The sequence below is a fragment of the Elgaria multicarinata genome, chromosome 8, assembly GCF_023053635.1.
Source record: "Elgaria multicarinata webbii isolate HBS135686 ecotype San Diego chromosome 8, rElgMul1.1.pri, whole genome shotgun sequence".
Classification (NCBI taxonomy): Eukaryota; Metazoa; Chordata; class Lepidosauria; order Squamata; family Anguidae; genus Elgaria; species Elgaria multicarinata.
Window position 1 is genome coordinate 52,548,988 of NC_086178.1, and position 72,089 is coordinate 52,621,076.

General features: G+C 43.5%; 1 protein-coding gene across 1 annotated transcript; it reads right to left on the minus strand.

Moving 5' to 3' along the window:
• Positions 1-27,648: 27,648 nt before the first annotated feature.
• Positions 27,649-58,447, minus strand: LOC134403129 (nuclear body protein SP140-like). Its single transcript, XM_063133236.1, has 17 exons — positions 58,398-58,447; positions 55,361-55,508; positions 52,822-52,987; positions 51,004-51,102; positions 48,570-48,680; positions 47,224-47,366; positions 46,063-46,110; positions 44,425-44,595; positions 42,415-42,466; positions 39,790-39,882; positions 37,826-37,965; positions 37,058-37,120; positions 35,538-35,656; positions 33,938-34,055; positions 31,205-31,276; positions 30,963-31,109; positions 27,649-28,866 (listed from the first exon to the last, which is right to left on the minus strand). Exons 2-17 carry the CDS (start codon positions 55,505-55,507, stop codon positions 28,765-28,767), a joined length of 1,791 nt encoding a protein of 596 aa, XP_062989306.1. The 5' UTR covers position 55,508; positions 58,398-58,447; the 3' UTR covers positions 27,649-28,764.
• Between the last annotated feature and the right edge of the window lie 13,642 nt (positions 58,448-72,089).

Below are 72,089 nucleotides of genomic sequence, written 5' to 3' on the forward strand. Positions count from 1 at the left end.
AGCTAAAAAAGTAAACAACTTTTTTTTGGTTCAAGTTAGAAACCTCACATTTGGCACCATGACACCTCATGGGGGTATACACACGCACGCCAAGTTTCAAGGCAATCCCATCATCCTCTGATTTTTGGGGAATTTATGAAAATCGGGCACCCCATTCAGACCCCTTGGGATAGCTCCGTCAATTTGCACGTTAGAAACCTCAAACTCACCATCATGACAGCTTATCCATGTGTCCACATGGACGCCCAGACTCAAGGCAATCCCATCATCCCCTGATTTTTGGCGCGGCTTAACTCACCCCAAATTGTCCCATTCTACAACTATGTCAATTTGCACGTTAGAAACCTCAAACTCAGCACCATGATAGCTTATCCATGTGTCCACATGGAAGCCAAGTTTCAAGGCAATCCCATCATCCTCTGATTTTTGGGGAATTTTTGAAAATCGGGCACCCCATTCACACCCCTTTCCATAGCTCCGTCAATTTGCACGTTAGAAACCTCAAACTCGCCACCATGAAAGCTCATCCAGGGATACATATGCACGCCGAGACTCAAGGCAGTCCCATCATTCCCTGATTTTGGGGGAATTTGTGAAAATCCAACACCCATTCACACCCCTTTCCATAGCTCCGTCAATTTGCACGTTAGAAACCTCAAACTCGCCACCATGAAAGCTTATCCAGGGATACATACGCACGCCGAGACTCAAGGCAGTCCCATCATCCCCTGTTTTTTGGCGGGGCTTAAACCTGCAGACCTCTCAATGGGGCCATTTCAAAGGAAATCCCAACATGCCATGAATTGGGGAGTAGAGATCAACCTATATGAATCTTCTTCCACACTTGAAAAATGGATTTGGAACTTCCAAAACTCCAAGTGAGCGCAGGAAGGACTTCTCCCCTGAGTCAAAGCCATACACACACAACATCCCTGCAAGGCGGGCAGGGGAGGAGAGAGGGAAGGCAGGCAGGCAGGCAGCAGACATTTCTGGGGGCATAAGGAAGTGAGCCAAGGATAAGCCAGTAATGCATATAAAATGGAATAAATAAATAAATAAATAAACGAAGGAGGGGTGGAATTAAAAGCAGCAGTGTTGCTGAATAAACAACAAGAAGAACTTTTTTAAAAAGGTTATATCTGTCTTTTACCAGTAATAGGGGGACGTGCCCGGGGGAGGGGGAAGCAGCTGCCAATTTGACTGGTCCTAGTAGTGACCAGTCTTTTAAGAAGCAAGGCTGTCAGTTCAACTCATGAAAGCCATTGCTCCACCGCTAAGAAGTGGAACTGTCACTTCAACTCATGATAGGCATCGCTCCACCACTAAGAGAAGTCGACCGCTCACTTCAACTCATGATAGGCATTGCTCCACCGGGTTACTCTCTTTGGAAGGCTCTGATGGCCTTCCAAGTACAGGAGAGAGTGGGGGCACGTCCACAATGAGATGTCCTAGGGGAGCTCATCCCCTTGCACCACATCTTTTCAGTTGTTCCCCTAAGTTAGGGTGGGTAGCAGTGCTGTGTTTCTATCTCTTATTATTGGCTTAGTATATGATTTCACAGGTTGTGTTTGTGCATTTGGTGGGGCTACTGTTTTAAAAAACACTGGGAAAAGTCCATTCAGACTAAGAAAGAGAAGTTTCCCAGAATCCCAAGTTACCCGTTTTGCCTATCCCCTCCTCCAACTTTGGGATCATGTGATCATGACCGGGAGTTGACTCTGCCCCTCAGCAATCGAAAAGGTAATCTTTTTCCCGCCTTTACCCTACTTTTTAAAAAATTCTAGCGCGCGACCCGCACCACGCAGAGAGGTGAGAGTAGTCTCAAAATGACCCCCATCCACGACTGTCTAAGCACAAAAATTTTCAGAACGATAGCTTAAAAATCAACCCAGTTATCCCCGATTCTTTTCCGCAATGCAATCCTATGGGCGAAAACCGCCGTTTGACCTGCGCTGTCCCTGTTTGTTGACCCGATTTTTAAAAAATTCTAGCGCGCGACCCGCATGACGCAGAGAGGTGAGAGTAGTCTCAAAATTACCCCCATCCACGACTGTCTAAGCACAAGAATTTTCAGAACGATAGCTTCAAAAACAACCCAGTTATCTATGGGCGAAATGTTTCAAGATGGCGATCGGAGCGGTCCGCCTTAAAGAGGAGCTCCGAAAAATGGTTGCTTCTCTTCGCCTTGCTTCTAGGGGTCCGCTTCTACTCCGCCTCTGGGCAAGGCGGAGCAGGCCAATTCGCTCCTGCTTCTGCGCTTCTAATAGGAGCGGAGCACATGCCTATTTTGAACTGATTTCTAAGCATTACACAAATAGCTTTTCCACCTCTAGGTGGCACTACTTTTCTTTCACATTCAGAAATAATACTCCATTTTCCTTGTTCTAACCCCCTCCCCACCCACCCCCGGAAAGTCCTCTTACAAAACTGAAGCGAAATACTGTTTTATAACAACAAACAGTACAATAAAACTACAGCAAGTAAAACAACAAGATTAAAGGTAGCATAACCTTAATGTTAAAATGGCTTATGAAATCAAAATGCTTCCAGTCCATGTTTAAAGACTGAAAGGGAGGGGGCCTGAGGTTGTTGTTTAGGAAGAAATTCCACACTGAGAAGCTACCATTAAAAAGGCCCTCTTCCTGGTTCTTGCCAAGCTGATCTCCACAAATGGCAAGACCAAGAAAGAGCAGGGTTACAGAAGCTGATCTTAAAGTTTGGCTAGGTGCAAATTGGTGCAGGCAGACCTAAAAATAACATCTTATGGGCTTGAAAGGTTAATTTCAACATTTTAAATCAGAGCTGGGAAACCTTTTTTGCCCGAAGACCAATTTGGTTCCAGTCAAGCACATTGGTCACCACATGCCAGCAAAGGCCAGGGCTATTACCACAGCTGCCATGCAGCCCCACCCACATGTTTGCTTAGACCCCCCGCCACCCGCATTCACACACACATTATATTAGCAATGATAAGAATAAAATATGGGGCTAATTGTCTGGAAAGGTGTGATGGTATCATTTGAAATTACTTTGGACTCACAAGTGAAAAATAAGGCATTAGAATGGCAAGTATTACAATTGAACTGCATACCATTATTAATTCTTGTAAAGGTCTTCCTTCATAGTAAATACTTCTTTTCCAATAATTCCAAGTTTTGCGTCCTCCTTCAACCTCAAATTCACGTGGTGTGTACCAGTTTCCATCAGCATCCTTGATACATTTCTCTGAAACTCCTGTAACAAAGAGAGAAGTCACATCAACACTATGCATGTGTCTCATTCAGCAAAGCTGACTGAAGGGGAAAATAAATGTTACCAAGAAATGTGCTAGTTTACCTTCCTATACCAACACTTCCTCCATCGCAGCTTTCTGTTATTTGCATAATACTGATTATACATTATTGTCTGAATGTTTGTAAGTCAGAACAAGTATAAATCTCCTTTTTGTTGTTATATTGTACAGCATGACGATTTGGCTTAGATTAAACATGTTATGGCTTAAGCAGCTCTGCATGTTACTACATTACTGGGCTGTCACTGAACAGTTTCATAATGATACCTACTTATTAGCCATCATTACCAAGCAGCAGTCAAGAACTGGGAAAGGGTTGGCTTGAATGGGCCATGTGCTGCAATGCCACAATTCTACAGCTTCATTTACAGGCCAATTAAATCATTGGTTCATGCCTGGATACTCTGTAAGGAACTTCTGCGCAAGAATGGTGACAGTACCTGCACAGTTTCTATGCACTTCGTTGCCATGTAGACCAGAACATGACTTTGAACTGACTGTCCGCTAGTCTGTAGAATTTTAAGTTGCAGGGACAATGCTACCACTAATGTCATCTTCAAAGAAAACAGGAAAATGTGTCTCTAATGTTATGTTTATTTGATATAGGTAATTAGTAAATCACTTATATATTTATGAATAGGGAGGAAATTAAAAGTACTGAAAATCCCACTGATGAAATCGTCCTGTATTCCAGGAGAGGGATACTTATAAATCTATAATTAAACTGTCTTATGGGAAATGAATATTTAGAAGACTGCAATCTGACACACATTTACTTGGGGAAAGCACTATTGGGCTCAATACGACTTACTTTTGAGTAGATACATAGAGAATTGCCAGATACAAATTGTATCCACATGCTGACCATATGGATGTATCTTTCCCATCTCAAATAATTTAATCTGCCATTGTATTAAATATTTTGAACAGATTTATTTCTACTCTCCCCACACAATGGTTACCTGCAACCAATTTCTCCACATACAAGAAACCTCCAGCTTTCCCACAGTTTACAAACAATATGGAATCCTTGAAATCGAGATTTTGTTTTGTCTTATTTTCAGTCATTATTCCTAGAAGAAAATAGAAAATTGAAATCAAAGGTTACAACTCCTATATCTTATCCTTCTAGAAAATTACAACTATCTCTATAGCCTCTACCGAAGATAGGATATAAATGTAACGAATAAAATGTAATTTCTGCCTCAATTGCTAAATGTTATTAAAATGTATCTTAAAGTGCATTTTCTTGCATTTTTGATTGATGCAACATGTAAGTGCAAATCCTAGTAATGGAGGAAAAACGTGGGGCAGCCAATGTCATTTTTACTGTGTGGCACCAATTTCATTCTTTTTCAGTAGTGGCCTATTTTCAAAAATGAAAAGAAAAAGCCTATTCCAGATATGTTGGAGGCAACACATCAGTAGATTATTCCAAGCCCTATTAATTATATCTCCAGATCCATTGTAGAATGAACTTTAGGGGCCAACAGGGAATTCTGCACAAACACTGGCCACGATCTTCCTTCCTTGTAGTGAAACGCAGCCTCGCGAGGCTGAACTCTGGAGGAAGCGTCTGCAGCACTTTTTCTCCTCGTTTCCCCGCCATCCGTTGCCCGCCCCAAATCCCACCTCCGCGTCTTGCCCTCCAGCCACAGCACCGCTGCGGCTCCCAGCCGCGTGTTTAACCCCGTTTAAGATTTGACCACGCCAGGCCAGGTTAGACGCCTTCCGGCTAGAGAAAGCCGGCGGCAGGACGGGCAGCTCCATGCCCCTTTTCCAATCGCTTACTTCCTCGCTTGCCCGTGACACGCCTCAGAGTAGAGCCGAGAGACGCTGTGAGGAGCGGACGCTGGATCCCACCAAACTGCACGACGTCGTCGAAGTGCTTTCTCTTCTCGATCGGCCGACGGGTCCCGATGAAATGAAACTGACAGGTAGACTTCCGCTCAGCAATAACGTTGAAAGAGGGTTGCTGCGTTTTTCTTTTCTTTTTCTTTAACACACCCTCTTAGCTCTCCCATGCAATAGAGAAAGGCCGCGGTGGAGCTGGGGGAGAACTGATCACTCGCCACATGGCAATTTCCAAGGGACTGAAGGGTTGCCCCCTCACCCCACCCCCTTGAAGTCATAAAAATAGGAGTGTCAGTTTCATTCACAAGAGCATCGGTTTCAGTTTTATGATACTCTCCCCTCTCTTCCTCCAAGCAAATCACTTATTCATTCGTTCATTTATTACATTTCTATACCACTCAATAGCCAAAGCTCTCTGGGTGATTTACAAAGATTAAAACCCTAAAATACAATGTAATGATTATAACAATATAATTATAATAAAATGTATATCATTTACATACAAAAATATAAAATAATTTTAAATAATCCTCAATAAAAAATCCCAGGACTGGTTAAAAACTTGTCGTTATGCTGTCAAATGCCTGGAAACAGAGGAAGGTCTTAACTTGGCACTGTAATGACAGTGTTGGTGCCAGGTGGACCTCACTGAGATAGTTCCAGAATCAGAGAGATTGTACTGGAAGGCCCTCCTCTTCCTGGTATCCTCTGAACCTCCCTCAGTCTTTTTGGTATACATAAATTGAGCATATACATGCAACAAAGTGCTTGTGTGTACAATTGTCTCATATAGAGCTATCCAGGGGGTTCACAGGAATTCCTTAACAAAAGTGCCTATCTTCAATAATTTTGCAATATAAGAACATAAAAGCCATGCTGGATCAGACCAAGGGCCCATCTAGTTCAGCATTGTTCACACAATGGCCAACCAGCTGCTGACCAGGAACCCACAAGTGTGATAGCACCCATGTTCTCAAGCAACTAGTGTACCTAGGCTTATTGACTCTGCTATGTTAGCACATAGCTACCATAGCAATCTGCCCAAATACCAAAGATTCATCATCAATGGGGGATGTTGCCCACCACTTGCGACTGGTAGAACTTTATCCTGCAAATCTGGGCAGTGATTGCTACTATTTCTCACAACCCAAGGTACTCTTTTCAAAATAGTAGAGGAACTATGGCCAACACCTGAGAGATGTACCATCAGGCAGCCATAAATATCCGGAGGCTTGCCAATATCTACTTCTACAAGACAAGCAGCTCTGCAATTTGGAGTTGGCAGATTTACAGTGCCAGAAATTGTAACTGAAGTTTGATGAGAAAGTGAGGCATGTATGTATGAATGTCCTCTCTGCATTTAGCACAACTTCAGTGCATAAGAATGGTTCCTATTCATTCTATATCTTTTTCTTTTCAGATAATGGATTGATTCTAAAAACTTGGATTTCCCCTTTGTACTGGAGGATTTGACATGGTCATTGTATCACCAATTCACAAAACACTGGTTGCAATCCTATATACACTTACTTGGAAGTAAGCCGCATTGAACTCAATGATGCTTGCTTCAGGTAGACATGTAGAGGATTGCATTGTTAATTAATATCGGTAAAATCACAAAATACTTTACCTGCCTTTTGGACTCACTGTCAGGACAGCAAAAAAGTAGTAAAAGAGCAGATAATTTTAAATGCATGTTTGACTGTGGAGTGGTGATTTTGATTCAGTCAGTGATTGTGATTAATCCTGAATAAAAATACCACCCTGCCTATTGAACTATTCATTGGCAACTTGTTAGGAAAGGTTCTGGATTCAGATTATACCTCCTAGAAGTCTTTGAAAGGTGGAAAGACACTTCTACTTTCTTTGTCTCTTAAGTCTTTAGGGTCATTGCTACTGCAAATACAAGGATTTTTTGAATTCATTGTCAAGACATTCATCATCATTATTATTATTATTTATTTATATAGCACCATCAATGTACATGGACATCATGCAATTTGTATTACTTTCAAGAGTTATGTTAAATTGTTCTGTAGCCTATAGCTCTTCCACATTACACACTAGGACAGGGGTGCCCAATGCTTCACCTGCAAGTGCCATAACACCCACAGGCACCTTCAGTGGCACCCGCAAAGGGACATCCTAAGTGGCACCTGCAGACACCCACAAAAACTTTTTACAATTATTTTGTTTCACCATGTTTTTAATATATGTGAATGGATTTTTATATATCCATAGCAACGAATACATATGAAATGCATACAACCTCCTAGCAATTATACATAGGCTTCAACAAAAGGGGACCAAATATTGAAATAAGTATCCATTTGAAGTATCCATTTATATGCCATCCATTCAAATACTGAAAACATTGTAAGTTCCTCAATCCATTGCATTATAGTAGGTGAGTATCCACCCAGTGTTATAATATCAGTCTTTTAGCTGTCAAAAGTATGCAGAGACCCTTGCTCTGACCATTTGTTAATTTCCATAAAACAATTAATTTTAGAAACATGCACATCAGTGAATATTATAGACTGTTCCAGCAACAACATTTATCTGTGTAATAACCTCTTCCCCAAAAGAAACAACTACTGGACATTGTTAAAACATGTGTTTAAAAGAAGCATTAGCTGCATTGCATCACCAGCAATTAGCTGAATTAGACAATCCCTTACTAAAGAGACATTGTGGGGTCTGGTGTGGGGAGAGAAGAGCTGAGGCTGCAGGGGCCTGCTCTCTGCAGTTTCTTCCCCCCACCTGTTGAACATTCAGCCTTTCCATCTGCTGACCAGGTGCTCCGCCTTCCTTCTGCAGGTATAACATCCAGCCTGCCAGATGCAGCGCCTTGGCGACGTGCAGAGTGCGTCGCCGAGTACGCACTTGGCGCCACACTTTGCATCGCACAGAGGAGCCACCCTACTGCTTGTGTCTGTCGAATATCACCAGCCAACCAGCAACCAGCAGCAATTTGCAGCTTTTAAAGTTATTTAATCAATTGTTAGTATGTGCCTGGGGAGCGCTGGGGGAAATGGGGATGCCCACATAACTGTGGTCACAGATATGGGGAGGTATGGTGCTGGGGGAAGAACAGGCCAAATGAGGAGAAGAGGGGTTAGATTCCTTACAGCTATCCCCTCTTCTGGTTCTTCCCTCAACCAGATAGTTCCTGGAGTTCCTCTCAGCTGTGGTGCTGCTGCTGCTGAATGCCAGGTCAGTCCAAAACAAAATTTCCCTCATCCATGATCTGATTGTGGATGAGGGGGCTGACCTGGTATGTATCACTGAGACCTGGGTGGGTGAACTGGAAGGGGTTACTCTCACCCAGCTCTGCCCTCCTGGGTACTCGGTGCAGCACCAGCACCGACTTGAAGGCCAGGGATGGGGGGTTGCCGTGGTCTATAGAAATACAATCTCCCTCTCTATGCTTCCTGTTCATTTGAGTGTTGGTCTTGAGTGTTTGTACTTTGTGTTGGGTACTCGAGACAGATTAGAGATTCTGCTGGTGTACCATCCACCCCGCTGCCCAATAGTTTCCCTGCCTGAGCTGACAGAGGTTGTCTTGGACCTGGTGTTGAGGACCCCCAGGATGGTGGTTCTGGGGGAGCTCAACTTCCATGCTGAGGCTGCTGTATCTGGAGCAGCTCATGACTTCATGGCTGCCATGACAACCATGGGGTTGTCTCAACATGTCACTGGCCAAACACATGCAAAAGGACACATGCTTGATCTGGTTTTCTTGACTGGACAGGAGGATGGTGATCTGGAAGTGGGGGAACTAACATCCACCCCCTTGTCATGGTTGTATCCCTTCCTATTGAGGTTTAGACTCTTGACAGCCTTTCCCCTCTGCAAGGGTGGGGGGCCTATTAAAATGATCCGCCCCCGGAGGCTAATGGACTCCAATGGATTCCAGAGGGCTCTGGGGGATTTTCCTGCTGATATGGCTGGTGCTCCTGTCAAAGCCCAGGTTGCTCTGTGGAATGCAGATATGACTCGGGCAGTTGACACAATCATGCCCAAGTGCCCTCTCCCTCTGAGCAGAGCCTGGTCAGCTCCTTGGTATACACCTGAGCTGAGGGCAATGAAGCAAGAGGGGAGATGACTAGAACGCAGGTGGAGCAAAACTCATGCTGAGTCTGATCGAACACGGGTTAGAGCTCACCATCGAGCCTACTCTGTGGCAGTGAGGGTGGCAGTTTTTTTCCACCAGTATTGCATCTTCAGTGTCGTCGGAGCTTTTCCGGGTGGTTCATGGTCTGTTACACTCTGGGCCAGGGCATGAGACAGTTGAACCCTTGGTAGCACGCTTTGATGAGTTTGCACGGCACTTTGAAGATAAAGTCACTCAGATTTGTCTTGAGTTGGACACCATGCTTAATGCAGTTCCATTAATAGAGGTGTTCAGAGCACCATCTGGGCCAGTTTTATTGGATGAGTTTCAGTTATTGAGGCCTGAGGATGTGGACAAGGTGCTTGGCCGAGTCCAGTTGACCACCTTTTATTTTATTTATTTATTTATTTATTTATTTATTACATTTTTATACTGCCCAATAGCCAAAGCTCTCTGGGCGGTTCAAGCACCTGTGTGCTTGACCCTTGCCCTTTATGGCTTATTACAGCAAATAAGGAGGGGATCGCCGGCTGGGTCCAGGAGGTTGTAAATGCCTCCTTGAGAGAGGGAGTGGTCTGATTACCTTTAAAAGAGGAGGTAATCAGACCACTCCTGAAAAAGTCGAACCTGGACCAGGAAGATGCTAAAAACTATAGGCTGGTGACAAACATCCCCTTCCTGGGCAAGGTGCTTGAACGGGTGGTTGCAGGACAACTCCAGGCACTCTTGAATGGAATGGATTATCTAAATCCATTTCAATCAGGTTTCAGGCCTGGTTTTGGAATAAAAACTGCCTTGGTCACCCTGTGGGATGACCTTTGGTAGAGAGACGGGGGAGTGCAACCCTGTTGGTTCTCCTGCACCTCTCAGTGGCTTTTGGTACTATTGACCGTGGTATCCTTCTGGATATGTTGTCTGAGCTGGGAGTTGGAGGTACTGCGTTGCAGTGGTTCTGCTCCTACTTGGATGGCTGATTCCAAAAGGTGGTGCTGGGGGATTATTGCTCTGTGCTGTGCTGTGGCACTTAAGCCATGGGGTTCCACAGGGCTCTATTTTATCCCCTATGCTGTTTAACATATACATGAAGCCGCTGGGGGAGGTTATCCGGAGATGTGGACTAAGGTGTCATTGATATGCGGATGCTACCCAGCTCTACTTTCCCTTTTCATCAAACCCAGCTGAGGCAGTGGCTGTTCTGAACCAGTGCCTGGGCACAGTAATGGACTGGATGCGGGCTAACAAACTGAAACTCAATCCAGACTGTTAGTGGGTGGTTCATCTGTCCAGCGAGGTGATGTTTACCCTGTCCTGGACAGGGTTGCACTCTCCCTAAAGGTGCTCTTGGATCCAGAACTGTCATTTGAGGCACAGGTGAACTCAGTGGCAAACAGCACCTTTCATCAGCTTAGGTTGATATACCAACTACGCCCTTATCTGGACAGAGATAGCCTAGCTACAGTTATCCATGCTCTGATAGCCTCGTTTGGATTACTGCAATGCATTATACGTGGGCTGCCTTTGAAAACAGTCCGGAAACTTCAGCTGGTACAAAACAGGCCAGCCCATTTACTAACAGGGACTGGCTGGCGAGATCACATTATGCCAGTCCTTTTACAACTTCATTGGCTGCCACTCCAGGTCCAGGCCTGATTCAAAGTGCTGGTACTAACATTCAAAGCCCTAAACAGCTTGGGGCCAGGAACGAGTTCCCCAGAGAGGTCCGCCTGGCGCCTACACTGTACTCTTTTCGTCACCAGCTGAAGACCTCTTTATTTTCTCAGTATTTTAACACCTAATTTAACTTAAATTTAAACTTTGCTGTTTTAATTCCATATTTGAATCCTATATCAATTTCTGCTGTGTGGTTTTATCCTGGTTGCGCTTTTTATATTGTATTTTGTATTTGTGTTTTTAGATTGTTGGTTGTTTTATTATGCTCTTCATGGTTTTAATGTTTGTGAACTGCCCAGAGAGCTTCAGCTATTGGGCGGTATAAAAATGTGATATATAAATAAAAGATGCAACCTAAGATCCATAGACACTAAAGTGGAAATCCACTGATTAAGCATTTTGTAGGGATACCCACTACATAACTCTCAAATCCCCAAATGTGCCCACAGGTCCAAAAATGTTGGAGACACTGCACTAGAGAAGTATCGACTCTGGATTTATTGGGCAAAATGTTGGTTTTTAAAAACTATCTAATTGTTGCCTTTTTTTTGCTGGCTGCATCAACAATACCTGGTAAGTATGCAGCACATTCTATACTAAGATTTTGATTCTGAAACCATGGCCATAGCTAGATGGGGCGAAATCCTGGGATGATCCCCGGGATCATCCCTGTTTGTTCAGATGACGCACAGGGGATGCCAGGATCAGGGAGGGATGATCCCTCCCTTGCTCCGGGATCTCGCCCTCCCCTTTAGGCCCGTTTTTTCCACGGTCTCAGCCAAGACCACAGAACGCGTAGCCGGGCACCGCTGTTTGTCCTGGCTCCTCGCAAGGAGCCAGAACCCGCGCACGGGGCGCAGCGCTCCTCAGGAGCACTGCGCCCATCGGGGCTGGGGTGGGGGGAGCAGGGGAAGTAATTTTTTTTTTAAAAAATAACTTAGCTTTTGCGCATGAGCCTTAGTGCGCTGCTGGCCCTTTAACTATAAAAAATGGCGGGCGCGACGCCTCTCCGTCTGAGGTCATTGCATGCCGCATGTAAACAGAGGGGGGATCTCAAGAAAACCATTGCAAGATCTTCACCCCTCCGTCACAGACTAAGAGGTAGGTCTAGCTAAGGCCCATGTATTCTCAAAAAGTCCCAATCAAGAACTTACTATTATTTTGTAAACAGGTTGACCGATCACATTCTTTCAATTAGTTATAATATTGCTGCTGCTATTTGTCTTATTTTGATTAATAACCAAAATGTTGTGATCCAGTGTTGTTATTATTGTTATACGTAATTATGATTGCTACTCTATCCTTTAAAAGCTCTTTAGAACAGTTTGAAGTTTACCCACTTGCCATTTTTTAATTACTCCAATTGTAAGAACAGGTCAGTCCATGAAAGGGAACAACTCATATTTATTGTTCAGTGATCTTGTGTGAACCCTCATGACACGGTATAATATCCAGAGTGAATCTACCATGAGGTTAGTGACAATTGCTATGAGTATTTTAAGCCAATTTTTGGTTGGGATGTCCAATCTGGGTCATGTACTATGAACAACACACAGCTTTTGAACATCAGAAGTACAACAGAAACATAATTAAGGCTGACATCTCATTAAAGAAATATTAGTTGAATAATTATAAAAGCTGTAAGTGATTAATTAATCTCCATACATTTGCATTAATTGAAAAAATTCTGAAGAAAATAGTATTTGGGTTTTTTTGCTTTTAGATGATGCATGCATATGTCACAAGCAGGCAATTCTCTTGTATGAGGCTTTCCATTCTGTAAGAGAGGGAGAGTGCTTCTTCTAAGATGGTACTCTCCCACCTACTGTCATCCTAAGTGGTTGTATTAAAAACAATTAATGCTTAAAAACACACACAACTTGCTGCTCAGTTAATTTGGAACACATGTTACGCAATCAAAAGGCTTTTTAATCCATTGCAATCCTAAACAGAATTTTAAAAAACCGTATCTACATATAAAACCATCAGTGTAGAATGACAATAGGGTCGACTCCTGTCATGAAGATCCATATAAATCAGCTGACACAACCCTGACCACTGTCTGCTGAAAAGTGCAGGTGCTGTGTGGAAAGGTGCTTACAGAATAGTTATTTTGCGATTCCTCATGCAAATGATCAAGTACAAAAAAGGAGACTGTATATCTGGGGCTGTCTATATGTGGGGAAAGCCTGGGGTGGCTCCCCGGTGGTGCTGTGGTGCTTATACGATGCAGCAGCCACCGCAGAGCCATCCTGGGGCTTCCTCCCAAAGCTCCAAAGTTAAAAAGCCGGGAACTTTTTTTCTCCGGAGTGAGATGGGGATGGTGCATCCACTATCTATCGCTGCTTCAGAGTTGCAGCAGAGGCGTGGCCAGGCGGATGGTGACCCCTGATTGGTCACCGTATGCCCGGTCAGAGGAGGGAGGTGCCGATGAGCCAAATGGCTCCTGGGATGCCCCTGCACTGTCTCTGATGTGGGGAGAAGTGAAGTTCTCCTTTCCCCTTGGCTGTCAATATGGAGGGAAAGCCCTGCAAGGTAATGGGCAGGGAGCCAGGGAGGGATGGGCAGTGCAGCAGTGCCTGCAGCTGCTCCTCCAATGGATGCAAACCCTGCGCTCACTCCATGGAGTGGGGAAAACCCCGCAGGAGTGAAACCATGGGGGTTTGGGGGCTCAGGGTGCCAATGCATCATCGTCAAGGCAGGTCCCTTGTCTGTCTCTCTGTCAGTGCCATACTGCCAAGACGGAAACATAGTATTGAAATGCCTCAAACTTGGTATGCATAGTAAGGGGAACATAGGGTCATGTACCTCAGGGTTATTTCATTTTTAAAATACATTAATTTAAATGTGTTCAAGTGGTTGAAACCTGCAGTTATATCTTCAGTCTTTAAGTTAGTTAGCAGAATTCCCTAACCAGCACAAATGACATCCCAGATAGATGCGACGGCCAGGAGTGCCCACTGTCAGCTTTGGCTGATACGCCAGCTGTGCCCCTTCCTAGAGTCGAAAAACCTAAAGACGGTAGTGCACGCGCTGGTAACTTTGAGGCACGACTTCTGCAATGTGCTCTACGTAGGGCTACCTGTGTGGCTAGTCCGGAAACTTCAACTAGTTCAAAATATGGCAGCCAGGCTGGCAACCGGTACACCTAGGGGTGACCACATTACACCAGTTTTAAAATCTCTTCCCTGGCTGCCAATTAGTTTATGGGCAAAGTATAAAGTGTTGGTTATCACCTTTAAAGCCCTACTGGTTTGGGTCTAGGCTACCTGCAGGATTGCCTTCTCCTGTACAATCTGCCCTGCACACCCAGGTCCTCTGGGAAGAATTTACTCCAGCCAACAAAAACAAGGCTGACAACTATTACCCAGAGGACCTGTTCTTCTGCCACTCCCAGTGTGTGGATTGGCTTGCCGGGAGAGATTCGTCAACTTAACAGTCTTCCAGAATTTAAGAAAGCCATAAAGACTGATCTCTTCCGGCACGCCTACCTAGTTGAATTTTAAGATGCCTTTTTAATAATGTGCTGCTTTTAATAATGTATTCGTTTTAAATGTTTTAATTAGTTATATGTATTTTATGGTGTTTGTATTTGTGTTTGCATTTGCATTTGTGTACCCGCCTCAATCCAGAGGGAGAGGTGGGTAACAAATAAATATATTATTATTATTGCTATGCAGTTGGCTGGAGCCATGGGAAATTAGTAAAATGATTAATTATATGCCTGCCCCCTACTGTGAGGCAGTCCCTTTCAGGAGAATGGAATAGACAGACTGGGGGGGCTTCCACACACAGTCTTTGGGGCGCCCCGAAAGTGCTTCAGGGCGCCCCGAAACTCCTAGTGTAGCTACCTGGTCAGAAGAGACAGAGGAAGAGGCGCGGCGGCGGCGAAAAGTTCCCAAGGCTTGGCGGCTTCTCTGGTGAGTCGTTGCTGTGGAGCCCAACTCCCCACTGGCCTCCTGCTGCCAGCGAAAGAGCCACCCGGGTTGGAGAGCTCGGCGGAAGTGTCAGTGTATTCACTCTAAGTAAAAAGGATTTTACAGACCTGAATGGTAAGGGTTAACCAAGCTCCTGAAATGAAGGGAGCAAATTGCATCAGCCAGGGTGTGGTAATTAGCAGCACCTGGGATGTTGCTGGTCAGGTTGAAAACCCTGTGTATATATTCTGTAGGTAATGTGCATGTTGTGGTTGGGTAGTTGATGTAGTCGGTGGTGGATGGTTGTTAGAAAATATATTTATGATTAATTGGACCAGCAGACTCTGTGTCTTTCTTTGGACTGGAAGAAGGGAAGCGCGTACTCTGTCAGGTTATGGGCCCAGAGCTGACTTGAAAGCCCTGATTCTGTTTGAGTGGATCCACTGGTGAGCAGTGCTTAAGGCATCTTCTTGAGCTGTTGAAGGTTTTGTAACGAGGCCTGAGAACACCAGAAGATATGGCAGCCGAGGCAGCAGTTGCGGTGAGTGGAGGAATTCCTTTGAACCGACTAAATGAACATAACTACCTAACGTGGTGCATTAAAATGGAAATGTACCTCCGGAGGGAAGGTCTCTGGGATGCAGTCAGTAATCCTCCAGTAAACCCTACTGCAAGAGAGCTGAGAGCTGATGAAAAAGCTAAAGCATGTATAATTTTGGGTCTGGAAGACAGCCAGCTTGTCTACATTCGTGGGTTAACAACATCCAGTGAATGCTGGAATGTTTTGCAACAGATTTATGTCCGTGACACTCCAGGCAGCAAGATTGCTTTAACCCGAAGGCTATACAAAGCTAGCTTGAAGCTTGGGGAAAGTTTATCTCAGCACTTGCAAAACATGAGAACTTTGTTTGCAGAACTGGAGGTAAGAGGAATGACTTTTTCAGAAGCAAACAAAGTATATATTATTCTAAGCTCCCTAGATGATTCCTGGAATATGATTGTTGCCAGCTTAGAATCAATGCCAGAAAGAGAGCTTACTTTGCATTATCTTACTGGGAGGCTTCTCGAAGAGGAGCAGAAACGGACTGATAAAGCACAGGAATGTGCCCGTGCAAAAATAAACTTGCGAGGAAAAAAAGACATGGAGGAGGCAGCGACCAGCAGAGAAGTAGAGAGAGCTCTGGCTGTAAAGCGTTGCTACAGATGTGGATCAACACAGCATCTGAAAAGAAATTGTACAGCTCAGCTGCAAGAAGGGGCTGAGAAACCCAGGAACCAGCGATTAACAAGAGGCAAACGTCAGCAGTTTGTTTCAGTGGTGAGAGCAGTTGATGAGCTGCAAAAAGAAACCTGGCTCCTAGACTCTGGATCCAGCCAGCATATCTCCAACAGAAAAGAAGATTTTGTGACTTTGAATCCAACTTCTAAAGACCATGTTAGTTTGGCAGATGGAAAGAAATCTGCAGTTCATGGTCAAGGGCAAGTGTTTGTGCCAAGCATGAACAAAACATTTGATGGGGTATTACTGGTGCCAGGCTTAGAGTACAATCTTTTAAGTGTTTCCTCTCTTACACAGGATGGATATTCTGTGTTATTTAAAGGAATGTATTGCAAAGTAGAAAAAAATGGAATTCTCTGTGCGAAAGGTGTGTTAAAGGACAGGCTGTATGTCATGTTACCTAAAGAAAATATCCCTGATAATGTAAATACTGCAATGTATAACAAACCAGTGCATGATAATTGTATACATTTACTTCATAGAAGGTTAGGTCATGCAAATTTCAGAGCTTTGGCCAAAATGCCTGAAATGTGTGAAGGGTTAAACATAAAACAGTGTGGCAAGTATTTGGATTGTGCTGCGTGCAAAGTATCAAAATCAAAGGCTTACCCTGTTAGTAAACAGAGTAATAGGTCAACGAAAAAACCATTTGAATTGGTGCATGCAGATTTAATTGGTCCACTGCCACAAAGCCTAGGAGGGGCAAAATATGTACTGGTAATAGTAGATGATTTTACAAGGTATGGGTTCTGCTATTTGCTCAAATCCAAAAATGAAACATTTGAGACATTTAAAAGCTGGGTTGCTTGGGTGGAGAGGAGGTTTTCCTACAAAGTGGCTCAGTTACAAACAGATAGAGGGGGAGAGTTTCTTGCAGGTGTTTTTCAAGGTTGGCTGAAGCGGCAAGGCATTTGGCCTCGCAAAACAAACCCATACTCCCCCAGTGAGAATGGTGTGGCAGAACGGAGGAATGGTGTGTTACAAACCATGAAGGACTCACTGTTACAGGATTCAGGATTGTCAAAGCATTTCTGGGGGGAGGCTATCTTAACAGTGAATTATATACTGAATAGATTATGGAGTTCTGTCATGAACAACACTCCATATTATCTGCTGTTTGGAAAGAAAATGCAGGTTGCTTACCTGTAACTGTAGTTCTTCGAGTGGTCATCTATGCATTCACACATTTGGGCTCTGCGCCTGCGCTGAGACCTAGATCGGAACCTCCAATAGCTAAGCGACACGCTTTTGGGCGGGAACCCCTCCCCCACGCCACTGCGCATGTACCGTGGGTTCCCGCCCTTACCTCAGTTCATAGGAGTCCGACATCGTGCTCCCATAAACTCGAACGTAAATAATCAGTCTTAAATATATATGATAACACATATACACAATGCTCTAATAAAGAATAACATATGCCACCAAGTGGGGTTGGTGGGTGGGTTGTGTGAATGCATAGATGACCACTCGAAGAACTACAGTTACAGGTAAGCAACCTGCATTTCTTCATCGTGGTCTCTATGCATCACACATATGGGCGAGTAGCAAGCTGACATACCTTTGGACGTGGGTTGGTGCATCATGTCCCAGCCTCAGAGCTCTTTAGGTTAGCTGTCATCTCAGGACTTCCGAGAGCACAGCCCTCCCGAAGGTGCAGTCCTGACAGGCTCGAGTGTCCACGTTGTAGTGCCTGACAAACGTGGATGGAGTAGACCACGTTGCAGCCTTGCAGACATCTGTCAGGGAGACTCCCCTGCTGAATGCAACAGATGTTGCTACAGCTCTAGTGGAATGAGCCTTAACTGACTGTTGCAATTCCAATTTTGACAGAGAGTAGGCAAGATTAATTGTCTCTACAATCCACTTCGATAGTCTCTGGCAAGAGACAGCTAAGCCCTTAGATGGCTCTCCATAACAAACAAACAACTGTTTAGTTTTTCTAAAACTTTCAGTCCTAGCTTTGTAGAAGGCTAGGGCTCTCCTTACATTGAGCGTATGGAGAGAAGTCTCGATTGCCGTCGTTGGGTTCGGGAAGAACGCTGGGAGAACAATGTCCTGGGAGACATGAAAGTTCGACACCACCTTAGGTAGAAATGAAGGGTCAGTGCGTAAAATGACTTTGTCCCTATGAAACACTGTAAACGGTGGGTCAATTCTGAGGGCTCTAAGCTCGCTTGCATGTCTCGCAGAAGTAATGGCTATTAGGAAAACTGTCTTGAAGGATAAAAGTCTTAGATCCGCTGTAGCCATAGGCTTGAAGGGTTTAGCGGTCAGTGACTGTAAGACCACAGATAAGCTCCATGACGGCACGACGTTCTTGATGGTCGGTATCGTGTTCTTCAACCCTTTTAAGAATGTTTTCGAGAGGGGGTGTGAAAAGGGCGAGTATCCTTCGACACCGTCATGGAACGCCGCTATCGAAGCTAGGTGAACCCTGATCGAGGACAGTCTTAGACCTTGTTGGTAAAGTGACAGTAAATATTCTAATAATGTAGAAATAGGGCATGAGTTTGCTGACTGATTGTTCTGTGAAGCAAAAGTTAGGAATCTTTGCCACTTCTTGGCATAAGATTTCCTCGTTGATGGCTTCCTCGATGCCATCAGTATTTGATCAACTGTTATTTTTACGGTACCGAGGGAGGCGTTGGAATTAACCTCCACGCCGTCATCTTCAGTGTGGATAAGTCTGGATGCCGAACCTTGCCCTGGTGTCGAGACAAGAGCTTCGGTATCGACGGGAGCCTGATGTAATTTTGTCTCGATAGTCGAAGAGCATGTGGAAACCAGGCCTGTCTTGGCCACCACGGTGTTACTAGGATGCAGTCCGAATTGTCCATCCTGATCTTTGCTAGGACTCTTGTTAGGAGAGGGAACGGAGGAAAGATGTATAGGAGATTTCCTTTCCACGTTCTTGTGAACGCGTCTCCTAATGAATTTTCTCCTTTTCCAGCTCTGCTGCAGAACCTGGAGCAGACTGCGTTTCCCTCGGTGGCGAAGACATCGACGGCCGGAAACCCCCAACATCGAAAGAGGTGCTCCCTGGTATCGACGTCGAGATCCCACTCGTGGTCGGTGTGGAAGGACCTGCTGAGTGAGTCTGCGATGACATTGTCCTTCCCCGCGACGTGGACCGCCACCAGGTAAGTATCCCTCCTTATACACCAATTCCATATTCTGGTTGCAGATCGAGTCAGCGGGTACGACCTGGTTCCACCCTGCCTGTTGATATAACAGACTACCGTGGTGTTGTCGGTGGCAATTAAGATATTTCGGCCCTCGATGATCTGGGCAAAAGTCTTTAACGCATACTCCACTGCCAAGAGTTCTAGGTGGTTGATATGCTCTTCCTTCAACGAAGGGGGCCATCGCCCTTGTGCAGTAAGGTTGTTGCAATGGGCTCCCCAGCCTTCCATGGAGGCATCGGTAGTGATCGTTACCGAAGGTGACGGTCGTTGAAACGGGACGCCTTCTAACAAATTTCTCATCGAGCGCCACCATTTCAGCGATGCTCGTACTTGTCTCGGGATGGAGAGAAAGGATCTGTGAGCGTTGTGGCGAAGGTCGAACGTTCTCAGGAACCATCCTTGTAAAACTCTCATGCGAAGTCTCGCAAATGTGATGACGGCCGTAGTGGCTGCCATCAAGCCAAGTAGCCTTTGAATTGTCCAGGCTGAGTGTCTTACTCGCTTCTCGATATCGACGATGGAGTCGTGAAGCGTCTTCGCTCTGGTCACGGGAAGGAAGGCTTTGCCATCCAGGGATGATAAGGTCACCCCTATAAAGTCTATCTTTCTTCGAGGGGTTAGGATGGACTTCTCTTCGTTGACCCAGAGGCCTAACGAATTCAATAAATTGAGGGTCGTAGATATATTGCCTCGTAGCGCGGATTTGTTCTCCGCTACCAGCAGCCAATTGTCCAGATATGGATAGATGAAGATTTGTTTTTGTCTTAGGTGGGCACAGACGACTGTCATCGTCTTCGTGAAGACCCTGGGCGCCGTCGAGAGTCCGAAAGGGAGGACGGTGAATTGGAATTGTTGAGTTCCAATAGCGAATCGCAGGTAAGCTTGATGTGATTTCCTGATCGCTATATGAAAATAAGCATCCCTCAAATCTACCACCGCAAACCAAAGGCCTGCGTGAAGGAGTTGGAGTACCGAAGAAACCGTTGTCATTCGGAATTTCTTGGGGCTGATATAGGTCGAAGACCGCCATCCTTCTTCGGGACCGTGAAGTAGCGGGAGAAGAATCCCTGGTTGATTTGATGTGGTGGCACCGGAGATATAGCTCCCTTTGATAGGAGGGTCTGAACTTCGAGAAGAAGAGGTGCGGACGGTGCTGTTACTTTCGGTCCCGAAGGAGGAGGAAGGACATCGAATTCGATGGTGTAGCCCTGCTTGATGATAGTGAGCACCCAGGAGTCGGTTGTTATTAACTCCCATTGATGGAAATGGGGTGCTAAGCGGTTCAAGAATGGTGGTAGATTTGGGGCACAGGAGTCAAACTCGCTGTTTTTTGCTAAAGTCAGGTTGACGTTTATCTCCCTGGAATCGACTCTGGAAAGGTCTCTTCTTCTGCAACTGCTGTTGTTGTTGCCTAGGTTGAGGTTGGTAATATGGTCTGTGCTGGTATTGTTGGGCAGATGGTTTTGTCCAATGACGCGGTTTGTACTGTTGAGACGGTGCATTGAAACCCATCCTTTTGGCTGTTGTACGGGCCTTATAGATGGTATCTAATGCCTCGTCCGTCTTGGAATTGAAGAGACCTTCCCCGTCAAAGGGTAGGCTTTCAATTCTGGTTTTGGTCTCAGTTGTCAAATTAGCAGACCTGAGCCAAGCGTGCCATCTTAAGGCTACGGCGCCCATCATAGCCCTGGAATGGCAATCTGTCTGGTGCCTCGCTGTGGAAAGTTGTTGCCTGGCTATGGCAGACGCTTCCGACTGAAAAACCCTGGCTAACTCCCTCTTGTCTTCCAGAAGGTGATCGCACAATGACCCTATTTTTTGCCAAAGAAATAATTGGTATCGGGCCATCGTTGCCTCATAAGTGGCTGCCCTGATGCCAAGTGATGAGGAAGAATAAATCTTTCTCCCTGTTACATCGAGCTTCCTACTCTCTTTGTCAGTAGGTGCCGAGTGGGTTCTTTGTGATCGTCCTTGTGCGGATTCCACAACTATGGAGTTGGGTTTTGGATGTTGTAATAGAAAACCCGCGTCCTTGTCTTGAATTCTATACATAGACTCTAATTTTCTAGAATTAGGCTGATTCGATGTCGGGGTTTTCCATGCTAGCTGGGCAGTTTGTATTAATGTTTGAGGCAACGGAATGGCTATCGGTGTATTATCGTCGGTATGGAAGACATCATAGATTTTGTCTTGTACTTGTTCATCCGGTTTTTGAATATCCAATCCTAAGGACTGAGCCATTCTTAAAACATGCTCGGCAAATCTCCCCAAGTCATCCGACGGCGAGGCTGGGTCAGTTGTGTAGACCGCGTCTTCTGGTGATGGGATTGACGGAACGATAGAGAGTGCAGATTCTGAATCCGAAGGATAGTCATTGTCTGGTGAAGAGGGCGCCTCGATTTGATGCTGAATAGGCTGCAACGCTTGTTCTTGATGTGGTGCTGGTCGATGCGGAGACGTGTCGACTCGACATCGAAGGGTTGATGCTGGCGATGAATGGTGAGACAATGGTGGAGCCATTGGCATTCAACAGACCCTTGTTGGAGGCGGCGGATAAGCAAAATATGCCTCCGGAGGATATTGGAGCCTCCTTCCATCGGGAAGGTAGTCATGTGGCCGATAGCCTTCCCAGTCATAGTACCTGTGTTCGGGTCTATAGTAGGCAACCTGGGAAGATCGATCCCAATCTGGCCTAGGAGACTGCTGCACTTCTATTGGAGCAGGTCTAGGAGTTCCAGGTCTAGGCACTTCGGCCGCCTCATCTGTTGTTGTGAGGCGTGCCGGGTCTCGTGTTGAGGCCGCTGAGGCCGAATCTCTAATCTCCCCCTCCGAGAGACTTGGAAGCTCGTGCTGTCTCTGTACGGTAGGTGTCGGTACCGTAGACGGTACCGAAGGATGAGTCAGTATCGAGGGAGTTGCCGTCGCTGTCGGTAGCGAGGTCGGCATAGTAGAACTCGTTTTGGATGTCCCAAAACGCCTCGGGGAGGACTTGTCCAGCTTTTTCTTCTTTTTCTTTCTTTTCTCCGTTTTGGAGGATCTAGGAGTCTGGGCTTTTAAGGTAAGTTTCTTAGCCGCGGCACTCGCTAGCGACCGTCCTGGCGTGAGGGGTATCTCAGCCCTATAGTGCGCCACGGTCTCATCTCCCACGACGAACAAGGATATTTCAAGTTCGGTATCGGAGGTCTTTGTGGGTGGTTTGTCCGTTTTGGCCTTCTTTGGCTCGGTAGCTCGAAGTGCCTTTTCCCACAGGATAGAGCGAAGTCTGTCTGCTCTATTTTTGCGCGTCTGCTTTGTGAACGCCATACAATGATGGCACGACTGAACTTTGTGGCTCTCTCCTAAGCAGAGTACACACAATGAATGCCCGTCTGTCGGCGGGAGTTTAGCCCCACAGGACACGCATTTATGAAATGGGGCCTTCACTGCCATTTGCCTCATCTGAAGCACAGATTGAAAAATTGTACTATATCTACTATTTTTTTTTTTTAGGAGAAAAAAGGGGGTGAATAAGTGGAAAAGAGATAGAAGAAAGGGTAAGTATACTTTAAATTTAAGTAGAAGAATTGTAATAGAGGGTAGTTTTTTTCTGGAGGTATAGAAACTAGCGTCTAGCACGATGGCGGACGGAAAAAAACTGAGGTAAGGGCGGGAACCCACGGTACATGCGCAGTGGCGTGGGGGAGGGGTTCCCGCCCAAAAGCATGTCGCTTAGCTATTGGAGGTTCCGATCTAGGTCTCAGCGCAGGCACAGAGCCCATATGTGTGATGCATAGAGACCACGATGAAGAACCAGTGTTGTCTCATTTAAGAGTATTTGGTTGTTACGCATGGGTGCATATACCAAAGGGACAAAGAAGAAAGGGTCAGCCTAAGGCAAGGAAACTGAGATTCGTTGGATACCAACCTGGTTCTAAGGCATATAGATTTGCACTTAACAATGGGAAAGTTGTAATTTCCAGGTCAGCAGAGTTTGCAGAACAGGATGGTTGGGAGAGATTACATGCAAACACAGAGATAATCATGCCACTAAGTGATAGTGAGGAGACAGAACACAGTTTGCAGCCATCACAAGAATCAGCAAAGAGTCCAGAAAAGAAAGCAGACATTCTAAGTCCTAAAGTAGAGAGAGAGGAGGAGGAAACTGAAATCTTTGTACCCAGGCGTTCTGAAAGGGCAACAAAAGGCATACCTCCAGAGCGATTCACTGTGGGGGAAGTGAGAGTGTGTCATGTAAGTTATGAACCTCAATGTTTAGAGGATGTGTTTTAATTGCCAAAAGCTGAATCTAAAAATGGTTTGAGGCAATGGATGAGGAAATGCAATCAATGGCAAAATACAAGGTCTTTACACCAACACAGTTGCCTAAAGATCAGAAAGCAGTTAGCTGCAGATGGGTATACAAAAAGAAAGTTCTAGTGTCTGGTAAAGTAAAATACAAGGCACGTTTAGTAGCACAGGGATTTACACAAAGAAAGCACTTGAACTTTGATGAGACCTATGCACCTACTGTTAGGTCAGAGAGCGTAAGATTAGCTTTGAAATTGGCAGCATTAAAGAAATTTGAAGTCAATCATTTTGACATTACAACTGCTTACCTAAATGCAGAACTAAAGGAAAATATTTTCATGATGGAGGCTCCTGGGTATGAAAGTGGAAAAACAGGAATGGTGTATAAATTGAACAAAGCCATCTATGGTCTAAAACAGTCAGCCAGAAACTGGAATCAATGTTTAGATGAAGTTTTACAATCCCAAGGTTTTAAAAGAAGCTTGGCAGATCCATGTGTGTATACCAAGGGAACAGGAGAAAAACAAATGATTTTGTTAACTTTTGTGGATGATCTTTGTTTGATGGCAAGTAAAAAGGAACAAATTCAAGACTTTGAAAAGGAAATTGGTAAAGAATTTCAATTGAAAGATTTGGGAAATATTAAAAACTATCTTGGAGTTGAAATTGAAAGGGCACAAGATGGCAGTTTTCTGCTAAACCAAAAACAGAAAATTAAGCAATTATTAAAAGAATATAACATGGACAATTGCAAAAGTGTCCAAACTCCAATGGTAGTAGATTTTCAAAAGAATATAGGTGATACGTATTTTCAAGACCCAGACCTTTATCAATCTACCATTGGTAGTCTGTTGTACCTGGCACAATGGTCAAGACCAGACATATCCAATGCAGTAAGCATTCTGAGTAGATTGGTGGCAAAACCCACAACAAATGCATGGCAAGCTGTAAAAAGAATAATGAGGTATTTAAAAGGCACTCAGGACAAATGCTTAAAATTAAGTTCATCAGGAACACCAAATCTGGAGTGTTACGTGGATAGTGATTATGCTGGAGACAGAAGTGATAGAAAATCTACCACTGGCATTGTGGTAACATTTGCTGATTCCATAACTGGCTGGAAAGCAAGGAAACAAAATGCAATTTCTGTTTCTACTGCTGAGGCAGAATTTGCAGCACTATCTGAACTGTGTAACGAAATAGTGTGGTTCAAACAACTGTTGATAGATGTAAATGTGCCAATTGATAAACCAATAAAAGTAAATGAAGACAGCCAAACATGTATCCAGATGGCTAAAACTGAAAGAATGCATGCCAGGAGTAAACATGTGGATATAAAATATTGTAATGTTAGACAATCTGTAAATAATGGACTGATAGATCTGGAATACTGTGAATCAGAAAATAATGTAGCAGATCTGATGACTAAACCATTATGTGCAAAAAGGCATCAAGAGTTAATTGAGAAACTGAATATGGTAAATCACAATATGTAAACTGTTTTGTGTATGTTCATTCAGGTCAGTAAAATGGAGGGGTGTCAGTGTATTCACTCTAAGTAAAAAGGATTTTACAGACCTGAATGGTAAGGGTTAACCAAGCTCCTGAAATGAAGGGAGCTAATTGCATCAGCCAGGGTGTGGTGATTAGCAGCACCTGGGATGTTGCTGGTCAGGTTGAAAACCCTGTGTATATATTCTGTAGGTAATGTGCATGTTGTGGTTGGGTAGTTGATGTAGTCGGTGGTGGATGGTTGTTAGAAAATATATTTATGATTAATTGGACCAGCAGACTCTGTGTCTTTCTTTGGACTGGAAGAAGGGAAGCGCGTACTCTGTCAGGAAGAAGGTGGGCTCTTCCGCCGAGCTCTCCACCCCGGGTGGCTCTTTCGCTGGGAACTTTTCGCTACCGCTGCCGCCACCTCTTCCTCCATCTCTTCTGACCAGGTAGCTACACTAGGAGTTTCGGGGTGCCCTGAAGTGCTTTCGGGGCGCCCTGAAGACTGTGTGTGGAAGCCCCTGGGTCAGTTTGCTAGTAAGGAATAAAATTGACAGAGATTGGGTCAATGAATAATATGAAAAATGTGGCTGTTCTTACTCAGTGGCAAATGAAATGCATTAGCACGTGTTCAGAGACAATCTCCTCTACTAATGCTCTACATATATTCCAAAAAAAGGAAGAGAGAGACTCTCACAATAAAACTGATAGCAAAAGAAGAACCTAACAGGTGGCTAAAGAACACAAATGTAATCACTTTCAGAGGATGCAGTTGTGGGTATAAATTTTAACAAGCAATTGGTTTGATAGAAAGCATTACAGTTTTTGATAAGCAGTTGCTAATTTTTCATTTGTAATAAAGTTATAATAAAATAAAATAAAGTTTAATATGCAATTGCTATATTTAATAAACAATAGTAGATCATGAATAGACAGTTGCTTACTCTACAGGTCTTAATAGAATCTTAAGACATAATAATGGCTAAATTATATATATTTCCAGTTGATAGCAAGCAGTTGCTAATTTTTAATTTGTAATAAGTATGATGAGGTTAACATGCAGTTGCTATATTTAACAAACAATAGTAAATCTGCTACATATATTCCAGACATAACCCTTGTACCAAAAGCAAGTTTAGAATGAAGCTTGAAAAACTGTAGCTCAAACAATGCCCTTATCTGGCCTTACTTCAATATCCTTCTACCTCCTCCATCTGTTTATGCTACAATCCATTTGTAAGTCTTTAAGATGTTACTGCAGGCTTCAACCACATAGATACATTTAAATTAGGGATGTGCTCCGCTTCTAATCGGACCGGCGAATTAGAAGCGGAGCGGGGTGCTTCGCCTCCCCTTAAGGCGGAGGCGAAGAGGATTGGGGGGCTGGCGGAGCGTGGCGAAGAGGATCAAGGTGAAGGCGGATCCTTTGCCTCGATCTGGAGCTCCGCTGGAAAGGTAAGTGGGGTTTACCGGGCCCTGCCGCTGTCGCCCATGTGGCGACAGCAGCAGGGCCCGATAACCACCACCCCCGCCCTCCTCTCCCGGCCTTACCTGGCACCACTCCCCTCCACTGCGGAGCTCCGATTCGGAGCCGGAGCTCCGTGGTGAAGAGGAGCGGAGTATGGGCGGATTGGCCCGCGGGGCAGAGCGGGGGGTCCGTGCACACCCCTAATTTAAATTAATTAAGGGCGAAAACTTATGCTTGATTAGACAGAAAAAAATGAATAAACTGTCTGGCTGGCTGAGGAATGCTAGGAGTTGTAGGGCTTTTTTTCTGTCTAAACATGCAGAGGAACATGCACCCTAAAATTAATGCATTTTGAAAACAAAATAACCTTGAGGTGCATGTCTCTATGATCCCCTTTGGAAGCATGTCAATTTTCAGGTGTCTGGGTTTCAAGATCTTGGTGCTATGACACGGACTGATGGACAGACAGATAGACATCATCTTTTATTTCTATAGATAAAGTGCCTAATGTGCATGATGTGCCATACTGTAATTTTTTAAAAATCATTTTTTTCCTGTGGGCTTACAATATAAAGAAAAAACACAAAGGAGAAGGGAGTTGGAGGGTAAAGGGAATTTTTTGCACAAGCTGGGAGATTGAAACAGTTAAATAATACAATAATTAATATAAGACTAGAAAAGAAAGAAACAAACAAAAGCCATAGTACATTAAGAAAGAAATGGAAGAGAGAAAAGATGAGTTCTTCAGAATTTCTTAACGTAAGACAAAGAAAATGCCAGACTAATATTGAAAGGCAGAGAGTTTCACAAGAGTGAATGCATGAAGATGAGTGCAAGAGAGTGGAGGCTTGGTAAAAGAAAATGATTAGCAATGGTTGAACAGAGGGAACAAGAACAATGAAGATAGATCTGCATGGATAAGATCACAAAGTGACTTTAAAGATTAGAAAAATGTAAACTTGATACAAAATTATAGGATCAATTTACACATATTTCTTGTGGGTAGATTATAGAGAAGGCAGAACATGGTGGCAAGTATTGGCTTCATATTAATTAATTAATTAATTAATCATATTAATTAATTAATTATGGGCTTTTCTACCCAACACTTTACCGAGGCTTCTGTTTCCGGATTCTTTGCAGAATTAAGATTGGCTCCTTTATGCGTGTTTCTTTCTGGGCCTTTTCTTTCTCTTCCTTTTGTTATGTTCCATTACACAAGCACTAGGTGGTGCTGTGATATAGCAGAATTGTGCAATTATACTGAGCTTTATCCCACCATTCAGAAATAATACCAGACATTCCTCATTAGAAAAAGATATACTAAAATGGCTGCAAAGAAAGCGTGAGGCCCTGGAGGATAATGTTGTGTAAAGGAGCTTCAAACTACCACACATGAGGAATCATGAGCACACAATGAAAGCCTCATGTAGAAAGGCTCATAATCTACATCCTGACTTTTCTCCAAAGAACCTGCTCTTCTTCCTGCTCCCCCTTTTTGTTGCTGTATTGAGTTTGAGACTAGAAGCAATGCAGAGGAGTCAGGTCTGGTGTTGAATTTACATAGTTGTCCTATATGCTGTTTATTAAATGTATAAAGGCCTGTTTAAAGGACAGTGTTCTAGTTTCTTAGAGTAGGCCCTAGATATGTTGGGCAACTCTGTAGGCTTCTTACACAGGGAGATTGGGCAGGCACCAATCCACATGCTAGCTGTCTGATGCTGATAAGGACGTAATCCTCAAGCAGCTGCCTAATTTGCTTTGTTTGCTTTACTATTCTATCTTGCTGAGGAAATGAGGATTTCTCCCCCCATCCTTTTATTGGAGTATTGGAACCTTAGTCATAGGGAAAGGTAATTTGTTTACCTGCCTATGATGCTTTGGGGCATGTACTAGAATATCAGAAAGAATGATGGAGCTGAGGCCTAACCAATTCGGTTCATTCCAGGGAGAATGTGGACGCCAATCTGGAAAATTTGGGTTTAAGGAACAATCTCTTTTTGCTGTTGATCTGGGGCCCCAGCAAAATGCCAGCTCTTTCAGAGTTGCCAGCTTTGTGGGCTGAAGAGATGTGTAAGCTTTCTTTGTATTTTTATTCTGCATCCATTTTCTATCAATAAACTGACATTCTTTTCACAAGTGGCCTAGTTTCATCTTGGCAATCCAAAGAATCTACTTTGACCGGGTCCTGAATAGATCAGGCCTCCAGAACAACACAGTTGCTCAATGAAAATACTTCCTGAAAAGTTTTCTCAAATATATCTTGCAGGTTTTTCCCATCTCCAGCAATCTCCACGCCCTGAAGGAAGAAAATATTAAAATGTTATCTTTGATCTGTATGGAGTTTGTTTCTTAATTTACTTAAATTTACATTTTATCTTCAAAACATCTACAGCAGATGAATATAATTAAGTATCGTACTTATGTTTCTAGCTAGTGCATTCATTCAACTTTTGTAATAGCTAATAGCCAAAGCCCTCTAGGCAGTTCACAGTATAAAATGTAGTGTAAAATCATTAACATTCAACTACTTAAAACACTTTAAAAACAAGTTCAAAACAACAATAAAACTACCAGGACATGCTAAAAAACAAAACAAAACCTAAAACACTCCATTATATGCTGTCAAATGCCTGGGAGTAGAAGGTAGTCTTAACTTTGCGTTGAAAATCTAACAATGTTGGCACCCGATGGACCTGGGCACAGCATTCCACAGTTCTGGTTCTCATGGCAGCTTATACATGTACAATGTAATTATCACAATTAATAAAACTATAATAGCAAATCAACAGTATAGGATCATAGAGATGGACGGGCTATCCAGTGTCTGCTTGAAGACCTCCAGCAACAGAATTTACCACAACTTTAGGAAATATCTTGAATATCTTAACATTCCCCAGTGAAATTAAAAGCCCTCCTTAAGAAGTAAATTATCAGTTCACCAAACTTTTAAAGATAAAACTGGTTAAAGAACAGAAAGCAGCGAGTAGGAAAAAATGGACAATTCTCCCGATGGAGGGAAGTGAATAGTGCAGTCCCACAGGGATCGGTATTGGGACCAATTCTTTTCAACTTGTTCATAAATGATCTGGAATTAGGAGTAAGCAGTGAAGTGGCCAAGTTTGCTGATGACACCAATTTTTTTAATGTTGTTCAAACACAAAGGGATTGTGAAGTGCTCCAGAGGGATCTCTCCAAACTGAGAGAGTGGGCATCCAAATGGCAGATGTGGTTCAATATAAGCAAGTATAAGGTAATGCACATTGGGGCAAAAAAACCCAACTTCAAATATAACCTAATGGGATCTGAGCTGGCAGTGACCGACCAAGAAATAGATTTTGGAATTGTGGTGGACAGCTCAATGAAAATGTCCACTCAATGTGCAGCCACTGTAAAGAAGGCAAACTCCATGTTAGGCATTATAAGAAAAGGAACTGAGAATAAAACAGCCAGTATCGTACTGCCCTTATACAAATCGATGGTGCGACCACAATTGGAATACTGTGTACAGTTCTGGTCACCACACCTAAAAAAGGATATTATAGAGCTGGAAAAAGTGCAGAAAAGGGCAACTAAAATGATTAAGGGGCTGGAGCATCTCCCCTATGAGGGAAGGTTACATCAACTGGGATTGTTTAGCTTGGAAGAAAGGAGACTAAGGGGAGGCATGATAGAGGTGTTCAAAATTATGCATGGTACAGAGAATGTGGATAGGGAAAGAGTTTTCTCCCTCTCTCAAAATACTAGAACCCAGGGTCAACCCATGAAATTGGTTGGTGGGAGATCCAAGACAAATAAAAGGAAGTACTTCTTCATACAATGCATAGTTAAATTATGGAACTCACTGCCACAGGATGTGGTGATGGCCACCAATCTGGATGGCTTCAAAAGGGGGTTGGATAAATTCCTGGAGGCAAAGGCTATCAATGGCTACTAGCCCAGATGGTTGTGTGCTATCTCCAGTATTCAAGGCAATAAGCCTGTGTGCACCAGTTGCTGGGGAACATGGGTGGGAGGGTGCTGTTGCACCATATTCTGCTTGTTCATCCCTGGCCGATGGCTGGTTGGCCACTATGTGAACAGAGTGCTGGACTAGATGGACCCTTGGTCTGATCCATCATGGCACTTGTTATGTTCTTATTAGGAGAGAAACAGGTGACCTTTGAGGATGTGTGGGGATAGCATAGCGTAAGGTGATAGGAGGGAGGAAGAGAGTGTTTGGGAGATAAAGCACAATTAGACTAAATCGCTTTTAGCCTTTTCTCACATTTTTTGTTGCAGTTCTTAAATTTCAACATGCAGTGAAAATTTAGCCTGACCTCATCTTCCTTGCACCCCCATCCATTCCTAACACACATTTTAAATTCACGGGCCAGGGAAGAGAGAGGTGTTTACCTGATTAAAGGACTGGAAATTTTTGAACATCAGGCGCAGATCTTTTATGAAATCTCCAACTCTTTCATATTGCTGTTGATACAACTTCTCTGTCACCCTCTTGAGCCACATGGGTTTCTTTATGTAATGATCATAATTTTGTATCTGCTAAATTAGCACCACCAAAAAGGGAAAATTAATATAAGTACTGAGATTCCCTTTGCAGTCCCAGCTCAAGAATTTAAAATATTTTAAAGACTTACTGTAGTTGGATCATCAGCAAAAATAATGCTTTCAATTTCACACCAGATCGTCAGAAGCAGGAACTGACATTTCTACAAAATATAAGAAATTTGTGTTTAAGGGGGCCTCAAAGCAAGAATCTCCATGTGCCAAGAGGAATAAATTGATTATATCTCCTTAGAAACAAGTTGGCCCCTGAGATTTCAATGAAATTTCAATGAAATTTACATTCAAGGAAGTATTTATATTGCAACAATCTAGAATTCACCATCAGAGATAGCCATTGTTTATTTTTTTTATTATGTTTCTATAGTGCCCAATAGCCAAAACTCTCTTGGTGGTTCACAAGCAAGACTTAAAACCATAAAACACAAGAGTATAATAAAATATAATGTAGAAACATTAAAAGTTATAATATAATAAAACTTTTTAAAGTTACCTTCAGAACCTTAGTGATGAAATCCAATTAAGAAATTGTAATAGATCACAAACAAAACTTTCAACACAAAATTACATTTATTTTATGCTTATGCATTTTTTTCCATGAAAGAAAATGAATTTCAAAAAAAATAATCAATACTAAAATTTAGACAATACAGGATTAAGCATTTAGCTTTGATTCTGCAATCAAGGGATTTAATACAGATTAGGTATGGCAGAAGTGGACTTTCCCACCCCTCCTCCCCACGGCAGCCCCTCCAGCCCACTGGAAATGCTACACAGAAGGTCTTAGGATCTTGCTGAATGAGGTGAGCTGTGGTGTGGAGTGGCAGGGTGGAGGGAATCCCTGTAAATCAGGCAGAGGCACCATCCACAAGCTGAGCCCAACAGAAGGCAGATCCAGGATCCAGCCCAAGCTATCAACACTCTCTTTTCCAGGAAGGCCAGTTTTAAAGCTCATTAAGATTTGGAGTGTCATCACATGGAGGAAAATCATGTTTGCTTACCGTCGCTTCTCCACCAGTGCATTTGTCCCTCAAAGAGGAAGGAAACAACTTGCACATGGCAAGTTGGGCTGTTTTGCTCCTGCTGCTTCTCCTGCACACAGCAGGAGATAGTGGGAACATCCGTCTTTAAAAATAAGTCAGACTTACTGGGGGTTTGGCACGCAAAGAAGGCTAGAAGGGGTGGGAGGCACACAGGAGGCAGATGGCATCATGAGAGGGACCCGTCAAAATCTGTGAGAGCCCAGTAACGAGCGTGCAATAAAATGCTTGTGTGATGGAGCTCATGAACATTCCTGTATGCCCTAAACACTCAAAAGCAAATTAAAACCTGCTGCCTCAAGGTAAGTGCTGGAAGGGGTACTTGGAAGAGAGAGACTGAGTAATGTCAACACTCCATGCATTCATACAACACACTAACTCAACATGGGTTATTGTGTTGTCTGAATGCAGCATGTTTTCTTCAGGGTGGCTTGTTAACCATGCAGTGTGGTTTATTTTTCTTGAACAAGCCACCTTGAAAACCCAAGGCTTGTTGTTGGGTTGTTTAGAGTGGTTAACAAGCAACCCTGTGGAAAACACAATGCATTCAGACAACACAGTAACCCATGGTTCAACAACAACTTACACGAGTGTGTTGTGTGAATCCACCATGAGTATATGTGGGGCTTAAAGCAAGACTGGCAGGTTTTGCATCCCCAGATGGGAAAGACAGAAAGGACTGTGAGGGGAGACCTAGATGAAAGGTGGGAGAAAGGATGTGGGGAAACCCATGTTGCCTTTGTGTAATGAAGATTTATGTATCCTTGTATAGAGGGGTTTTATATACTTCTGTAATACATTTTATTTTCTGTCCTATGTACTGTTGTATTTAAGAACATAAGAACATAAGAAGAGCTATGCCGGATCAGACCAGCACACAGTGGCCAACCAGCTGTCGACCAGGGAATCACAAGCAGGACATGGTACAACAGCACCCTCTCACTCATGTTACCCAGCAACTAGTAGTAGATCGGCTTAACGACAATTTCTGGAGAAATCGTGCATATTGTGATATAAGTGTGAAATTTGGTATGGTGGTATTTATGACCATGTAATTAAAATGAAATATAGGGGCATCTCAGGAAATCATCATAACGGCCACCATCTTGGAAAATGGCGGCCAAAATCCTGTTTTTGCACAATAACTCTATTATTTGTAATCTCACAGAAAAGATGTCTTAGTAAAAATTAAAGAGCATAAAATTTGCTACAAAAAAGTAATTAACAATATTTTCATAGGAGCAACCCTCATCGAGATATAACGTTTTTATTCCTACTCATTTGTCTGAGAAGTCAACAAGATGCACTATCTCACCCTCATTCCAATCTCGCACTTTGTGTTGCAAGCCTGAAACTTTCAGAGGTCACATTTTACACCTTTTTTCAACAAGAATATGTACTGAGGCATCAATTGGGGCAGTAGGGAAGGGAGTTAGTGGAAATATGAAAGCGGTATATGAAAGGCAGGAGCCACACCAAGCAGGATATAGCACTATGAAAGTGATATATGGATATGTGTCAATGGGTCCCAACAGTTGTCAGTGCACTTCAATACCGCTATAAAGCTCCTGCCTTTTATATACCACTTTCATAGTGCAATATCCTGCTTGGCGTAGATTAGGCCAATGTTTTGATGTCCAGGATTTTTATAATCAATTCATATTACAAGCCTAATTGTATTGTTTTGCCTATCATTAAACTGAAATGGGAAATAGCCAGTTACTATCTCCCACAATCCTACCATCCAAAATATCTGATGAAACTCACCAGGGTTTGCCCAGGAAGCATTTTGTACTTCAAAACTTGGCGCTCTTGGCGGAAAGGGCCCTTTGCTGCACAGTCCTCCTTACTTTTCAATTTGCAAAAGGTACACACCCACTTCTTGCTAAAATGTGATACAAAATAAGATGATATTGGTGATGATGATGATGATGATGATGATGCATACAATTTGCTTCCAAATGCAGATAATTTCATCTGTGTCAGATATATTATTGTTTTTGTTATTATTTCACATGCAGATTTGGCATATAAACAGGAAATTCTTAAACAACTTATACAGATAAAGACAGGAAATCAAACCCCTGCCTGAGTAAGCAACAGAACTAGCAAGAAGAGGAATTATTATTGTTGTTATTATTGTTGTTGTCATTATTATCATCATTTTTTTATTAAGTGCTAACGTAAACTACGTGCTTTACAAAAGAAAGTAGGTGCTGTTCACTTGGCTATAACATAAGCATCACTGATATGTATGTATTCTTCTGTTACTGAAATGTTAGAGGAAATATTCTAATGCTAATGTGATAAATTTTCTCAGTGTAGTTTAAATAGGAAACATGACTGATATTCATTAAACAGGATACAGGAAACATTGCTTAGAGATTTTTTCAAAAAAAATATCAGTGCAGTTTTTCTTATATAGTCTCGTCTTTACTTAATATCAGGAGAATGCTAAAATTAGTTTGCACACCATTGTCAGTTCATTAAAAACTTCACAATTGGGATAGTCTAGAGCAGGGATGGGCAACTTGTGGTCAACTCTCACCATCCCTTACCATTGGCTATGCTGGCTAGGGCTGGTGGGAGTTGTAAGGAAGGGGTAAATTCATACATGGAATGGCTGTTCTTAACAAATGTAAAAATGTTAAAGTATCCCATTGTTATGATTTTTAGGAGGCGGGAGATAATCAGCCAGCTGCATGTGGGCGTAGGGGTACATCCTGGAACCGCTTGGGGCCAGGCCTGGCGTCCTTGAGCGAAATTAACATCTCAGGAGAAGTGTGAAAAGACCTCATCGCAGGGAGAACCGGAGGGTGGGGGGAAGAGTGAAAATAGTTTTCTATAAAGGGATACTTTAGAAACAGGTTCTTTGTCCTGAACTGGCTGACTCCATGGCTGGGTGACGTATGATATGCAATGTAGTTTTAGTTTTGCTGGTTTTGGGGTTCAGTTATATCTGCATGTATTCATAGTTTTAGATGCTAATCCTGTTTGCTTGCCTCTTTCCTAATAAAATTAATTGGGCTTAAACCTCCAAATTGAGAGCTGTGTGCGTTATTCCGGGGATCTGTGCAAAATCCAGTGGAAGGCCAGCTTGGCTGGGTCCAGTCTCCTTTACAGGAGTTGTAGGCCAAAACATCTGAAAGTTTTCCACCTGCGGTCTACAGACTAGAAATATTGTTGCTGGGCTTCGCATATGTCCAGATTTTGTATGAGTCATGGGCTAGATGGACTTTACTTGCCATATGTCACAGCTGCTATAGTTGCAAAATACTGATTTTATTAATACTTGACTTTCCCAACTATTTCATAATTACCATTGCATATACTCTAGAATTCTATGAAAAAATTGAAAGCCACTAACCTTTCCCCAACAGATACAAGTGGAATATGGCAAGAATTATGGAAGGACCTAGGGCATGAATCACAGCACAACAGGTAGCCTCCTCCCATACAAACAGCACATGTGTCATCATTTTCTGGCTAAAAAAAAAGTCACTGTGAAAAACATGCATTAATCAAACTGCAGTAGAACAGTAATCTAAATATATTGTAAAAATAACAGAGATTTATTGTGGCATAGGTTTTCATTGAGCCCAGATTGTCAGATGAACGAAGCATTATCTTCAGTTGGCAGACAAATATCATCACCATCAATATATAGGTGGGAACAGAGGAAAAAATAGAGTTGTAAATGGACTTTCTTATTTTTGCTGCATCAGGTAAAATGGCCCTCAGGAAGTTGTAGCAGTTACTGAAAGTAGCCAATTTATTAGATTACATCCACTTGGGATCTTCCCATTTTCTCAATTCAACACTATTGTAAAAAAATAAAAAATAGAAGTGGAGAAGTTGACAAAAATAAATAGGTAACTTGGAGCCTGGAAGGTATAACTTTTTGCTCTCCTAAGGAAAGGGGTGTGTGGGGAAACGTCCCCTATAAAATGACTTGCCTCCCACCATGGACAGGGTGCTATTGATAGAAGTGATATATGGGCCATGACTGACATTTCAGTTTTCCTGTTTCTTCATGTGAAGCTGAGCCCATTTCTGCAGACTACTTTCCCTTTCTTTGCTGACCCCTCCTCCAATATTTTTGTAATGTTACCAAAGGTTTGGCTTGTATGGGTCCTGCTGCCACTCCCATGTGTGTGCTACTGGAGACCAGGGATAGACTGCATGCGGCATTCTGGGTTTGCAGCATTTAAGAAAAAGTACACACAGGTTTGTTGGGTAGATGCACAGGCAGTAAAAAATCCACAACCTTCTCCACTGTAATGGGCAACTTTTATTTTTGTGAAATTTAACACTTCCTTTTTCTTCTTTTTCTCTTTCCTTTATTTCTCTCCTCTCTTACTTTTTCTTCTAAATCCTATTTTTCATTGTATAAATCCCTACATATGGAAAATAAGATGCTAACAATAAAAGTTTTAAATTTAATTATTCATATTATATTTAACCAATGTATTCCAAGTCAAAATTAAGTGATACACTCTGTTTGTGAAGGAAAAAAGGAAAGGAACCTCTCGTGCAAGCACTTGAGTCATTACTGACTCCTAGAGGAACGCTTTGCTTTCGCTGACGTTTTCTTGGCAGACTTTGTAGCGGGGTGGTTTGCTATTGCCTTCCCCAGTCGCAGTTACCTTTCCCCCAGCTAGCTGGGTACTCATTTTACTGACCTCAGAAGGATGGAAGGCTGAGTCGACCTGAGCCAGCTGCCTGAGAACCAGCTTCCGCTGGGATCGAACTCAGGCCATGGGGAGAGTTTCGGCTGTAGTAACTGCTGCTTACCACTCTGCGCCACACGAGGCTCTGTTTGTGAACTATACGCATATTAGGTAAAGATTTATAAAGAAAATTAAAATCTGAGTGACCTGTACCTACCCACTTGTCTTCTTTGCAGGTTTCACAAGAGCAGTTTTCAGAATGAATTTTCAAACTTCCATCCTGCCAAAAATAGTTATGTGTCTTCAATTACTCTTTGGAAAGCTCATCACAAAAAGAATTCTAGTTATGTATTTATTGATCAGATTAATACAGTGAATACTTTCAATTTTGTGGACTACTGTGGGTAAGATTTCTGGAATTTTATCTCTGTAATTACAATGGAATTAGTGAGTGTCATCCAGTAGCATGGTTAGAAATGGGATATAATACAGTGGTGGGGGTGGGGTGTTAATTCTCTCGCTTCAGATAAGATCTCCATCTACTTGTTGTACCAGTTTCTTCCAAAAATGTAAAGGATAGATTGGATATATTTCCTAAACATACTCTTCCTTCCCACCTGTGAAATGATAGGCAGCATGAATATTTGGGTGGTTTTGCAGGGACCTTCAAATATCCATATGCTGTTGACAATACTCCATTAAAATTGGGGGCTTCATGAAATTATGACACTTAATTTATTTGAATTGCAAGCAATAAAACTTTAACGTCTTGAATCTCTGATATCCCGAAGTTATCTCCCAAGATTTTAAGTGTGATCAATGAGCATGTATTCTTGGGGACATTTCAGTTACCTTGGCATAACCAACATAACTAACACTTTGGAACACAAAAGTGCATATGATTCAAGAATAGGAAGCAGAACACTTTTGTGTAAATAATTAAACAAGGTAACCTGCAAGTGCAGAATGCCCTATAACAGATTGCCTCTATTAGTTCTCGTAGGGGCACTCCACTGGCACGAATGTCATTGTCCCAAGATTTAAAAATAATGTCATCATCCATTCCTACAAATTCCTCAGGAGTGCACCATCGCTCTTTCATTCTGATGGACTTTTTATGTAATGCTATATATAAAACAATAAACATTTTGAAGTCTAGTTTCGAAAGCAGTATTTAAAACAAACATGAAGAAAATTTTGTATGCGTTATTTATTGTACTACTCTACTCTTCTTCCCTTAAAACTCTGACACAATTCATGGACTAACAGATGTGATGCCCCAGCATTCTCCAATAGTTCTGGGATGGGGCAGTTTATAGAACTCTAGAATTGGAAGGGAGCCCAGAGATCATCTAATCCAACCCTGTGGTCAAGGCAGGCTGTGCACTGCAGGGTGCAACTACAGGTTTCCTGACAGTTGGCTATTTAGCCTCTGTTTAAATACTTCCAGGAAAGGAGACCCCACCATCTCCTGAGACAATCAGTTCCACAGCTGAACAGCTGTCACTGTTAGGAAATTTCTCTTAACAATAAGCCGAAACCCGCATCTCTGGTTCTAGTTCTGCTTTTGGGAGCAGCAGAGAAGTTTGTTCCATCTTCAGCATGCCAGCCTTTCAAATATTTGAACACCTGTGATGAATTTGTCCTTGTCTGGGGAGTCTATGAGATGAGATTTTTATATTTAGTTTGATCAAAGAATTATAGAGTTTGAAGGGGTTGCTTAGGCCATCAAACCCAATCCCCTACTCAGTGCAGGAATCTGGTTTAAAGCATCCCTGACAGATGGCTGTCCAGTCTCTGCTTGAATAGTTCCAGCAACAGAGAGCCTCCCACTTCCCTAGGCAGTTGATTCCATCGTCTGACTGCTCTAACCATTTTTCCTGATAGTTGACTGAAATCTGCCTTCCTGTAACTTTCACCCATTATTTCATGTCCTACAGACTTGGATGATAGAGAATATGTTGCGACCCTCCTCTGTGTGGCAACACCTTAGGTACTTGAAAAGTGCTATCATGTCCCCGACACTTTTTCTTCTCAAGGCTAAACATACTCAGTTCCTTCAAACTTTCCTCATAAGGCTTAAATCATAAACTTTTGGGAAGCTCATAATCCTCATTGTCCAGCAAAAATGATTCCAAGAGGAAGGGCTTCCCCTCAGCTCCCAGACCACCCCTGTCTGGCTAGCAGGTAGCAAGTTTCTGGCATGGCTTGTGGCTGAGCCCTTGGGACACTGTTTGGTTTGTAGTTCAGCAGCTTATTAATTTGTGAGAGGGAGACACCCTTTTAGGCAGGGACGCAGGCCATTCTTGGTTGCACTCCAAATCCTAAAGCTGGAGGAAAAGAGTACCACTAAGGAGAGGAGAGTGTTCCTGCGGAGAGACAGACTCCCAGTCCTGGCACAGCTTCCTGAGCTTGGCTTCTCCCCTTCAGACAAAGAGCAGGAAAGCAGCCAGTGCTGAAGTAAAAGAGACTGGTGAATACTGCTATTTGGGCTGCACATCTGTCACTTTCCCACCTTCTGGTCAGGAGCGAGGCAAGATGGTTGCTCAATCACAGTAGCCCATCCTGCACATCACTTGGCTATATCCCATGGCATTCCACAGTGCCTCACAACAGGCAAATGCCAATTTAAATGTTGTGGAATAGGCAAGTGGCAGTAATTACTCTCCTCAAACAGCACTGGGGGCTAGCACTGCACCTCTGATTCATCTGCTTGCAGCAGCCATAAAATGGCATCCAGGAGTATCAACTGCAGCCCATGCATGCCAAGAGATCAGTGAAAGTGCTGGAAGTAAGACCCCAACAAGGGTGGGATAGGATAAATAGGGATTATTGGTATCTCTTTGCAGTTGGCAATGCTAAGACAAGGTCCACAACCATGAAATAAGGATACAATGCTTTTTTACAAAACCACATGGACAACCCAGCAGTTGCCATTAACAGTTCTACCTGCTGCAAATCGGTCGACGTGTAATACTCCTGTGACGGCACCACACTGCACTGGGATTTCTGGTGAAGAAAAGAGATCTGTTTTTGCCATACCTCAAAAACAGGGAAATAAAAACAGAAAATTATAATCAGAATGGAGTGGGAAGAGGAACCAGAACGTCAATGATAGTGGAGAACAAGAAAATATTGGAAGGTTAAGGCATATGCAAATTGTTGTCTAGGCATACTTGAAAGACATAAGACACATTAAATATAATTGATAAATTGTTGCCTACAGCTCTTTAATAAAGGCATTAATACCCATGACTTGCTCAGCCTTTATTGGTGAAATAGTCTTTAACCGCCTTTTTGTACCAAATGATTTAAGTTGTAAAATAGTGCTTTAAAATGCTGCACTAGAAATTACACACACCTTGTCTGAACCTGGTCAGTTGCTGTTGATGGATGTTTCATGTTTCCAGCAATAGATATACCACACAAAATATATCTCAGGTTGCAGAAAAAGTAATTCAACTAGCACACGACTAGTTCAATTGCAACCTCCAACAACCTTTTGAAAACCTCCAAAAGATGATGCTCACTTGTATGTAAACATGTAGAGATTGTTGGAACACTGTCTGGTTATAGATTGTAGGATCAGTTTCAGTTATTGCTATGGGAGGAAGTGGATGTTTGCAAGGGTTAGACCAACCACCTGTTATCCTATGCATAGGGCAAAATAAATTGAAGCTAAATCCGGACAAGCAGCATTTGCTTTGGGTAGCTGATTCTCAGGTGCAGAATGTTGCTGCCACATTCAGTGGGGCTGAACAGGATAATATAATACCAATGCTTAAAGCACTGCACTCGTTGCCTGTGAGCTACTAGGCCCAATTCAACGCATTGGTACTTATGTACAAAGCCCTCAATGATGCAGGACTCAATTACTTACAAAAACGCCTCTCCCAGTACAACCTGTGCTTTAACATCGACTTGGGCCCTGTCTACATGCCGTACTGAAGGCGCATGCATGCGCCCCCAGTACGACCCCAAAACGTTGGTGTAGATGGCAGCCCAGAAGAGACGGAGGAGGAGGAGGCTGGGGAACCAGCTGCGTCCTTGCCGCCGCCGGCCTCCTGCTGCCGGGGTAAGAGCGACCCGGGTCGGAGAGCTCGGCTTCCGCTTCCACCAAGCTCTCCGACCCGGGTCGCTCTTACCCCGGCAGCAGGAAGCCGGTGGGGAGGTGGCGGCAAGGACACGTCCGGTTCCCCAGCTGCCTCCTCCTCCGTCTCTTCTGGGCTGCCGTCTACACCATCGTTTTGGGGTCGTACTGGGGGCGCATGCATGCGCCTTCAGTACGGTGTGTAGACAGGGCCTTGGAAGCTCTGCTATTGCTAACTTGAGATGGGCCCCCCGGTGGTGGCATCGCAATTATAGAATTCCCTCCCTGTGGAAGTGCAATTGGTCCCATGTTGTTCCATTTTAGACAACTACTAAAAACATATTTCTTCACCCAGGCTTTGGGTTTTGGATTTTTTTGCTGAGATCCTGTGTGGTTTGTTATTTTAGTTTTATAATTGAATGGTTTAATTATAAATGATGTATTTTATTATATTGTGCACTGCCCATGGCTCTCTTAGGAGGAAGGGCAATATATAAATAAATAAATAAATAAAGATGATGCAGTCTGACCTCTTGAATGCATACATGGCTCTTATTACTTTAGCAGAGACTGAAATCCCAAGTCAAATCAGAACCCAAAGAACATGTATTCCTTTAGTCCAGGGCAGGCAACATGATGCCTTTGGGCACCAGAGCACCCTCAGACACCTTTCTTAGAGTCCACTGAGGTACCTACCCCTCTTACCTTGTTTAAATAACTTTTTTTTTACTGGCAGCTGCTCCCATCTTCTTTCCCCATGAATACCTCTAGGCCACCGGTGGGACCCAGAGGCATTCTTAGGAAATGGAGATGGTGGACCCATTCTGCAGCATTGCCCATTCTGTCATGGTGCCTAGGACAGTTGCTCAGATTGCCAAATGTGCCCGCAGGCCCTAGTCTTTCTATCTCTAGTCTTTGCAATAGCCATGTCCTTCCTCCAAAAACTCAGTGAAGTTGGCATAATTGTACATCCAGTTTCTATACAAACCTGGCCATATTCAGAGCACTCCATGAAAAGAAACAGGATATTCTGTATTATACTCCAGTACTGCATATAATAGCATCCAAATGGGAACCAAAATGATGGTTGATGGGAAACTTTACTTTTTTTATGAGACACAGATGAAAATAAAAATGTGAAAATCCCAGCAAATGTTATGGTACATTGTAATGGCGCTGTCCCGCAGCAGCAAAAGTGGAGTTTTTTGGATCAGCCCCCAGGAACCAAAACTTCTTGGTAAGCTTCCTAGCTGAGCAGGGATTTGAATCTGGATTTTCCACATATATTCCAAGACGCCAGCATAGTCTTCCTCAACCTGGTCCCCTCCTGATGTTTGGGACTTCAACTCCCATTATCTTCAGTTAGCATGGTCGATGTTCAGGAATTCTGCGTGTTGTAGTCCAAAAGATCTGGAGGGCACCAGGTTAGGGAAGGCTGCTCTACCCACTACATAGTATGTAGTTTACCCATAATTGTCACTGACCTGATGATTGGAACTGGGTAGAATGACAAAATGGCCTTGAAGGATTCTCTCTCTGTCAATTAAAAGTAGACACAGGTGATTCAACTGGCTCACACAAACTGTGTGTCGTTCAGCAGAAATGACAGCTCCTGCAATCCAGATTAACTATAGGCCTTGAACTTGAGCAGAACTTCAAATATTTGAAATTATGTTGCATACCTTCTTCTTTTTTTTACAACGGCATATAGCATATATAACTTCTCTGGTATTACAGTAAAAGAAACCTTGATAAAAAATATTGTGCATCATCTACAGGGTTAACAAAACACTTGCCTGTGTGGCAATTAGTACATAATGACAGTAAGCTACATTGCTCATTGTTGAACACTCTGTGAAGAGTTGCAGTGGAGTCTGTGAGGAGCGTCTTGACAGGGGGAAGAGGAATAGGTATCCTTGATCAGGGTTCGGCGTTCTAGAGGTGCCTGGATGACTTGCTTTACTTTTCATATTGTTGTCAGTGAATTTTTAAAACAGCTAACATAATACAACTTTTGCTTGATTTGAAATCTGAACTGTGCAAATGTTCTTTTGGAATGGATTTTTCCCCTTCATATTTTATCTGCTTGCACAATTAAAAAAAAATTCACCCTGCTACATAGCTCCTGGATAAAGCTTTCAGTGGGCTCATCTACACCAAGCAGGATATTCCATGATGGAAGGGTATGAAAGTGGTATATAAAAGGCAGGAGCCACACTACTGCTTTATAGTGGAACTGAAGTGCACTGACAATTGTTTTGGGCCGATGACACATCTACACCAAGCAGGATATAACACTGAAAGTGGTATGAAAGTGGTATATGGTATGTGTCATGGGACCCAACAGTTGTCAGTGCACTTCAATACCACTATAAAGCAGTAGTGTGGCTCCTGCCTTTTATATACCACTTTCATATCGCTTTCATTGTGGGATATCCTGCTTGGTGTAGATGAGCGCAGTAACTGCAGAATTGGATAAAACAGTATCCAATGCATTCCCCTTGCTACAAAGAGCCTGAATACAGGTGTTAACAAAAAAACAAAGATCCAAATAGCTCCAAAATTTGAAAAATAAAATGTTTTTTCTCAATAGAAGCTGGCATGTTTCAGCATACAATTTTGTAAAGAAAGTACTGGTAGAACCGGTACTGATTTTCTGGTCTTTCCCCATTGACTGTCTCTGAGGACTTAAGCTGTGTGTGAGCTCAGAGTATGATATCTCCCGTGTGGCTGTTAATGCACCAAATGCAGTGGTATAAACTAGCATTTTCTACACATTTGGAAATGCCTCTCTTGAAGGGTATAGGATACTCAGGGCATTTTTAATACTGTTCTCCTTTGCCACCAAATCATTGGTTGGTGCCAAAACAGATATTTTTTCTTCTTCCTTTTACAACTGTGGCTTTCTACAACATCAACATTAGTTAGCTTTAAGTGAGGCATAACTGCTTTGTTTTCCAAAAATAGATCAGAAATTGGAAATAATGTGTGCACATATGGAAGATACACAACACTAACATTAGAAAAAGTTATAACAGGTAATAGTAGCAGTGGCCAACCCACCTGTCCACTTGAGCTCCAAAAGTTGTTGCCTGAGTAAAGTTGACTAGCGTAATGCTTTCTGGTGAAATTATAGAAATAATTGCATCCCTTAAACAATTCCCCAAACAGATGTATTTTGGAACCGTGAGAAAAACCTGGGTGGGGGAGTGTCTGCGAGGAAACGGAAGGATCGTCCCTACCTGTTCCCGGGATCCCCTGTGCGACATGTGGACACACAGAGACAATTCAGGGACAATCCCTGGGAAAAAGAATGGTGTAGACATGTCCTCTGCCTGTTTTAGGTTGTAAGCCCTTTGCATAGGGACTTGTCATACCTGTTTGCTGTAAAGTGCCATGTATATAACTCATAATAAAGAATAATGTAAGAAATATAAGCCAGGGCCACAAAGAAGAAGGGTGATCTGTCATAAGTCTAAGAAGTCAGCACTGACCTGAAAAGGCCGAGAATGTGGAGTGGGAGGAGTTCTTCCAAGATTGTCTGTTAGGTTGAGAAATCTACTCCTGGACTGCAGGCGCAAAATTCCATTGTCAATTACAAGCTGTGCCTGACGTGGGGTGGAACTTGCTGTAACCTTATTTTTCTGTAAACGTTGGCTGGCATCCTAGTTTTCAAAATCAAGTTTATAATGTTTTTGCATTTCTCACATATCAGAAAACCAATATACTTTAGCATATTTTGACTCTAGTCCATGAAAGCTACATTCATATGTCAGGGAGCCCTCCAGTAATTCCCACAGCAGCTGCCTGAACTGCTAAAGAGGTACATTATTGCCAGTTTAAAATATAGCTTAGGACACAATCCTATGCATGGTTAGACAGAAAAAAAAGTTCTACAACTCCCAGCATCCCATGGCTGGGGAATGCTAGGACTTTTTTCTGTCTAAATTTGCATAGGATTGCACCCTTAACTTTTCAACAGCATGAGCAGCTTTAGAGGAAACTTCAAAGGAATGTCTAGCAGGATGCATGACTCTCTTGTGCGTGCATATAGTTGTTTGGCCTGCTATACCATGGCCTTTCCTTTTCTCTCTCTGTTTTTATGTGACATTGCCGTTTATGTATGTAGTGAGAAAGAACGTTTTTTCTCCTGCACCCTCACTTACTTGTTCCTTGTAGCAACAGTGTTGCACAAAAATGACAAAATCTTTTGCCAATTAAAAACAGTGGGGATTCCATCTCTTATCCAATATTTCCTTATGGGATGCTCTAACCTGCATATCTCTGCACACAGAGGCACTCAAAGTGGTTTCTGTTTTCAGAACTGGCTACCACAAAACTGGCTTGTGTTTATAACTGGTATTCACAACCCACTTAAGGTAGTCCCTTGCACCTATATTTATATGAAGCAAGTTAGCAAAAACATGAGTTAAGTTGGAAATAGAAAACTTTTAAACTGGAGTTAAAGGAGCAAAAGTTGTTGGAAGATGGCAGATCTATTCCTTCTGCATTTTTTCACATAGATATACAATTGGATTCTCAGTCAGAGTCTGGGGGGCTGTCTTCATGGTGCCAGATTGGCGCCGCTTCCCTCTTCAACCCCATGCGTTCTCTCTCTCAAGGGCAGTGTTGGATAATCCTGACATGGAGGAGGTAGCTCGGGGTTTCCGGGCAGCCATCCGGATCCTGGAGCTGCTCCCACCCTCTTCCTGGTGGAAGGCGACCAATTGCTGGCCGCCTTCCTCCAGGTTCCGCCCCCTGGGTTGACCCCAGAGTGATGTTACACAGCAAAAATGCCATGTTGACATCGCTCCCTTTCTAAAAGTCAGGGTAAATCCCCAAGTTTTTCAAAACGCAGCATCGTGGGGAAGCCCCAAGGTGGCTGCAAACGTGCGCTTTCATCATCTAATCGATGCAGCGCAGATCTACAGCCACCATGTCTATATCCCTGCATATAGACAGCCCCAAGGAGACATCTTTCTTTCTTAATCTATAAAATTATTTTTAAATGTACAATAATAGGCTACCATCCTAAGGGATGTTGGAATATGAATTTAAAGAAATCAGTTAATAAATATATATGCCAACTTAGGTGGTTTGAAAATAACACAGCTATCTGGTAAAACTGTTACCTTCTTTTTCCTGGGGGAATTTCGTGGTGGCTTAGGTACATCTCCCCTCTGAAATAAACATCACATTTATTAGATTTACTCTGAAGCAATAACAGAATCCCCAAAAGACCCATCTGAACTTAGGAAATAAACTCAAAAAGTCACCATATTACTGGCACCTTAACACAGATATTAATTTATACTATTATCATCGCATAGCTACCCTTTATTGCAATACATGCACAAAACTTTAATAGATCATTGTTCCATGGAATATACCTATTGCCTTTGATTAGCATGTGCCTTATGTTTACTCAGTCCTATATGGCATTAGGGTCATTTCAGGAGTGTCATTAGATGAGGGGAAATCAAATTTCCCTACCTTTGCTTCCCCCCTCCCATTTCTGTCCCACAATACTTCCTCTTTCTTCACACAGGGAAGAAAGAGGAAGTAAAAATCACCATGTGGCCCATTCTATGAGTATTTTTATCGCGCTGCTTTTCCTTCACACAGCAGGAAATAGCAGCACATTTTGCTTCAGAAAAAAAATGGATTTACCGGGGTCTTATTTTGTAATGGAAAAAAGACCAGAAGGAGTGGGAGATGCGCAGGAGGTGGACGGCGTCGTCAAAAGGACCCACGAAAAACCATAAATGGCCAGTAATGAGCGTGCGAGAAAATGCTCATCTGATGACACTCTAGATGCCTCCACACAGAATATTAAGCCAGAATCACTGAAAATTCGAGCTTATTGGTAATGCGCAACAAGCAGACTGAACATGAGGTAATCTCTTTAACCCAGCAATCGATTGCAATATTTTGTTTGCTAGCAAACTGAAATCCCTGCCCCTTAGATTAACATAGCCTAGCATAGTTAATGCTATGTGAGCGTTGTTAAAAAAAAACAACCTCAAAATGCTCACCTGCTATACAAAACAAGCAGGACACTTTAAAAAATAAAACAAAATGTAGGAGGAAACCCTGGCAAAAGGACACATCTCCCAATTTAAAAAGAAGCAGATACGAGTGTGTTTCAACAATGCTGTTGTACAAATGACTACTAGAATAAAATGTGTGGCAAATTGGCTGGAAAAGCATGGTGGTATCATTGGAAATATTTTACAAGTCACAAGTAGAAAATAGGGCATTAAAATCACAGGTACTACAGGTGAGCTGCATACCGCTATTAATTGTTCTAAAGGAACCCCCTCACAGCGAATACTCTTTCTCCAGCATTTTGATCTTTCACGTCCTCCTTCAGCTTCAAATTCTGATGGTGTGAACCAGTTTCCATCAGCACCTTTGATACATTTCTCTGAAACTCCTGTAATCAACAGAGATGTCAATGTCACATCAATACTATGCACATTTTTCATTCAGCAAAGCTTACTGAGGGAAGAAGGAAAGTCTACCAGAGTATCTTAACTAACTTAGGGGAAAAATAACAACAGGAATAATGGTATGGAAATCTCTCTCTCTCTCTCTGTATTGAAAAGCAAGACAATTTGACTTTGAAAAATAATAATGGGGTAGCATGTAATTTGTGTAAGTGAGCATATTCCCCTATTAGTATCTGAGGCCTGAAATAGACCTTACAGCTATCAACTCCCACCACCAAACAGCAGTCAAGGATTGGGAACGGCTTGGCTTATATGGGAGATGTGCTGTAATGCCACAACTCTATGGACACCTGCTTCTTATGCAGGCCTATGATATCACTGGTTCATCCCTACACAGACTGCAGAAGACTTCTGCACAAGGGTGGTTGAGGGTGCCTGCACAATTTCTATCCACTCTGTTGCCAAGTGGAGAAGAAATGTCTTTGAACTGGTTGTCTCTCAGAGTGACATGGTTAGTCTGTCTAGAATTTCTTGATGGGCAGAACAATTCTATGGTCCCTGGGGGAACATCCCAGGGGCCATAGGATATGGCGGGTTCCCACTCCTGAGGCTGTAGACACTGCTACAACCTTGGGAAGGGAATCCAACATCAGAAAAGGGACAGAGTGGGGAGGGCCATGAATCTGCAGGTTCCTACAGCCTTGCTGTCGTCGTCCCCGCCCATCACCAGTAAGGAAGCGAAATTGCCTCCGTTATTCCTTCCACCCTACTTAGCTCTTGCTGGCAGGGCTTTGGATAGATAGAGAGCTCCGACGTTGGAGTCCTCTGTCTGTCGGGAGCACAATTTATAGGACTAGGCTCTAAGAGACATAAATACCAGTTTAAAATCACTATTAATTTAATTTTCATAGAAAACAGTCAGGAAGTGCAAACTGTGATGAAACTGCTTTAAGCCACCCTGAGTCCACAGGATAGGATGAAGAATAGAGAAAGAAATAGTCTTAAGGGACGTAAATATTTTAAGTGACCCCAAAAATAAATAATACCCATATGCTGACCACATGGACGCATCCTTCCTACCCCCATACACATGCAAACACAGATATTTTAAAATGCCATTGGTATCAAATACCTTGAACAGATTTAATTATGCACATAAATTATATTCTTTCAAAAACAATGATTACCTTTTTTCAACATCCCTTTATGCAAAACACCGTTAGCTGTTCCACACTGTACAGGCAGCATGGAGTCCTGGAAATCCAGATTTTGTTTTTTCTGATTTCGTTTCCTTTTTCCTAAATGAAATCAATAAATTGAAGTCAAAGGTTACACTTCCCATACCTCAGGCTTGCCCCCCCCCACTTTTTTTTTTTTTTAGCAATCTCACTAAACTACAAACTCTGCCAACATGCATGGTGTGCATTTCATGTCACCACCTGGAAGTGTTTTAGGGCACAGTCCTAGTTCTGTACTGAAGATATGCTGACTGAACAGCTGTAGGATGAGGTTGCCCGCAGAACTTGTGTTCCATCGTCCCTATGGAGATTCACCTGTGTAACTGCAAGGATTCTCTGGTACAACTCTCTGCTACTCCACCAGTGCAGCTGTAAAGCAGCAATTCCTGGGAATTTGCAGCAGCTAGGAAGTTTCTGCTCATGCAGTGGATGGTTCTGTAGTGTTATTGTGCATGTCAATTGTGTGGTGGGGCAGAGAAGTGCCTTGTTGCCGTGAGTGGATTGGCTTCCTTCAGGGCTGACTGACATGGGGGCATAGTTACTGCTCCAGCCTGTGTCTGGTCAGGGCTAGCTGTATATTCATGGATGCTGTAGGGGTGGGGGCTGTAATTGTTGCTCTGTGTTGTGCTTTTTGTAGTGGAATTATTTCTCTCCTCAGTTTCTGTGTGAAAGGAGCGTACAGAACATGGTTCACTTTGCATTTTGATAGGGTTAATAGCACGATATGTGAATAGGCACCAAAGGTTTATTTATTTTCTTGATTTGTTCCTCACCTTTCTACCAAAAAAAAAAAAGACACTCAAGGCAGCTTACACAATTAAAATTGATTAAAATAATACATTCAAATACAATAAAAACATAACAATTCCAGAAAAAATGTGGTTACTTCCACATTAGCCATTTAGTCAGAATAACCATCCATTTCCCACCCACTTTTAAAGAATCTATATGTTGTTGCCAACTTGTTGTATCTCCAATTTTTTCAGACATGATTTATGGCATTAAAATACAAAGCACTATTCAGAATTTTCAGGGCTATTGTGTCTTTAATTAGAAGCTTTATCATTGCAGCTTCTGCCTCAAATGTTTCCTCTTCAGTACTGTCATGACATTACATAGCATTTGCCTCTTAATTGCTTCATTCATTCATTCAAAGATTTATATCCTGCCCTTCCAATGCATCTGTATTACTGAAAGCGGCTTACAACAATTAAAAATACAACTATCTCACAATAAAACAATATATATCAGTATTTATTTTCTGTAGAATACTCCATGAACTACAGAGTTAAGGTATAGAGTTAGTGTACAGAAATACCAAGAGCACAAATGTGAGTTATTCTCACATGACAAAACAGATTTAATAAGTCTGTTCTTGTTCCCTTGGAAGACCTTTAATTACTGGTTTCATTAAAGAAGAATCCAAAATGGTACAACTTTGCAATAAAAAAAATACAGAGAAGAGACCAGTATTTCAAGCTGTTGAATAACGTGGCACTATATTAACTGCTGTGTGGAACCAGTGGGCAGGGCTAGCACAGGCACACAGGCAACGGGAAGCACGCTCAGCACCCCACTGGATATTGCCCAATGTTTTTATTTTACTTCCAGCTAATTGCAGAAAAAGAATGCCTCAGTGGATGTGTGGAAGTCATCAGTAGATGTGTGGAAGTTATCAAATAGTTTGAATGAAAAACACATAAATCTGCTCATTGTATAGATGAGGGACACCCAATATTGGTCTACAAAACAGATGCAGCCCTTGAAGCAATTGATTCAATTCCTAGCAAACTCAACAAAATTTTAATCAATGTTACATGACCCCACCCCACCCAAATCCAGTTTCATTTCAGTGTTACCTGAATATATATATATATATATATATATATATATATATATATCTGTAGCATTACATATATATATATATATATATCTATCTGTAATGCTACACCTGCATACCTGAGCTCCATAAGCATGAAACTCTCTCATCACTCAAACTGTGAAAGCCTCTTTTCTACTCCTTTCACTGGACTCACTGGATTACTCCTTTCACTGGACTCTCAAATTCCTTGTTCTTACTTTCATTCTTCGTGGACTTGTCCCCCTCTCTCATTGTGTCCACGTGGGTCTCTGCCCATAGAATCATAGAATAGCAGAGTTGGAAGGGGCCTAAAGGCCATCGAGTCCAACCCCCTGCTCAATGCAGGAATCCACCCTAAAGCATCCCTGACAGATGGTTGTCCAGCTGCCTCTTGAACTTTGCTCTTTCAACTACACCACCCTCAGCTGCCTGAAGATATCATTCTCTCTTAAACGACACTGGCCATTCTCTCTTGCCACTGTTTATGCCCCACAGTCCCTCAAAGACCCTGGTGATACTTACGCTGTTTCCCTGTGGAGGATGTGGCTTTGCTCTCCTGTGTTTTGGGTACTTTGTTGTTTCTTGATTCTGGGGCAGCAATGCTTTCAGCATGCTGGACCACTGAAGAGAACATACATGAAGAAAGGACACATTTTGGGTAAGAATGAAATTACACATGAACCTCGTTAGCTTAATTTTATGTTAAATGGCAAAAACTGGATTGTGAAAAGTTAATCGTTCATTATTTATAAATGTGTCTAAAGCAGGGGTGCGGAACCTCTGGTCTGGGAGCCAAACCTGGCCCACACTGGGTCCAGCCCTCCAGGGTTCCCCAGATGCCCCCTCCCCTGGCCCCACCCCCATTTCCCCAACCACTGATCATTTGGTGGTTTTCCAGCTGTTGTGCAATTTTCCCCCATTTTAAAAGTTTGAAATGCCTCTTGTAAGGTTTAGCAGTAAGAGTGTTAAGTTAAAATATGCTAGTTTTTATTTATATTTTGGGCCCACCTCTTTGCCCTTGCCAATTTTGCACTCAATCCCACCCACCCATTGAACCTCTTTCAGCCCCTGATAGCTTTTCTGAAATGGAATTTGGCCCTCGGGCTTAAAGAGGTTCTACATTCCTAGCCTAAATTAAAGTTAAAATGTTAGGGTTGGACATTTTTTAACGCTTTGTTTCCCTTGATTTCTTGCTGTCAGAGCCAGTTATACCACCAAGTAGATATTCTGCACATTCAGAAGTTAGGATCACAATTAGAGCCCTGATCACCAACTAGTATTCCTGGAAGGCTTTCAGAATGGAGTGACAGACAGACAGACAGAAATGGAGTCACACCCATCGCCAAAAAAGGCCTGCCAGCAAGGCCTACAACCACTACTACCATTCTATGAACATCTCTTTCGTCTCTAGGCCAGCAGCTGAGGGAACCAGGTGGCACTTCTCCAGTAGCCAAATTTGGTACAGTGGCCTTTAGTTGTTAACTAGTGACTGGAAAAGCTTCTAGGAAATTTTCCTATGTAAATAGGATAATTTGCACTGAAAATTTTTCAGTTTAGATTGGGAAATTTTCTGATGGTCTAAAGAGTGATCTAATTTAGTGTGTTTATTTTACTTTCATTTAGTGAACAACAAAGCTTTTTTAAAAAGTACCTCAAGTTCTTTTTTTGGCCCAAATACTTTCACTTGAAATAGTTGAGGGAAATATTAAAGCACCCTTAAATGTAATTTAAATATTATATTATGTAGACATTTTTATTAAAATGCTTGCAAAAAAGTAAAGACCATAACATGTAATTATTATGTACATTGCGAAAACTGTTGACACACTAATATATTTTAGCAATCCAAAGAGCGGTGCATATGTTGACAACCATTCATCAACAACCCTGAAACTGCCATGCTAGTCCAAAATTGTATTTGCAATTGGCATCCATTCATCATTGAGATGGAAAACTTTCTGCAGAAAAAAAATGCATTTGAAGAATGCATTTGAAAAAATTCCCATGGAAATATTTCTGCCCCACTTCACTTTTGTTAACCTCTACTTTAAGTCAGCCTTACAGTCAGCCACATAGGGTGCAATCCTATGTATGTTTAGAGATTTTTTAAAAAAAACATCCTACAACTCCCAACATGTTCCAGCCAGCATAGGATTGCACTCTTAGCCAGGCCAAATAACAACTCCTTCCAGGCACATAAAAACTTCTTTCCAGGCATACCACTAAAAATGCATAAAACATAGGGATAGTAAAAAAAACCCAACGTGTTCCCCCCCCCCCACTTTGGGTACTTTCGGTGAGGTTGTGCTAAACTTTAGCACAACCAAGGGGAAAACTTACCACTTTCTAGACTTTGGTATATTGGCTGCAAATCTGGATAGGCTTTCAGGTTCACCTTGCAGAACATTTCGCTTACTGCTGGAACACTGAGCTCAATGGTTTCGAGGACATCATATATTGCTTTACAAATAATATTCCTATCTGAGTTTACCTTATCACAGCATTTCTAGGAAGAAGCAAAACAAAGGCTTTTTCATCTCTGTCTTTAAAAACATCTTTTTAAGATTGAAAATAGAGGGCAACTTCCCTATTTACCAACATATATAACAACAGATTGCTTGGATGGTTACCTCAGCAAGATCAAAAGAAGCAGAAAACATCAGCAGTTTTAATTTCCCCTTAACCAAATTCTAATACCCAGCACAGCTAATGTCCCTCTCCTGTGCTTCCCCCCCCCCTTTTACACTGGTACCTATGCCAGACAACCTCAAGTCCTTTGTTCAAATGTTTTTCAGAAACAAGCCCATAACCTGCCACTGTTAGATGACACACACACCCCACTGACACACACCCCACACTAATTTCTAAAGCTAGTCCCTCTATTGTAACATTTGTATCCCAACATTTAACCATGTCAACAACCCACCTTTACCTGGGTGGGATGGCATGAAAAGCTGCAGTTTCATCCTGAATATTCAAAAGTCACCCAGCATGTGCCACAATCCACCATGATCGCCACAGTGGGTTGTTGCAATCAAATGAACCTGGTCTTACTCTCTCTTACTTTTCCTTTTTTTGAACAGCCCTAGTGTATAGGAGGATTATCCCAGAACCACATGAGGAAGGTTAAGCTGGGAGAGAACGACTTGCCGAGATTTACCCAGTGAGCTTCATGACGGAGTGGAATTTATTTGATCCCTTCAACCACACCCTGTCTAACATGCTGTGTTAGTCATCTCACCCTGTACTCTTTTTAGATTGTGAGCTCCATCACACCAGCGATTTATCGCACACTTCCCATGCCTGGTATGTGTTTTTGCAACGCGATACTCACATGACGTCGTCCCTGTCCTCCGCTCATCTCACCTCTTCTCCTCCCTTTTCCGTCTTATTTTGGAGTGGGGAAAGTCCGTTCCCCACCCCACCCATGTGCAATAAAGCCGATACTCCATCCCGTGTATTGCTGTCCTGGAGCTTTATCAGTCCATCCTGTTTTTTGTTGGGGGCGTGTGTGTCAAAGGGCGGTCTCACTGACAAAAGAGGAGTGTGGGGTGGTTGTCCGCTCCACCGTGAAGGGGGAAGGAGAGGGGGCACCCAAACACCCTGCAGAGTAGGCAAGTGAGGCCGCCACCGCCACCTGTGCCCGGACTCAGTTCCATTCAACGCTATGGTTCTTACTCCTGAGTAGGCATGTCTAGGTTTTCTGACCAGAACAATGTCGACTTCCTCTTGCCATGCCAATCACAAACTTCTCCAAAAACTAATTGTAATACTTTCTCTTCATTTATATTGTTCAATATGATATTAGGGAAAAGCATAATGTGTTGCTTTACCATAATTGCACAGTTTCAGGCTGCCGTACTATTGCATTTGTGCAGAAATTTTATATATATTATAATTAGCAGCAGGGGGATGGAGAACATAGGGGGTGGAAGATTTTGCTGGCACAGTAGTGATACAGGTGAAAAGATGCATGAGCTGAAACAACAATGCACAGACGTGGAAGTACCCAGCGCTCAACTTGCTAAGGAAACAGAGTGGGAAACTGAGGACTCAAAGTGAGGGGGGGAGTAGGTGTGATGGAGCTCACATAATATTTCTCTATGACACAACAGCAGCCATTTACCCTGTGCTATGCATCCTTGCTTTACCATTAAAAGGATTACATAGGAAAATGGCATCTCTTACCTCCCTTCTGTTGCTTCCACCATTTTTGGTTTCTAGTTTTAGATCTGAGGAGGAAGAAACCGCCTGGAGTAACTGATTGCCAGGAGGAAAGGCCTGGAGGGATGGTTCAGCACCCTTCTCCCATTTGCTCCTGTTACTGTTAATGTATGATCCCTTCCATTTCCCTCCTTTACATGTCAACTTGACAGACATGTGAAGAATGGCCCCACCACATCAGATTTGGCCCCAAGGAAAGCCTAGATGAAATCCAAGTGAGCAGGAGGTTGTCTTCACAGCACCAGGTTGGCGTCGCCTCCCTCCCAAACCCCACAGCTATCCTCTCCCAGGGTGGTGTTGGGTAATCCCGATGCCAAGAAGGGAGCGCAGGGTTTCCAGCGGCCATCCAAGTACTGGAGCCACCCCTGCCCTCTTCCTAGTGGAAGGCAACCAATTGCCGATCACCTTCCACCAGGGACCTCCCCTGGATTGGCCCCAGAGCAACGTCAGATGGTGGAAGAGCCATACTGACATCTCTCCGATTGAAAAAGTCATGGTAAGTTCCCAACTTTTTCAATCCACAGCTTTGCAGGAAAGCCCCGTAGTGGCTGCGAAGCTGAGCCTGCATTGTATAATTGACGCAACGCAGAACTGCAGCCACCTCGACAGACTCCAGGTGATTCTTTCAGTTTGCAGCATACAGTTCAATAGTCACCTTAAACTCTTCTTCAGATATTATTTTCTTGTCTCGTAGGCCATGGAGAAAAGGAAACAAATTTTTGATTGCAAAAGAAATCTCTACTTTTTTGGCTCTAAATAACCTCAGAATTTCATCCTTGGTGTTTTGGTTTGGAGCAGACATCCTATATTTATTTTATTTATTTATTTATTTATTACATTTTTATACCGCCCAATAGCCGAAGCTCTCTGGGCGGTTCACAAAAATTAAAATCATCATAAAACAACCAACAAGTTAAAAATACAAATACAAAATACAATATAAAAAGCACAACCAGGATAAAACCACGCAGCAAAATTGATATAAGGTTAAAATAAGGATAAACAAAGCAAGACAAAGTTTCCAATAATTCCAAAACCTAGATGAAAAAAAGATAAATATTTCAGTCAGGTTTCAGGCCTGGCTTTGTATGATGACCTATGTTGGGAGAAAGACAAGGGGAGTGTGACTCTGTTGTAACTGACCCAGAATAGGTGTTTTAAATGGATATTGTATGTAGTCTGTTTTTATGCTCTTTATGGTTTTAAATTTTGTATATCGGTTTTTAATGTTCAGTGTTTTAATCTTTATAAATCACCCAGAGCTTCGGCTATGGGGTGATATATAAATGTAAATAATAATAATAACAACAACAACAACAACAACAACTTAAAATAATTTCTAGCATTATAATCATAACTAAAATCTAGAAAGGTGCATAAATAGAAATAACTTCATTTCTAATAGTGAAAACTCAGCTCTGAGACAAATCCCTGGCTTCAGATCAGCCTTCAACGACTCTTTTCCCCTTCACTTCCAAATCTTCCCCACCTGCCTCTACCCAGTTATGGGTATTGTGTGTGACTGTCACCTGCCTGGGTAAAAATGCAATTAGGCATTTATCTAATTTAATGTCAAGAACCTAGCTGTAGTCAGAGTTCTCAAAGTGAGTTACTAAAAGTCACACAGTGTCATGCCCCTTCTTGAGGAGTCCTCTTCAGAGGAGGAGCTAGAGGACCCAGAAGCCCAGGATGCCCCAGAAGCCCAGGATGCCCCAGACCAGGGACTGCCATTAGCCTCACAGAAGCCTGAGGTGATTGCAGGGCCATTCCTGCCAGGAGAAAGACTCTGCCTCTGAGACAGAGGTTGAGCAACCCCTTGACCCCAGGGAGCAGCATCGCCTCAAGCGACAGGTTAATAGGGCACCTGTGCAATGAAGTGCTTGCCTGCAGAGAAGGGCTCCTCGGGAGAAAGTTACTCCTCAGAAGTAAGGCTCTGCAGAAGGAAGCTTGATCAGCTGAGCTCTGGGTGGGGCCCAGCAGGCTTAAAAGCCTGCAGTAGCAAGCAGCCAGCGGTGGAACAACTTTGGTCCACTCACCTATAGTTGTGTTTCCTGAACTGTGCCTCTGCCTGATACCGTTTCTTGACCTTTGGACTGCCTAATGACTCTGCTCTTGGAGACTGACTGTTTACCCACATTTTGACCTCTTGCCTGTTCTTTGTGACCACTCTTGTTGATGCCTGCTCCTCTTGTCTGCCTGCCCTCCTGTGCTCTGACATCAGCTTGGAATTTGACCACTGCTATTGTAATCTGGTCCATGAAGTCATGAAGAGTCGGAAACGACTGAACGAATAAACAACAAATTGTAATCTGAACTGCAGCAAGAGTCAGTTGCTGCCAGAACAGGACACACAGAACAGAAAAATAGAGTTGAAAAGCATGCTGAAATATTATTATTCCTTTCATTTAAATTCCAGACTTACTCCAAGCTGCACAGGTTCAAGGTACAATGATCCTCCCCCATTTTACTCTTACAATAACCCTGTGAAGTAGGTTAAGCTGGACAGGTTAGCCCAAATTCACCCAGTGAGTGGGTTGAAGTATATTTAGTCTAGCAAGTGGAGGCTAGTGGCTCCAATTTCAATGGGGCTGTGAATGCCTTCTGGGTTTCAGTCAGATCCAGCCAGAACTCTACAGGAGCTATCCAAGGTGCTGGATCTATTTTGGGGTTTGGGGTTCAGCACCTTGGATAGCTACTTTAGAGATCTGGCTAGTTCTGACTGAAACCCGGAAGGCATTCATAGCCCACCCAAAAAATCGGAGCCACCATCCTCCACTGATTCTAGTTCAGCCTCTGATGTGGAAGAAAAACTGAATCCAATGTAAGTTGTAACTTAAGTCCCATTGAAACGAATGGCACTTAAGTTAGTCATGACTAATTGAAGTTCCATTCATTTCAATAGGTTTACTCTAAGTAGGACTTACGTTGGATTTTACCCATACTATGAAAAACAGAAGAGCAGCTTTACTGTGAAACACTAATGTACATCTAGCTGGGAATCTTATTTTCAAGAGGAGCCAAGTCCAGGCAATTTAGAGGCTGTTCCACACCCAAGCAGCTCTCTTGTTTATTTCTCGATTTCCGCTATCAAGATGAGTTTGCCATTTTCCGGGCCAAGTACGCCTTGTACGCCCGTAATAAACCCTGAACCTTTTCATAATGAAACGCCGCCTTTGGAAGCTGACATTTTCAACGGGGCGCTGCTCAAAGCCTGGATCCTTTACCGCTAGATTTTTCCCGCTCAAAATTCCCACCCACACCGCTCCTTTCCCTCGGGCGGCCTCTAAAGGGCTACGGCCCCCCCACCCCCTCCTCCCTATTTAAGATAAGGCAGCAAGGGTCAATTATAAGCCTTTCGTATACAGAATAAAGCGCAGAGGAACTCAACGGGGCGGGAGCGGAGGATTCACCCCAAAAGCATTTGTGACAGTGGCGGCTGGTGGCTCCTATTTCGTTGGGGCTGTGTTCCATTCTGGATTTCAGTCAGAACCACCCAGAAATCTAAAGAAGCTATCCAAGACGCCGAACATTATCCCCAAAATGGGTTCAGCTCCTTGGAGAACTGCTTTAGAGTTCTGCCTGAACCCCAGATTGGAATCACATCCGCACCGAAATCGGAGCCACCAGCATCCACTGGTCTGAGGCTTAAGGAACAGCTTCTTTTTCATTATGGAAATCAACCAATCACTTACCTCCCGCTCCCTGCTTTTGCTTTAATACAGAGAAAAAACGAGACACCCTGTAAGGATTCCAAGGAATAGATCCCGCTCCGAATTCAAGTCGACGCACCCTCACGATCTACAACGTTCCATAAGTTGATTTGTTTCGAGGAAGCGAAACTGAAAGGGACGGTGTAAAAGCCGGAACGGAACGGAACAGGCCAGAACAGCACCATTATATTAAAAAACCATACCAAAAACAGTGGCATGTGTTAGCAACACTTGAGAACAATATTTTAGGACTAAAACCATACCAATATTATAGCACTATTAACCCCAGAACTCCCAAAACGACGTCCGGAACAGAATGGGATGGCCGGAACGGCCACTAGGGAACGAGCGATATCAACCAAACTCACCAGTCATGCATAACTAAATGGCAGGGATGCAATAAGCCCCCAAAGTTGCCCTGAAACCACATTCAGATACCCGTTCCGGGCAAAAACGTGTATTGCGCAAAACGGGCCGTAATGGCAGCTTCCCAATGAGGTAAGTGAACCAAACTCACCGGATGCACATGACAAGGTGGGACAAATATAGAAAGCTCCAAAAGTTGCCCCAAAACCACGTTCAGATACCCGTTCCGGGCAAAAACGCGTATTGCGCAAAATGGGCCGTAACAGCAGCTTCCCAATGAGATAAGTGAACCAAACTCACCAGATGCACATAAATAGGTGGGACAAATATAGAAAGCTCCAAAAGTTGCCCCGAAACCACGTTCAGATACCCGTTCCGGGCAAAAACGCGTATTGCGCAAAATGGGCCGTAATGGCAGCTTCCCAATGAGATAATTGAACCAAACTCACCAGATGCACATGACAAGGCAGGACAAATATAGAAAGCTCCAAAAGTTGCCCCAAAACCACGTTCAGATACTCGTTCTGGGCAAAAACGTGTATTGCGCAAAACGGGCCATAACGGCAGCTTCCCAATGAGGAAAGTCAACCAAACTCACCAGATGCACATGACAAGGTGGGACAAATATAGAAAGCTCCAAAAGTTTCCCCAAAACCACGTTCAGATACCTGTTCCAGGCAAAAATGTGTATTGCGCAAAATGGGCCGTAATGGCAGCTTCTCAATGAGATAAGTGAACCAAACTCACCAGATGCACATAACTAGGTGGGACAAATATAGAAAGCTCCAAAAGTTGCCCCGAAACCACGTTCAGATACCCGTTCCGGGCAAAAACGCATATTGCACTAAATGGGCCGTAACGGCAGCTTCCCAATGAGGAAAGTCAACCAAACTCACCGGATGCACATGACAAGGTGGGACAAATATAGAAAGCTCCAAAAGTTGCCCCGAAACCACGTTCAGATACCCGTTCTGGGCAAAAATGCGTATTGCGCAAAACGGGCCGTAACGGTGTTAGATCAATGTTCTTTTCACCCAAGGACGAGATCCAAACAGCCCTTAAGCACGACTCCACCATTCCAGCGACAGAGGGTTCAAAAGCGCTTTATTGATTAGTAATCAAGGCCTGGTCTCTTCAAAGGGAGCAATCAGACAAAAGACATAGGGAATATGGTACAGTATTAAAGCTTTCAAGGGGCAGGGCCCAGTAGCAGCATTAACCAATCAGAACATAACACTGAGGCATAGCTAATTATGCTAAACAGTCCTGTAAACAATACCTTTGGCCTGACAGTAAGTTACAGAGAGTTAACTTCGACACAGACAGCTGGAGCCAGGACTCTTGTTTATATTAGTAATCAAGGATGCAAGGACGCACGCAAGGAGACATTCTCATACAGGGCATTATGACATTTTGCTTGGTGTGCAATGGAGATTTTACAGTTTCCTGTTAAAAATGGAGGTGGTTCTGCTAACAATGGCAGTGTCAAACAGTGACGCCAGAAAGGCCGGGCAGAGGTCCGGGACCAAAAATACAGTCTCTCCCCCCCCGCCCCCGCCACTCAGCGCTCACTCTCCCCCGTGCCTTCTCCCCCCTTACCCCTCCCCTTTTAAAACTTCCTTTTAACTTTTAAAACAGGTTGGGGCACGTTGCCACATGGACAGAAGTACGCGGCACAACTGCAGCTGTGCTCTGCAGTGCCCAAACTCTTCTAAAAGTTAAAAAAGAGAAAAGATCCTGATAAGGAGGTAGAGTAAGTGTGTGTGGGAGAAAGACTAGACAGAGAGCTATGCTGGGGGGCGGGGTGGGGAACATGCTGGTGGGGGGAGAGAATACTGCCCAGGAGTATGCGTGTGACCTCCCCCTGACATGTGTCTTGTTCGGGGGCCATTCAAGCCAGGCGGCAACACCCATGTTGGACCCAGACTGCTCTCCCATGCTCCTGACGTCGACCCAGGAGAGATCAGGGGCAAACAGGCCAAAGTCCCACACACCAGTGAACAGGGAGTTGGTTGGTTGCCCCCAGTCCCAGAATGAAAATCCACTTCTGTCACTTTGACTTCCTCTTGCTAAAGGGATCTGGTGAACTGAATTGAGAGCAGGGTTGCCAGAGGCCAAGAAGGATAGGGGTTCTGCACCTTTGAGAGCTGCCAAGAGGGTGAATGCGTGAGAAGCGGCACTTGGTGAAATGCCCTTTTCTACACACATGTGAAAGGCACAGTAGCCCAGTTCTCTTTGGTATCTGGTCACCCTGAGACAGGGGTAGCAAAAGGAAAACATAGTGCTGCAGACGGATTGCATCCCCCAGCAACACAGCACAGCAGGATAGAAGTTCTTCTGCAATGGCATTGCCTTGGTGTGGGGCTGGACTTGCAGTCAGGATGGTGGGGAGCTCTTAGGGTGGGCTTTTCCCATGCACAAAGGACACTGGCATGGTGGGGAGGGTGAAGGCTGTAAGAACCATGAAAACCCAAAACACACACACACGGTGTTATTATTTATCATAATTTATTTATTAATTGTTATTGCTTAATCTACCCTGATAATTGAAGAGGGTATTTTTGCAAGTAAAAGGGTTGTTCGGGTTAATTCACTTGCACTTATTGAAAGTCAGGTAAGTGCAGGAAATGCATGTAGGACTATGGCAAGTGAGCAACTTGAGGGACCTCTCTGGTGATTGGCAACTGGCAAAGACTGTGGGACCTATTGGAAGAAAACACACTACTTTTGGGGCTAAGTCAACACAACTGCTCAGAGTTTTGGGGGCCCAAAACTAAGGAAGGGCTCCCCCTATACACCTACAAAACTGAGGCTGTGGTGGAAGGGAGTGCCAAACCTGATTCAGCACAAGAGCCCAAATTAAATTTCAGAGCAGCTCTTGGAAGCCAGGTGCCAGAAGTGAGTGGGGTTGAAGGAAAAAAGCAGATGTTTATTTCTTTCTTCATTTTATTTAAAACATTTATTGGCCACCTCTCAGGGCAAGAGACCCCAGACAGAGGCTTACAATAATAAAATACACATTTTCATTGGAGAACTGAATTAAGCAATTGAAAACGAAGGCTTCCCTGGTCTCCCCTTGATGGGCCATCTGGCCAGTAAAGTGTGAAGTCCGGCAATAAGGGGTCCCCTCCCTTTGAAGGCAGTGCTTTCCTTTCACATCTTTACAGCAGAACTTCCAGGCATCCCTTCTTCGACACCTGCATTCCCTTTCCATTCAATCCATCCAGCAGGTGGAAAGCAGAGAAATGGCCAGGGAAGTCTTCATTCAGGACAGCCAGGAGGGCCTTGATTTCAAAAGTGTAGCAGACAATCAACCTGGCATAGAGGAGTGAAAATTTACAATCAACAAATGAGAAGGAAATAAAAAACAAAAACAAGTGCAATCAAAGCCAGTGTAATATGTTTAGAGGGTTGGACTGACCTACCTTGTAGGGTTGTTTCGAGGATGAGATGGAGAGGAAGATGACGATGTAAGATGCCTCACATTCCGTGGAAGTGTTAAAAATAAAAGCCCACCACATGAAGGGGAGACAGAGGAGGGGAGAATGGCCCCTAAAGAGTGAAGGCCGGCAAGAAACAGTGCTCTCCCTTTGAAGGGGTCTCTGGCCACTGAAGTGTGCAGATGGGCAATAAAACAGTGATCTCTGTATAAAGAGGAATCTGGCCAGTAAAGTGGGAAGGCTGTCAATAAGCACTTCTCTCCCCTTGAAGGCAAAACTGGCTAGTAAAGTGTGGTGTCCTGCAATAAGCACTTCTCTCCCCGTGAAGGGAAGACTGGCTAGTAAAGTGTTGTGTCCTGAAATAAATCACCTCTCTCCCTTTATTTATTTATTTATTTATTTATTACATTTTTATACTGCCCAATAGCCGAAGCTCTCTGGACGGTTCACAAAAATTAAAACCATCATAAAACAACCAACAAGTTAAAAACACAAATACAAAATACAATATAAAAAGCACAACCAGGATAAAACCACGCAGCAAAATTGATATAAGGTTAAAATACAGAGTTAAAACAGTATAATTTAAATTTAAGTTAAACTTAAGTGTTAAAATACTGAGTGAATAAAAAGGTCTTCAGCTGGCGACGAAAGGAGTACAGTGTAGGAGCCAGGCGGACCTCTCTGGGAACCCTAACCCTAACCCTAACCCTAACCCTTAAAGGGAAGACTGGCTAGTAAAGACTGGCTAGTAAAGTGTGTAGTCCTGCAAGAAGAACTTCTCTCCGCTTGAAGGGAAGACTGGCTGGTAAAGTGTGGTGTCCTGCAATAAGCATTTCTCTTCCCATGAAGGGAAGACTGGCTGGTAAAGTGTGGTGTCCTGCAATAAGCATTTCTCTCCCCTTGAAGGGAAGACTTGCTAGTAAAGTGTGGAGTCCTGCAATAAGCACTTCTCTTCTCATGAAGGGAAGACTGGCTAGTAAAGTGTGGTGTCCTGCAATAAGCATTTCTCTTCCCATGAAGGGAAGACTGGCTGGTAAAGTGTGGTGTCCTGCAATAAGCATTTCTCTTCCCTTGAAGGGAAGACTGGCTGGTAAAGTGTGATGTCCTGCAATAAGCACTTCTCTTCTCATGAAGGGAAGACTGGCTAGTAAAGTGTGGTGTCCTGCAATAAGCATTTCTCTTCCCATAAAGGGCAGATTGGCTAGTAAAGTGTGATGTCCTGCAATAAGCACTTCTCTTCTCATGAAGGGAAGACTGGCTAGTAAAGTGTGATGTCCTGCAATAAGCACTTCTCTTCTCATGAAGGGAAGACTGGCTAGTAAAGTGTGATGTCCTGCAATAAGCACTTCTCCTCCCTTGAAGGGAAGACTGGCTAGTAAAATGTGGTGTCCTGCAATAAGCACTTCTCTCCCCTTGAAGGAAAGACTGGCTAGTAAAGTGTGGTGTTCTGCAATAAGCACTTCTCTTCCCTTGAAGGGAAGTATGTCAAGAAAAATGTGGTGTCCTGCAATAAGTACTTCTCTTCCCTTGAAGGGAAGTCTGTCCAGAAAAATGTGGTGTCTTGCAATAAGCACTTCTCTTCCCTTGAAGGAAAGACTGGCTAGTAAAGTGTGGTGTCCTGCAATAAGCATTTCTCTCCCCTTGAAGGGAAGTCTGTCCAAAAAAGTGTGGTGTCCTGCAATAAGCACTTCTCTTCCCTTGAAGGGAAGACTGGCTGGTAAAGTGTGGTGTTCTGCAATAAGCACTTCTCTCCCCTTGAAGGAAAGACTGGATAGTCAAATGTGTTGTCCTGCAATAAGTACTTATCTTCCCTTAAAGGGAAGTCTGGCTAGTAAAGTGTGGTGTCCTGCAATAAGAACTTCTCTTCCCTTGAAGGAAAGTCTGTCCAGAAAAGTGTGGTGTCCTGCAATAAGCACTTCTCTCCCCTTGAAGGGAAGTCTGTCCAGAAAAGTGTGGTGTCCTGCAATAAGCACTTCTCTCCCCTTGAAGGGAAGTCTGGCTAGTAAAAAGTGGTGTCCTGCAATAAGAACTGCTCTTCCCTTGAAGGGAAGTCTGTCCAGAAAAGTGTGGTGTCCTGCAATAAGCACTTCTCTCCCCTTGAAGGGAAGTCTGGCTAATAAAGTGTGGTGTCCTGCATTAAGCACTTCTCTTCCCTTGAAGGGAAGTCTGTCCAGAAAATTGTGGTGTCCTGCAATAAGCACTTCTCTCCCCTTGAAGGGAAGACTGGCTGGTAAAGTGTGGTGTCCTGCAGTAAGCATTTCACTCCCCTTGAAGGGAAGACTGGCTAGTAAAGTGTGGTGTCCTGCAACAAGCATTTCTCTCCCCTTGAATGGAAGACTGGCTAGTAAAGTGTGGTGTCTTGCAATAAGCATTTCTCTCCCCTTGAAGGGAAGACTGGCTAGTAAAGTGTGGTGTCCTCGAATAAGCATTTCTCTCCCCTTGAAGGGAAGACTGGCTAGTAAAGTGTGGTGTCCTGCAATAAGCATTTCTCTCCCCTTGAAGGGAAGACTGGCTAGTAAAGTGTGGTGTCCTGCAACAAGCATTTCTCTCCCCTTGAAGGGAAGACTGGCTAGTAAAGCGTTGTGTCCTGCAGTAAGCATTTCTCTCCCCTTGAAGGGAAGACTGGCTAGTAAAGTATGGTGTCTTGCAATAAGCATTTCTCTCCCCTTGAAGGGAAGACTGGCTAGTAAAGTGTGGTCTCCTCGAATAAGCATTTCTCTCCCCTTGAAGGGAAGACTGGCTAGTAAAGTGTGGTCTCCTCGAATAAGCATTTCTCTCCCCTTGAAGGGAAGACTGGCTAGTAAAGTGTGGTGTCCTGCAATAAGCATTTCTCTCCCCTTGATGGGAAGACTGGCTAGTAAAGTGTGGTGTCTTGCAATAAGCATTTCTCTCCCCTTGAAGGGAAGACTGGCTAGTAAAGTGTGGTGTCCTGCAATAAGCATTTCTCTCCCCTTGAAGGGAAGACTGGCTAGTAAAGTGTGGTGTCCTGCAATAAGCACGTCTCTCCCCTTGAAGGGAAGACTGGCTAGTAAAGTGTGGTGTCCTGCAATAAGCATTTCTCTCCCCTTGAATGGAAGACTGGCTAGTAAAGTGTTGTGTCCTGCAGTAAGCATTTCTCTCCCCTTGAAGGGAAGACTGGCTAGTAAAGTGTGGTGTCTTGCAATAAGCATTTCTCTCCCCTTGAAGGGAAGACTGGCTAGTAAAGTGTGGTGTCCTCGAATAAGCATTTCTCTCCCCTTGAAGGGAAGACTGGCTAGTAAAGTGTGGTGTCCTGCAAAGAGCACTTCTCTACCCTTGAAGGGAAGACTGGCTAGAAAAGTGTAGTGTCCTGCAATAAGCATTTCTCTCCCCTTGAAGGGAAGACTGGCTAGTAAAGTGTGGTGTCCTGCAACAAGCATTTCTCTCCCCTTGAATGGAAGACTGGCTAGTAAAGTGTGGTGTCCTGCAGTAAGCATTTCTCCACCCTTGAAGGGAAGACTGGCTAGTAAAGTGTGGTGTCTTGCAATAAGCATTTCTCTCCCCTTGAAGGGAAGACTGGCTAGTAAAGTGTGGTGTCCTCGAATAAGCATTTCTCTCCCCTTGAAGGGAAGACTGGCTAGTAAAGTGTGGTGTCCTGCAATAAGCATTTCTCTCCCCTTGAAGGGAAGACTGGCTAGTAAAGTGTGGTGTCCTGCAACAAGCATTTCTCTCCCCTTGAATGGAAGACTGGCTAGTAAAGCGTTGTGTCCTGCAGTAAGCATTTCTCTCCCCTTGAAGGGAAGACTGGCTAGTAAAGTGTGGTGTCTTGCAATAAGCATTTCTCTCCCCTTGAAGGGAAGACTGGCTAGTAAAGTGTGGTGTCCTCGAATAAGCATTTCTCTCCCCTTGAAGGGAAGACTGGCTAGTAAAGTGTGGTGTCCTGCAACAAGCATTTCTCTCCCCTTGAATGGAAGACTGGCTAGTAAAGTGTGGTGTCCTGCAGTAAGCATTTCTCTCCCCTTGAAGGGAAGACTGGCTAGTAAAGTGTGGTGTCTTGCAATAAGCATTTCTCTCCCCTTGAAGGGAAGACTGGCTAGTAAAGTGTGGTGTCCTCGAATAAGCATTTCTCTCCCCTTGAAGGGAAGACTGGCTAGTAAAGTGTTGTGTCCTGCAATAAGCATTTCTCTCCCCTTGAAGGGAAGACTGGCTAGTAAAGTGTGGTGTCCTGCAAAAAGCATTTCTCTCCCCTTGAAAGGAAGACTGGCTAGTAAAGTGTGGTGTCCTGCAATAAGCATTTCTCTCCCCTTGAACGGAAGACTGGGTAGTAAAGTGTGGTGTCCTGCAATAAGCATTTCTCTCCCCTTGAAGGGAAGACTGGCTAGTAAAGTGTGGTGTCCTGCAATAAGCATTTCTCTCCCCTTGAAGGGAAGACTGGCTAGTAAAGTGTAGTGTCCTGCAATAAGCATTTCTCTCCCCTTGAAGGGAAGACTGGCTAGTAAAGTGTGGAGTCCTGCAATAAGCATTTCTCTCCCCTTGAAGGGAAGACTGGCTAGTAAAGTGTAGTGTCCTGCAATAAGCATTTCTCTCCCCTTGAAGGGAAGACTGGCTATAAAGTGTGGTGTCCTGCAATAAGCATTTCTCTCCCCTTGAAGGGAAGACTGGCTAGTAAAGTGTGGTGTCCTGCAATAAGCATTTCTCTCCCCTTGAAGGGAAGACTGGCTAGTAAAGTGTGGAGTCCTGCAATAAGCAATTCTCTCCCCTTGAAGGGAAGACTGTGAAGACTGTCAATAATAGGTCCCCTCCCTCTGAAGGCAGTGCTTTCCTCTTTCGTCTTTACAGCAGAACTTCCAGGCATCCCTTCTTTGACACCTGCATTCACTTTCTATTCAATCCATCCAGCAAGTGGACTGCAGAGAAATGGCCAGGGAAGTCTTGGTCCTTGATTTCAGACGTGCAGCAGACCATCATCCTGGGACAGAGGAGTGAAAATCTACATTTTATTTTTAAATTTATTGCACTTATATACCGCTCCCATAGCAAGGGCTCTCTGGGCGGTTTACAGAAATTCTAAAATTAAGGTAAAAACGAGTATACAAAATTTAAATTCGAAAACACAAAACATACCCACATAAAGAATTAAAAACTGTAAATCAACAAATGAAAGGGAAAAAAGCACAAAAACAAGTGCAATCAAAGCCAGTGTAATATATTGCTTAGAGAGTTGGACTGACTTACCTCGAAGGATTTTTTTTGAGGATCAGATAGAGAGGAAGACGACGATGTAAGATGCCTCGCTTTTCTTGGAAGCGTTAAAAAGCAAAGCCCACCCCATAAAGGGGAGTGAGGGGGGGACACTGGCCAGTAAAGTGTGGTGTCCTGCAATAAGCATTTCTCTTTCCATAAAGGGAAGACTGGCTGGTAAAGTGCGTTGTCCTGGAGTAAGCACTTCTCTTCCCTTGAAGGGAAGACTGGCTAGTAAAGTGTGTTGCCCTAAAATAAGCATTTCTCTCCCCTTGAAGGAAAGACTTGCTAGTAAAGTGTGGAGTCCTGCAATAAGCACTTCTCTTCCCTTGAAGGGAACTCTGTCCAGAAAAGTGTGGAGTCTTGCAATAAGTACTTATCTTCCCTTGAAGGGAAGTCTGGCTAGTAAAGTGTGGTGTCCTGCAATAAGAACTTCTCTTCCCTTGAAGGGAAGTCTGTCCAGAAAAATGTGGTGTCCTGCAATAAGCACTTCTCTCCCCTTGAAGGGAAGTCTGTCCAGAAAAGTGTGTTGTCGTGCAATAAGCACTTCTCTCCTCTTGAAGGGAAGTCTGGCTAGTAAAATGTGGTGTCCTGCAATAAGAACTGCTCTTCCCTTGAAGGGAAGTCTGTCCAGAAAAGTGTGGTGTCCTGCAATAAGCACGTCTCTCCCCTTGAAGGGAAGTCTGTCCAGAAAAGTGTGTTGTCGTGCAATAAGCACTTCTCTCCTCTTGAAGGGAAGTCTGGCTAGTAAAATGTGGTGTCCTGCAATAAGAACTGCTCTTCGCTTGAAGGGAAGTCTGTCCAGAAAAGTGTGGTGTCCTGCAATAAGCACGTCTCTCCCCTTGAACGGAAGACTGGCTAGTAAAGTGTGGTGTCCTGCAATAAGCATTTCTCTTCCCATGAAGGGAAGACTGGCTGGTAAAGTGTGGTGTCCTGCAATAAGCATTTCTCTTCCCTTGAAGGGAAGACTGGCTGGTAAAGTGTGATGTCCTGCAATAAGCACTTCTCTTCTCATGAAGGGAAGACTGGCTAGTAAAGTGTGGTGTCCTGCAATAAGCATTTCTCTTCCCATAAAGGGCAGATTGGCTAGTAAAGTGTGATGTCCTGCAATAAGCACTTCTCTTCTAATGAAGGGAAGACTGGCTAGTAAAGTGTGATGTCCTGCAATAAGCACTTCTCTTCTCATGAAGGGAAGACTGGCTAGTAAAGTGTGATGTCCTGCAATAAGCACTTCTCTTCCCTTGAAGGGAAGACTGGCTAGTAAAATGTGGTGTCCTGCAATAAGCACTTCTCTCCCCTTGAAGGAAAGACTGGCTAGTAAAGTGTGGTGTTCTGCAATAAGCACTTCTCTTCCCTTGAAGGGAAGTATGTCAAGAAAAATGTGGTGTCCTGCAATAAGTACTTCTCTTCCCTTGAAGGGAAGTCTGTCCAGAAAAATGTGGTGTCTTGCAATAAGCACTTCTCTTCCCTTGAAGGAAAGACTGGCTAGTAACGTGTGGTGTCCTGCAATAAGCATTTCTCTCCCCTTGAAGGGAAGTCTGTCCAAAAAAGTGTGGTGTCCTGCAATAAGCACTTCTCTTCCCTTGAAGGGAAGACTGGCTGGTAAAGTGTGGTGTTCTGCAATAAGCACTTCTCTCCCCTTGAAGGAAAGACTGGATAGTAAAATGTGTTGTCCTGCAATAAGTACTTATCTTCCCTTGAAGGGAAGTCTGGCTAGTAAAGTGTGGTGTCCTGCAATAAGAACTTCTCTTCCCTTGAAGGAAAGTCTGTCCAGAAAAGTGTGGTGTCCTGCAATAAGCACTTCTCTCCCCTTGAAGGGAAGTCTGTCCAGAAAAGTGTGGTGTCCTGCAATAAGCACTTCTCTCCCCTTGAAGGGAAGTCTGGCTAGTAAAAAGTGGTGTCCTGCAATAAGAACTGCTCTTCCCTTGAAGGGAAGTCTGTCCAGAAAAGTGTGGTGTCCTGCAATAAGCACTTCTCTCCCCTTGAAGGGAAGTCTGGCTAATAAAGTGTGGTGTCCTGCATTAAGCACTTCTCTTCCCTTGAAGGGAAGTCTGTCCAGAAAATTGTGGTGTCCTGCAATAAGCACTTCTCTCCCCTTGAAGGGAAGACTGGCTGGTAAAGTGTGGTGTCCTGCAGTAAGCATTTCTCTCCCCTTGAAGGGAAGACTGGCTAGTAAAGTGTGGTGTCCTGCAACAAGCATTTCTCTCCCCTTGAATGGAAGACTGGCTAGTAAAGTGTGGTGTCCTGCAGTAAGCATTTCTCTCCCCTTGAAGGGAAGACTGGCTAGTAAAGTGTGGTGTCTTGCAATAAGCATTTCTCTCCCCTTGAAGGGAAGACTGGCTAGTAAAGTGTAGTGTCCTCGAATAAGCATTTCTCTCCCCTTGAAGGGAAGACTGGCTAGTAAAGTGTGGTGTCCTGCAATAAGCATTTCTCTCCCCTTGAAGGGAAGACTGGCTAGTAAAGTGTGGTGTCCTGCAACAAGCATTTCTCTCCCCTTGAAGGGAAGACTGGCTAGTAAAGCGTTGTGTCCTGCAGTAAGCATTTCTCTCCCCTTGAAGGGAAGACTGGCTAGTAAAGTGTGGTGTCTTGCAATAAGCATTTCTCTCCCCTTGAAGGGAAGACTGGCTAGTAAAGTGTGGTCTCCTCGAATAAGCATTTCTCTCCCCTTGAAGGGAAGACTGGCTAGTAAAGTGTGGTCTCCTCGAATAAGCATTTCTCTCCCCTTGAAGGGAAGACTGGCTAGTAAAGTGTGGTGTCCTGCAATAAGCATTTCTCTCCCCTTGCTGGGAAGACTGGCTAGTAAAGTGTGGTGTCTTGCAATAAGCATTTCTCTCCCCTTGAAGGGAAGACTGGCTAGTAAAGTGTGGTGTCCTGCAATAAGCATTTCTCTCCCCTTGAAGGGAAGACTGGCTAGTAAAGTGTGGTGTCCTGCAATAAGCACGTCTCTCCCCTTGAAGGGAAGACTGGCTAGTAAAGTGTGGTGTCCTGCAATAAGCATTTCTCTCCCCTTGAATGGAAGACTGGCTAGTAAAGTGTTGTGTCCTGCAGTAAGCATTTCTCTCCCCTTGAAGGGAAGACTGGCTAGTAAAGTGTGGTGTCTTGCAATAAGCATTTCTCTCCCCTTGAAGGGAAGACTGGCTAGTAAAGTGTGGTGTCCTCGAATAAGCATTTCTCTCCCCTTGAAGGGAAGACTGGCTAGTAAAGTGTGGTGTCCTGCAAAGAGCACTTCTCTACCCTTGAAGGGAAGACTGGCTAGAAAAGTGTGGTGTCCTGCAATAAGCATTTCTCTCCCCTTGAAGGGAAGACTGGCTAGTAAAGTGTGGTGTCCTGCAACAAGCATTTCTCTCCCCTTGAATGGAAGACTGGCTAGTAAAGTGTGGTGTCCTGCAGTAAGCATTTCTCTCCCCTTGAAGGGAAGACTGGCTAGTAAAGTGTGGTGTCTTGCAATAAGCATTTCTCTCCCCTTGAAGGGAAGACTGGCTAGTAAAGTGTGGTGTCCTCGAATAAGCATTTCTCTCCCCTTGAAGGGAAGACTGGCTAGTAAAGTGTGGTGTCCTGCAATAAGCATTTCTCTCCCCTTGAAGGGAAGACTGGCTAGTAAAGTGTGGTGTCCTGCAACAAGCATTTCTCTCCCCTTGAATGGAAGACTGGCTAGTAAAGCGTTGTGTCCTGCAGTAAGCATTTCTCTCCCCTTGAAGGGAAGACTGGCTAGTAAAGTGTGGTGTCTTGCAATAAGCATTTCTCTCCCCTTGAAGGGAAGACTGGCTAGTAAAGTGTGGTGTCCTCGAATAAGCATTTCTCTCCCCTTGAAGGGAAGACTGGCTAGTAAAGTGTGGTGTCCTGCAACAAGCATTTCTCTCCCCTTGAATGGAAGACTGGCTAGTAAAGTGTGGTGTCCTGCAGTAAGCATTTCTCTCCCCTTGAAGGGAAGACTGGCTAGTAAAGTGTGGTGTCTTGCAATAAGCATTTCTCTCCCCTTGAAGGGAAGACTGGCTAGTAAAGTGTGGTGTCCTCGAATAAGCATTTCTCTCCCCTTGAAGGGAAGACTGGCTAGTAAAGTGTTGTGTCCTGCAATAAGCATTTCTCTCCCCTTGAAGGGAAGACTGGCTAGTAAAGTGTGGTGTCCTGCAAAAAGCATTTCTCTCCCCTTGAAAGGAAGACTGGGTAGTAAAGTGTGGTGTCCTGCAATAAGCATTTCTCTCCCCTTGAAGGGAAGACTGGCTAGTAAAGTGTGGTGTCCTGCAATAAGCATTTCTCTCCCCTTGAAGGGAAGACTGGCTAGTAAAGTGTAGTGTCCTGCAATAAGCATTTCTCTCCCCTTGAAGGGAAGACTGGCTAGTAAAGTGTGGAGTCCTGCAATAAGCATTTCTCTCCCCTTGAAGGGAAGACTGGCTAGTAAAGTGTAGTGTCCTGCAATAAGCACTTCTCTCCCCTTGAAGGGAAGACTGGCTAGTAAAGTGTGGTGTCCTGCAATAAGCATTTCTCTCCCCTTGAAGGGAAGACTGGCTAGTAAAGTGTGGTGTCCTGCAATAAGCATTTCTCTCCCCTTGAAGGGAAGACTGGCTAGTAAAGTGTGGAGTCCTGCAATAAGCAATTCTCTCCCCTTGAAGGGAAGACTGTGAAGACTGTCAATAATAGGTCCCCTCCCTCTGAAGGCAGTGCTTTC

Coding starts and splice junctions, on each gene's coding strand:
- LOC134403129 (XM_063133236.1), bottom strand. CDS start 55,507: ATGTCTGCTCCAAACCAAAACACCAAGGATGAAATTCTGAGGTTATTT. Junction 37,966..39,789: donor CGTCGACCGATTTGCAGCAG/GTAGAACTGTTA, acceptor TTTTATATATAG/CATTACATAAAAAGTCCATC. Junction 31,110..31,204: donor TTGCTGATGATCCAACTACA/GTAAGTCTTTAA, acceptor GTGCTAATTTAG/CAGATACAAAATTATGATCA.